The following is a 71,689-nucleotide window of genomic DNA, read 5'->3' as shown; positions in this document are numbered from 1 at the left end:
GAGGATAATTAAACCTTTGGGAGGGGATGAGATCTCTAAAGGAGAGAGAAGAGAAGAGAGGAGGGAAGAGGAACATCTCTGCGTAAAAGTCAGAAGGAGGATGAATCAGTGAAAGAGGCTGATCCATATAGAGTAATCAAGAAGGTGGGAGGAGAACCAGGAAAGAGAGAACAGTGCCTTGACAGTCAAAGGCATCTGCCTTTGATTATGATGAAAGAAGGATACACATTGGTCACTATGATCAAGCATGGGCTCATCAAGAACTGGGCAGGCCAGGCTACCCTTGTAACCTGATTGAGCAGTGCTCCAGATGAACAGCTTGGGGGAGTGTGGTATCTGGATTTTAGAGAAGTATTTGACATCACTAATGAAACCTTCATGGACAAAAATGAAGGGAGATAGGGGCAGCTAGACAGATGGTACAGGTTAGAACGCTGGGCTTGGAGTCAGGAAAATCTGAATTCCTATTTAGCCTTAGGCAGACACTTAATAGTTGTGTGACTCTGAGTAAATCACTGCCCCTCTGTCTGCCTCAGTTTCCTGAACTGTTAAATGAAGATAATACAAACGGAGCTGTTGTGACGATCAAATGAGATAATATTTAATTGTGCTCAACACAGTACCTGAGACATGATGTTCAGTTGTTTTCAATCCTGTTTGACTCGTCTCGACCCATTAGGGGTTTTCTTGGTAAGATACTGGAGTGGTTTGACATTTTCTTCTCCAGTTCATTTGACAGATGAGGAAACTGAGGCAAACAGGGTGAAGTGACTTGCTCAAGATCATCCAGCTACGAAGTATCTGAGGCTAAATTTGAACTGAGGTCTTCCTGATTCTAGGTCAGGTGCTCTAACTACTGCACCTCCTACCTATATTGTCCTAAGCAAATAATTTAACTTCCCTATGCCTCAGTTTCCACCTCTGTAAAATGGAGTTGACTCACCTCACAGGAAATGATGTTCTGTAAGTCCTATATAAACATGGCCTATTATTCTATAGCTGTCCTGTGATTGGCTTGGAAATGAGAGGACCAAGGCTCGGGTTGGAACTTCAGCCTCGTGGGCCTCAGTTTCTTCATTTATAGTTCTTAGGCTCAGTGTGTGTATGTGTGTGTGTGTATGTGTGGTGTGTGTGTGTGTGTGTGTGTGTGTGTGTGTGTGTGTGTTAAATGATGATTGGACTAGAATTCAGGACATCTGGGTTCAAATATCCCCAAACAAGTCTTTTGTCCATCTCTCATTTATGAAATGATGGGTCTCCACGGTTTGTTTCTAAGGTTTTTTTACCCCCAGCTCTAAATTTATGGACAAACATCTCACACCTGAGAAACTGCAGAGGTGACATGGAACAGCTCAGCCGCCAACATTTACATGATGTCAAACAAGCTGGCCCCGGCTCTGTGATATTTCCCAGGCTGACTCAAGGTCTGGAGGAAAGCATCACGCCACTGACTGTCCCTTCCTCCCAAAGCTTTCAAGACCTGGGGGCTGTTTTTTACTTCCCCAGACATTTGTTCTTCTTCCCAAAAGGTTTCAAATCCCAGGGAAGATTTTCTTGGGTCCCAGATGGGATGATCCCAGAATGTCAGAGTGGACAGAGACTTTAGAGAGACAGTGTCCAATCGTGGTTGAGCTACACTGGGTTCACCCTGCTTCTCCCACCTCCCTGCCTTTGCCCTAGCTGTCCCCATTCTAGGAATGCCCTTCTTCATGGACATCTCTTCAAGTCCCTGGTTTCCTTTAAGACTCAGTTCCTGGGGTGGCTAGGTGATGTAGTGGATAAAGCACTGGCCTTGGAGTCAGGAGTACCTGGCTTCAAATCTGGTCTCAGACACTTAATAATTACCTAGCTGTGTGGCCTTGGGCAAGCCACTTAACCCCATTTGCCTTACAAAAAAAAAAAAAAAAGACTCAGTTCCTGTGCCATCTTCTGTCGAAGGTCTTTCCTTCCTCTACTACCTTTTATCTACTCTGTATACCTATCCATGAATGTCTTATAAAATGTAAGCTCCCTGAGGGCAGGGACAATTTTTGTTATTTTTGTTTGTGTCTCCTGCTTAGTATGGTTCGTAGCTTATAGCGGGTAATTATAAATGATCAAGTGTTGTCCAATCTCAGTGAGAAGGTCCTTTCATTTCTCTCCTTGCTCCTGTCCCCCCCCGCCATTCTATTTGAGATAAATCTGAGTTTTTCCTTTTTTTTTTCAGCTTTTTTTTCTTTTTCTTCCAAACCCTTTTTTCAAACCCCTCTAGGGTCAACAATCCTTCAGATATTTGAAGGTGGCCATCATGGCCCCTTTGGTTTTTGTTTTTTCCAGATTGAACATTTATAATTAAAAAAAAATTTTTTTTTTTGAAACTAGGCCTTCCTATGTCTCTCAGGTTGGTAAAGCATTGAATTTCTGGCCTCCTCTGTTTCTAGCTTGGGCCGTTCTACTCCTTCTGAGGCAGCCTGGTGGCTCTCTGTTCCTGGAGGCTCACCTCATGATGCCAGATTTAATAAGGACACCTGATGGGCTGATCCACCAGGCTCAGCTTCCCCAGGAGCAGGGACTCTAAGTATGAGCCACCATGCCCAGCTCTGGGTCTTTTGACATATCTTCATATGGCATGATCTCAGAACCCTTTATGAATCTGGCTACCCTCCTCGGTATAATTTCTAGTATATCAATACCCTTCATAAAATGTGATGGCAGAACTGTACACAATTTTCTACCTGTAGTCTGACCTGGGAAGAAAAAGGAGGTATTTATCTCTTCTTTATTTTTGAAGGGGAACACTTCTCATAATGCAATTTCCAGTTGTTTTAATGTTTTGGGGGTTACTTCATTTACACAGCTAAAATTTCCTGAGTATGGGGCTGAAACCCCAAGATCTTTTTTCAAGCAAAGAGATCACCAATCAAGTGTCCTTCCTATTGTAACTAGGTGACTCCTGAATTTTTCCAACAGCAGCCTCTCTTCCCTGGTGTGTGAGACTCAAGGGGAGAGACTCTTGTGATTGCTTGGGTTGCCACAGTGGCTGGTCCCGGGAGATGGGGGTGAGGGGCAAAGAATCTGTGTGCTTCCAGCAAAACAATTGCAAGATTCATGAGACAGCTGCTGTCTCGGCCCCAGCCTGCCCTCTGAGCCCTGGAGACCTTCAGTTGCATCAGCAGAAGTTTGTCTTGGGAACCACCCATTCTCCTAGGTATCCAAACCCTTCATCATACGTGACATGGCAGGACACATGGATTATGCCCATCTGCAGGGGGATCTGCCTCTGTGGGTCTTCCATCCCTTCCAAATCCTGACTCAACTCCTATTGTCATTCAGTCATTTCAGTCGTGTCTGACTCCTTGTGATCCCATCTGGGGTTTTCTTGGCAGAGATACTAGAGTGATTTACCCTTTCCTTCTCCAATTTATTTTACAGATGAGGAAATTGAGACAAATAAGATTAGGTGACTTGTCCAAGGTCACACAGAATTTGGTGTTGACTCGTTTCGGTCACGCCCAACTCTGTGACCTCATTTGGGGTTTTTCTTGGACTGATTTGCCAGTTTCTTCTCCAAAGATTCCACTCTGGTGGGGGGAAAAAGAAGGAAAAGGAAGAGAAAGAAAGGGAAGGGAAGGGAAAGGAAGAGAAGATAGTCCACCATCTCTCATTTACTTTACTTTGGCTCACAGTGATCCCCATTCCTGGAATGAGAACCTTTATGTCCACTTCTAGTTATCTCTTCCTTCCAAGGGCAGGTAGGTGGCACAGTGGACAGAGTACTAGAGTTGTAGCAGAAAAGCCCGAGTTCAAATTTGACCTTAGACACTTACTGATTCTGTGACCCTGGACAAGTCACTTAAGCTCTGTTTGCCTCGGTTTCCTCATCTGTAAAACTGGGGTAACTATAGCACCTACCTCCGAGGATTGTTTTGAAATTCAATGAGATAATAATTTTAAAGCCCTTAGTGCAGTGTCTGGAACATAGTTGTTATAAATGTTAGTTGTTTTCTTCTTATTCCTTTGAGACCTTCCCTTAACTTCCCTTCCCCATCCCTCATTCAAGTGAAAGTAAATCCCTTTCCTCAAGTTTCTCAATGTCTTCCATATTAGACTGGAAGCTTCTTGAGGGTGGGCTAATCATTTAGTCTTCGTAGACCCGGTGTCCAGCACTGAAACACCACAGCCACCATGTTTGTGAAATGTGCTGACCTTTCCCTGTTTGCTCCCCAGGCTGGGTTGAATGATCAGGTCAGAAGTCCCCTGACTTCCAGCCCAGGAGGGCTTATTCCGGAGCCTGGCTGTGGACAAACTGTTGGGGGGGGGGGAGGGAAAAGAGTGGGGGGTGGGGAGAGAATGGAGAGACAGAAACAGAGAAAGAGAGACAATGAGGAATGGGCTATAGAGAGAGATGGAGACAGAAAGAGACACAATGAGAGGGGCCAATGGAAGTGGGGAGAGAGAAAGAGAGAGAAAAAGAGAGAGGAGACGGACAGAGAAAAAGTGAGGGGCAGTAGGTGTGGGGAGAGAGGGAGAGAGAGACAGAGATAGAGAAAAAGTGAGGAGCAGTGGATGTAGGAGAGAAAGAGAGAGAGAAAATGAGCGGCAGTGGGTGTGGGGAGAGAGAGAGAGAGGGAGAGAGACAGATAGAAAGAGAAAAGAGGGTTAGGGAGAGAGAGGGAGAGAGATAGAGACAGGAATAGAGAAAAAGAAAGACTGAGAGACAAAGGCAGACAGAGAGAGTGAGAGAAACAGTGGAGGAGGAGGAGGGGATAAAGAGACAAACAGAAACAGAAAGAAACACAGTAAGAAGGGCAGAGGGGTGGGGAGAGAAAGGGCCAGAAATAGATGGAGAGAGAGAGAGAGAGAGAGAGAGAGAGAGAGAGAGAGAGAGAGAGAGAGAGAGTCAGAGACAGAGATACAGAGACCAAGAAAACATATAGGGAGATAGAGATAGAGAATAGACCAGAACAAGAAAGAGAAAGCATGAGAAAGTCAGAGATGAGACACTCAGATTGGGGGTGTGGTGGGGAGCAAAGTAGTTCTCAGAATAAGTGAATGAATGAGTGAATGGATGGATGGATGGATGGAGGAATGAATGAATGAACAAAAAAGGCCTTTAATATGGGTTTCACCAAGAACTGAGTTACACTCTACAGGAGGTTGGGGGGTGGGGCAGGGAGGCAACCCTATAAGGGAATGATGATTTGATCCTAGCTGAATCTTCAAAAGATATTTTTGTTTTTGCTTTAAATTTAAGGGCATGAGGGTCCCGATTTTCCTTCCCCCTGCTCTCTTCCCACACCATCCCTAGGTTAGATCAATTCATGTAGAAGATGCTCTCCCCCAGTCTCCATCCTCCTCCCCAATTGGGGCCCAGATTGTTGGGTTGACAAGGGCCCTTGGAAGGCCCTTCCTCCACTGCCTTGTACAAATGGGAAAATGGTGCCTCAGAGGAGGGGAAGGACTTGGCTAAGATCCCGACCGCAGAGGCAAGCCATGGGGGAGGGGGGACTAAAGACCTCCATTCTGCTTCCTTCCTTTGTCCCCAGATCTCAAACACCTTCTGAACTTCAGGGCTCATCAACTAGAACCCAGAACTCTGTATTTTCCAAAACACAGAAGAGAATGGGCCCAGAAAACCCTCCATCCCTATATAAACACTGCTCAATCAGTGCACAACTGTTAGTTTATAGTAGGAGGAAGCAGGACTTTCCTTGAGAAAGATTGTCTTCAGAGGTCAGGAGGATGGGTGGGGTTTTGGTGCTAGGGTTTCTGCCCAGTTCCCTGGGAGCTGGCTCTGACTACTGGTCCTAGGGGAAATTGAGAAGAAGCTGGGCTCCCCACAGGCTGCCAGGCCTGTTTTGGTAAGAGTCTATCCCTGGGGAGCAGGGTCCAGGTGATGCAACCTTTGCCCAATCCCTGTGATGGGAGAGGCAATAAAAAGGGGGGGCTTCAGGCTCTGAATGGATGAGTCTCATAGTCCTCCCCAAGTCTTCCAATGCTCCAATTCGAACTCCTGACTGTGAACTGTGACACCAGGGTCTGATGACATCACCTCTGGGGTCTCAGTTTCCTCATCTGTAAAGTAAAGATAAGAATGCCTGAATCACCTCCCATATAGATTGATTGTGAGAAGAAAACTTTGAAAGCCTTTGCCATGTTATTATGATCATTCCACCAAAAGCCCATCTTGTGGGATTGAGCTTGGGTTCTCTATAGGAACCTCAACACTGGCAAGTTCTATCAAATTTTAAAATCCTAGATTTCAAATTTAGGACATTGAAGGCCATGGAATCCATCCTTAGCCCCTTTTACAGATAAGGAAACTGAGAGTTTAAGTGATTTGTCCCACAAGGCTCAGGTACTGATGGGCTGTCCTTGGACCCAGACTTTACAAGACTCCAGGGCAACATGGAGGCTTGGTGAATAGAGGCTAGACTTGGAATCTGGGAGAACTAGGTTCAAATCTCACCTCAGCTATTTACTACTTCTGTGATCCTGAGAAAGCAACTTAACCATTTTGTGCCTCATCTGATAAATGAGACTAAAAATAACACCTACTTCTTGTAGGCATTATGAATAGAGACTCATTGCCATGAAGGCAGAAAGAGTTGGATTACTGTCTTGCCTCTGATTTATACTGACTGGGGGATCCTGAGAGGTCACTTACCTTCTCAGTGATCAAATATTCTCTCAGAATCTAAACTGTAGAGAAGTCATCTGCCTGCATTGGTTGGGGGAATTTCCTCATCTGGGAGTTCTAAATGAAATCACAGGTCCTGTCCTGTTTTTGACACAAGACTTACTGCCTCTCCCAAAATCCATCTCTTGAAGGGGTTGAGATGAAAGCAGACACTCAGATAAAATCACCGATTCTTGAAATATTAAAGTCTAAAATATTTTTGGACATGAACAATAGAGGAATTTTTTGTGCTAGTCTGTGTTTATTTGTCACAAGGATTTTGTTTTTCTTTTTAGAGGGAGAGGAGGAAAAGACTAAAAAATAAAATTTTTGATGATAGAAAAATACAAATAAATCTTAAAATTATTAAAGCCAATTGCTTGCTTTTTCAATGAGGGAGAGGGGAATGTGGAACTAAAAATTTCAAAAAACAATTGTTAAAAATTGTTTTCATTATAATTGGAAAAAATATTAAAAAGATAAAGAAAAATTGAAGTCTATTATTCCTAGAAGCAGCTGATTGGATTGGGGGCAGGGGGAATGCCTCAAATTCAGACCACACAAACTAGTTCCAGAATCCCAGGGCATTTGCCCAGGGTCAGGGGATCAAGGTTCATGTGGCCAGAACCATAGCTAGGGATTTGGGCACACACGTCAAGGCAGACAATGACCTTTCCAATCAGCTTCATGATTAGCATGTAAAAAGAATATGAGGAGCAATGAAGATAAATTCAGTTGGACAGAAGGTTGAGTTTCTCTAAGGGCTGAAGCTACTGAAGAAATACAAAGGGTTAAATTTTTACATTCTCTGGTTTCAGCTCTGTCTGATGCTTTTCGTCTTCTTGCAGAGAGAGAGAGAGAGAGAGAGAGAGGCCCATGAGGCAGCATCCCCTGGGAAGGAAGGAGCCAGTGGGTAGGAGAAGGAAGGAGACTCAGAGCCAGGTTGTAGGGGGTGGTGGTGGTGGGGGGAGGCTGGGCTGCCGGCTGTTGTTCATTCAAATCACCTTCTTACTGCCTGGACACATTTACTGAGGCAATTAAGAAGCTGCGGGAGATGGTGAATGAGATCAGACATGGGGTGGTCGGTTCAGCTGCTTCATATTGAAGACAACGCGTTGGTCAACTGCCAGGACCTGTCAGAGACCATTGAGCTCAACCAGCTGGCGGTGGCCAGGCTGTGTGACCTTGCTGTTTATCTTCTCTGGGCTTCTGCCCCCCCCACCCCCATCCATGGGTTGGGGGTGAAAGATTTACCCTACCCTTCCATTTTTCCCATCTTCTAGGCTAGCTGGGGGTTAAAACATCAGATGACAAATGGGGCATTTGTTTTGGAAACTGCCAACTACCAACATGGAAGCCATGGTGCTAGATGGGATCCCTGGTGGACCTAGAGTATCTGGGAACCTCTCTGGGTGACGTCTATGAGAATTACAAGACTGGCCCCCATGGCCCTTACAGGCAGAACACTAGGAGTGTCTACCCTCATGGGTCATGAGTGATGGAATTGTGCCCCAAAGGGACTTAGGGTTAGATTTGGATGGGGCTTTGGAAGTCATTGAGTCCAACCCTCTCATTTTTGCAGAGTAGGAAAGAGAGAGAGTCAAGAGAACTGAAGTGATTTGCATGGGGTCAGCATTAGTGTCTATGGTGAGATTTGAATTGAGATTGAAGTCTTATATTCCACCCATGCAAGTATCTCTCACATCTCTCTTTTCCAGTCCTATTGCTAGTACCCTGGTTCAGGATCTTCTTATCTCCCAGGTGGATTATGGCAAGAATCTGTTCACTGGCCTGCAATCTTGCCTCTACATGTCTTTGTTACATGGTTGGCAGAGTAGTCTTACTGTAGCCTGGTCTGATCAGGTCACTCCCTTCCACAAAACCCATCTGCTTCACATGGCCAGTATGGAAATATATTTTGCATGACTTCACGTGTATAATTGATCTATTGCTTGCCTTCTCAAGGAGTTGGGGAAGAGTCTGGAGGGAGAGAATTTGGAACTCAAAATTTTAAAAAAATGAATGCTAAAAATTTTTAAAAATGCAACTGGTAAATATTTAACATGCACAACTAAACATTTAATTGTACAATAGATAGAGCACTGGGCCTGGAGTCAAGAAGCCCTGAGTACAAATCTGACTTCAGACACAGATTCAATTTGGGACCCTGGGAAAAGTCACTTAACCCTTATTTGCCTCAGTTTCCTCCTCTGTAAAATGAATTGGTGAAAGAAATGGTAAATTACTTCAAGATCTTTGCCCAGAAAAACCCCAAATGGGGTCATGGAGAGTAGAATATGATTTAAATGACTGAATAATAAAAAAATTATTTATATGTAAATCTAATTTTCAACATTCATTTTGCAAAGTTTTTTCCCTTCTATCCTTCTTTCCCCACCCAAGGATAGCAAATAATCTGATATAGTTTATGGCTGTTCACTCATGTCACACATTATTTCCATCTTAGTCACTCTGTGAGAGAAGGATCAGAACCAAAGGGGAAAACTATGTGAAAGATAAAATTAAAAAAACAAATTTAAAAATGTGAAAATAGTATGCTTTGATCTGCATTCAGTCTCCATAGTTCTTTCTTTGGGTGTGAATGGGATTGCTTATCACAGATCTTTTAGAAGGATCTTTGATCACTGTATTGCTGAGAAGAGCTAAGGCTATTATAATTGATTGTCACAAAATGTTGCTATAAAGTATTCAATGTTCTCCTGGTTCTGCTCATTTCACACAGCATCAGTTCATGCTAGTCTTTCCAGGTTTTTCTGAAATCTGCCTACAGAAAAATAATATTCCCTTACATTCATATATCACAACTTATTCAGTCGTTCTCCAATTGATGAGCATCCCTCAATTTCCAATTTTTTGCCATCACAAAAAGAACTGCTATGAGTTTTCTGGTACATATGGTGCTTTTCCTCTTACCAAAACAATGATTTAACAAAATATATTTTTAAAAAATCTCCTCCCTTAACCTTCATCTTTTTTTTAAAGATTTTTTGCAAGGTGCTCTATCCACTGGGCCACCTAGCCACCTCTCCACTTTTTAGTTTCCTGGATTTTCTTAAAGATTCAGTTCTAATTTCACCTCTGGCCAGTTAACCTCCTGATGGCTCCCTTTTTAGACTAACTTCGATCTACTCTGTGTGTTTATAGCTATATCTATACACACATACATACACACACACATATCATATTTACCTAATTATTTTGTCTTATTTTTATTTTTTGAGTGTTATTTTATTTTTTCAATGACATGCTAAGATAGTTTTTAGCATTCATCTTTTTGTAAAGCTTTTGAGTTTTACATTTTGTACCTCCCTCCCTTCCCTCCCTACTCCTCATGATAGTGAATAATCTGATATAGGTTATACATGAACAATCATGTTTAACATATTTCTAGTCATGATGTAAAAGAAGAATCAGAACTAAAAGAAAAAAAATGAGAAAAAAGAAAAAAATATAAAACAAGTTCTAAGAAGTAAAAATAGTATGCTTTGATCTGCATTCAGACCCCACAGTTTTTCATGATTTTCTTTAAAAACCAACAACCTTGGGAGCAGTGGTGCAGTGGATGGAGCACTGGCCCTGGAGTCAGGAGGCCCTGAGTTCCAGTATGGCCTCAGATACATAATAATTACCTAGCTGTGTGACCTTGGGCAGGTCACTTAATCCTATTGACTTGTAAAAACTAAAAAAAAAAAAAAGATTGTCCTTGATCCCTAAAACCACTGAGAGGAACTGAGTCCATCATAATTGACCATCACACAATATTGCTATTAATTTGTATAATGTTCTCCTGGTTCTGTAGACTTCACTCAGTATCAGTTCATGTAAATTTTCCAAGTTTTCTGAAGTCTGGCTGCTCATGATTTCTTACAGAACAATAATATTTCATCACATTCATATACCATAATTTAGCTACTCCCCAATTGATGGGTATCCCCTGAATTTCCAGTTCTTGCCACTACAAAGAGAGCTTCTAGAAATATTTTTGTACATATGTCATTTTCCTTTTACAAAAAGAATGGTTTAACAACATAAATAAAAATATATTTTTCAAAAATATGCTCAGGGGGCAGCTAGATGGCGCAGTGGATAGAGCACCGGCTCTGGGGTCAGGAGGACCTGAGTTCAAATCCTGCCTCAGACATTTAATAATTACCTATCTGTGTGGCCTTGGGCAAGCCACTTAATCCTATTGCCTTGAAAAAACCTAACAACAAAAAAAGAAAGAAAAAAATATGCTCAGCCTCCACTTCTGAATTTCCTAAATTTTCTCTAAAATTCAACTCTAATTTTACCTCTTACAAATTGTGGTACCTCCAGTGCCTCCGTTTTTAGACTACCTTCTATCTATTCTCTGTGTATACACATATATTCACATACATATGTAAACACACATTTATCATATATACTTATTTACTTGTTGTCCACCCTTTTAGTCTATTAGTTCTTTGAGGGTAGGTACTATCTTTTGTCTTTCTTTGTATCTCTTCTCCAATTTTCATTGAGCACTTTTTCTAGATTTTGTCTTTGGCTCTCTACTTTGTACCATACTTTCTCTTTCTTCTCTCTCTCTCTCTCTCTCTCTCTGTCTCTCTCTGTCTCTGTCTCTCTCTGTCTCTCTCTCTGTGTCTCTCTCTGTCTCTCTGTCTCTCTCTGTCTCTCTCCCCCCCACCCCGTTCTGTGTGTATGTGTGTGTAACCCTCCTTCTTTCCCTCACTCCAGTAGGTTGTAAGGTCCTTGAGAATAGGCACTGTCATTTTTCATCTTTGCATCTTAGAGAGCCCCAAGCATGGTGCCCTGAACATCTTGATCCTGACCTTCAAGAAGCAATGTAGCATGATGAGGAGAGGGCCAGTCCTAGAGCCAGGAAGACCTGGGTTCAAGTCTCTCCTCTGACACATACTGGTTGGATCATGGTGGGTCAGGTATTTAATTTCTTAATATCATTACTTAATTATCTGGCCTTGTAGCAGGCAGAATAAGGAGATGCAAACCTATATTAATAGAGGGAGTTTTCTTCCTGGGGAGTACATAGATTGAAGAAATCACAGGGCTGGACCCTCAAACTGGGAAGGTCTCAACTAATATTGGTTGAATTAAAATGAGTCAGGTGCCTTCCTCCTCATTTAGATTTTCTTCTTGCTGAACAAAAGCTACAAATTCTGGTCTTTGGACATCTGTTTTGGACATCAAAGGGCCTGAACTTCCATCCTATTTCATCCATGGACTACCTGTGTGACCTCTTTATCTGTAGAGGTTGAGAAGGGTTAGATAACTTCGATGGTCTCTTCTAGTTCTAAATTGAGAATTCTTTTCCTTCTGAGCATGGGGGTGAGAGATGGGGAACTTTTCTGGGGAAAAGGAACTTCCTGGTCTGAGCCCTGAGTCATTGGGTGCTGGGTCCTGGCAGCCTGGTTGAGTTTCAGAAGTTTTCTGACCCTGATCCTAGCTCTCCCACAAGGCTGCTCCTGCAACCATTCTCGGATCACAGGTCAATCTAGGAGGAACCAGTCCAGGATTCATGAAGCTCAATTCTGGCCCCTGGCATCTGCCCAGAAGAAGGAGCATGTGAAATGTTTACAGATGTCTGCTTGCTCTATCTCCCCACTGAGACCCAGGGGGCAAACCTCATCAAGCGCTGAATCTGAAAGGGAGAACTCAGGGTCCAGCCAGGAAGCAGCGAGGGGGATTCAGGAAGATGTGAGTTTTTGGAGGTTCTGAACTTGGAATTAGGGCTGTGACCCCTTGGAGGGAGTTGGAGAGAGGGAAGACGGAGAGAGGTGTAACTAGGAATGTCTCTTACCCCCATTCCAACTGCAACCCTAGCCTTTGCTTTTCCTTCAATCTCCCTAGCTCAGTATCCAAATGAACATGAAAAAATAGGGAAGTATGTGGCGACAGGTATAGGAGGGGATGGGCAGAGCCAGGATCATGTTGTGGGAAGCTGATACTGGTGGTTTGTCTAGTCGCCCCCACCACAGGTTAGCCCACACCTGCAAGCTTTCCTTCCCTTTCTGCCCACCTCTTCTTATTTGCTTTTTTTTCTCTGTTCACTTTTCTATATCCATTTATCCTAATGAATCTGTTTCTATTCATCTCTCTCTACTTCTCTCCATCCTTTGTTTATTTTCCTCTACCCATATCTCTTTCACACCTCCCTCTGCTCTCCTCCCTGTGTCTACTCTCCTCCATATACATCTCTTTGGTCTTTCTCTCTCTGCAAACCTTCTCTATCTCTCTTCATGGGATAAAATCATTTAATTTCTCTGTTCACAGTTTCCTAATCTGTAAAATGAGATAGATTAGATCAGAGTTCTTAGAGAGACAGAGACAGACAGACACACACACAGACAGAGACAGAGAGACAGAGAGAGACAGAGATAAACACACACACGGAGAGAGAGAGAGAGAGAGAGAGAGAGAGAGAGAGAGAGAGAGAGAGAGAGAGGCAGAGACAGGCAAAGAGACAGATGAGAGACAGAGAGACAGAGACAGTGAGAGAGAGAGAGACAGAGAGAGAGACAGACAGACACATACACACAGACACAGACACAGAGACACAGAGACAGAGACAGAGAGAGAGAGAGACAGAGAGAGAGAGAGAGAGAGAGAGAGAGAGACAAAGAGAGACACAGAGAGAGACAGAGAGAGACACAGAGAGAATACATGCACATGTACCATGGTCCCCTGGGGTAGGGTGATGAAGCTTATGGATCTTTCCTTGAAATTATGTTTTTAAATGCATAAAAGAAAATCCATAGGATTACAGAGGGAACCATTATATTGAAATACCATTATCAAGATATTTCAAAAAGTCCCTGCTCCCAGCTCAGGAGAAAAGCTCCTGGATTATTAGGTCTCTAAGATGTGGGTGAACAAGTATCTCAATGTGCTTCTCTCAATGTACATTCTCCTGCCCTTTCCAGTTTTCTCCCTCTCTGGTGCTGCCACTGACCCAGAGTCCCCATTCTGATATTCCCATTAGAGCCTCTGAGGCTGTAAGATTCTTTGAACTCAGTAGAGAGGATCCTTTATAAATGACATGGAATCCCAGGATTACAGATTCAGAGCAGGAAGGGACCTCAGAGGACTTTGAGTCCAACCTACTCATTTTCTTGGCAAGAATGCTGAGCCCAGAGAATCATCCTCAAAGTCACACAGTGGGAAATCATAGGATCATAGACTTAGAGCTGAAAGGGACCTCAGGGGACCATCTGGTCTGAACCCCTCATTAGACAGATGAGAAGAAAAATTAAATGACTTCCCCAAGGTCATGTAGGTACTGTGTGGCAAAGCTGGGTAGGTTAAGCCCAGGTCTATATAGCTTGTGGGTCTGAGGGCAGAGGTAATTTTGTTGCCCATTACATGGAGATTATTGAGTACTTGCAAGAGAGAGACAAAGACAGAGGGAGAGAGACAGAGACAGAAACAGAGGGAGACAGAGATGGAGAGAGAGACAGAGACAGAGAGAAGAGAGGAGAGGAGAAGAGCCAGGTAGAGGAAATAAAGATAGAGGAAGAAGGAGAGAATAAGGAGAAAGGGAGAAGAGGAAAGGGAGAAGGAGAGAGATCTGTTTCCTGTGCTTTTGGGAAAAGAGTTCCATTAAACTCTGGGGGTTAGGTGGGGGAGGGAGGTCAAGGACAAAAATGGATTATTACAAGCTCATAGAAGATATTTTAAATGATGTTTGATATCATCTAAATTTCTGCTTTGCATGACATATGAGGAACCGGAGTCCCAGAGAAGTCAAATAACTTTCCCAGAGTCACACAGCTAGTAAGTATCTAAGGAAGGATTTGAACTCTGATCTTCCCATCATCACATTCCCTTATTCTAATCATTACACCTCACTGCCTCTCAAGGATGTCCTACTCAACAGTCAAAGCTTCCATACATACTTTTCTCAAGGGTCTGGGCTTCCTAGGTTAATGCCCTTAAAGAGACAGGACCTGAACAAATGGAGGGAGCCTCCCTTGGGCCTCTAAACAGCAGAATAGACAGAAGAAAAGCATCAGCAGGTGCAGAGGGTAGACAAAGCATATGCAAATCTATGTAAATAATCCAAAGCAGTCCAGTCAAGGTTTTGACTAGTAAATTCCTTTCATCCTCACCCTATTTGTACAGGGGCAGGAATCCTCTTAAGAAAAGTGCAAAGGTAAATCAGGACATTATCCTTATTTGGATCCTCAAATTTTCTTTTTTTTTAACCCTTTTGAAACCAGCCAGCAGTATGAATAGAGAGAGAGCCTTGAGACCAAGGAAATAGGACCTCAAATCCTGTTGGCAACATCAACTGAGAGTATGACCCTGGGCCCATCACTTAACTTCTCTGTTAACTCAGGAGCAGCTTCCTCAGATAATAAGCATTATTGTTGGGAGGTGCTGACCCTTACTAATAGAGGGATTTTCCTTACCCGGGGTTTCCAATACTAGCGAAATCACATGGCCAGGTCCCCTATTCCTATCTTTGTTCAGTTTACCTTTTGATCATTAGGAAAATCCCATGATGGAGAGAGCAGGTTATTGTCTCATTCCGGATTAGGTGTTGGGGGCTGCCAGGACCCTAACATGTCCTCATTACTGCCTATCTTTGAATAAGTCTATATTCACTTCTCTCTATTCATCTTTTTTTTTTTTAGGTTTTTTGCAAGGCAAATGGGGTTAAGTGGCTTGCCCAAGGCCACACAGCTAGGTAATTATTAAGTGTCTGAGGTCAGATTTGAACTCAGGTGCTCCTGACTCAGGGGCTGGTGCTTTCTCCACTCCGCCACCTAGCCGCTCCTCTCTATTCATCTTCATGGAGACATTGAGTCAAAGGACCTGAGTTCAAATCTTGTCTCTGCTACTGGCCACTTTAGGTGATCTAAGGTAAATCCCCCCCCCCCACAATATTTCTGCTAGATAGTGCTGAGAATAAAAAGAAAAGCAAAAACACAGTCCTAACTCTTAAGGAGCTCACATTTTATTGGGGGATTCAACATGCAAGTAGCTATCTATACAAGATCTATCTATCATTCTATCTATCTATCTGTCTACCTATCATCTATCTGTCCACCCATCTTTCTATCTATCTATCTATCTATCTATCTATCTATCTATCTATCTACCCACCTATCTTTTCATCTATCTATCCATTCATCTATCCATCCAATCATTCATCTATCTGCCCACTTATCTATACATCCATCTATCTATTTATCTATCCATCCATCTAAGGTGCATACACATACATATGTATATATGTAATATATACATACACAATGATGCAACATGTTATATAAAATATATAAATTTATAATAAGCGTATATAATATTAGTTCATGTTGAGGCTGGTAGATATTTACTGCTTCCTAAAGTCCATAGAGTTCCCTACTTTGTGGGAATGGAGCATTTAGGAAATTTAGTTTAGAAAAACAGTTATGAATTCAGTCATAATTGCTCTGAGCCCCCAGTCAGGAAAATTTCTAACATTTAGGCAGAGGTAGGCTCTCTGTCTAATATTAAACTTATGTCTATCTCTAGTTAACTCCCGGCCTCTTTGTGGTTGAGACATAATTCAGTTTACTGGAAATGTTTAGATAATGAAACAGCAGATTTCATTACAGTTTCTGTGGAAAGATAGACACTAGGAGGGGAAGTTGGGGAAAGAGCTGATCTTTTGGGGGACTTCCCCTAGCTTGTGTCTTCTGCTTTAAAATGCCTACAGAGACCCTCCTTGATCTATATTTCTGGTCTGCCACAATTCAGTCCCACCTTTCTTTGTCCCTTAAAAGTATCTGTTTGTCAAAAGGCTGAATATACTGAGGGTACAAAAAAGAGTTCCTGCCCTCAAGGAGCTCCCAATCTAATGGTGTACTGCAAAGCCGTGTATTCTAATTGCTAGAATTCTGTCTCATTCTCTGCTTACATACAGGACCCAAACATTTTCCAGTCATTTTCTTTTGTCATGTCACTTTATCCAGTGTCTTTTCAAAGACTTTTCATATTTAGCCTAAAATTCTTTGATCTATTGTTACTTGTTCTCACTTAGAATAGCAGATCTAGAAGGGACTGGGAGTGGTTTTAATTGCAATCTTAGCCAGAGTAATCAATCTAATAGATACACAGATAGATAGATATCCAGAGGAAATTACCCTAGCAATGAGAGGGTCCAAGAAAGAATGCAGGTAGAATTTGGGATTGGAGGACCAACTGAAAACCAATCGATTCTTTTTCCAGTAATTAATTCCAGAAATACTTGAAGAAAGCTATCATGTCATTCCCCCAAATTAAAAACCCCAGTTCCCTTAGTTCATCTTCAAATGGCAAGATCTCCAGGCCCTTTCTCATTTAGGGTATGCTTCCCTGGTATACTCTCTTTTACATATTAATGTAAAACATGACATCCAGAAGTGGACATGGTACTCTGGATGTAGGGCAGAAGAGGGAGTGGGTATGGCCTTCCTAGTGCTGGAAAACTCTGCCTCTATTTATTACAGCTTGAGATCCTATAAGTTTTCCTAGTCTCCCTCATTTGGAATTTGTGGTCCACTAAAACCTCCAGATCTTTTTTTTTTTAAATGTTGGACAAGTAAATCCCCTCCATTTTGTAATTTTAAAGTTCATTTTTTTTAACCTGTGTAAAACTTTATATTTACTCCTGTTGGATCTGGCCCAATATTCTAGCCTCTCAGGATTTTTTTCAGATCCTGATTCTGTCATCTGCAAGTGTTAACCTTGCCTCCTCCCTTAGGGTTAGCAGCAAATTTGATGAGCATATATCTAGGCCTTTATACATTGATAAAATATCAACAGGCCTAGGGCCAAACATAGTCTCTAGGGACTTCGCACCACTGAAACTTCCTTCTAAATGGACATCAAACCATTAGCTAATACTCTTTGGGGATGGCCATTCAACTACTGAATCTACATAATTGTGGTATCATTAACCTGAATCATTCCATCTTCTATGGAAGAGTAGCTCCAGAAGCTTTGTCAAATACTTTGCTAAAACCAAGGTGAACTCACTTGCAGCATTTGTATGGGATCAATCTAGTCACTCTGTCCAAAAAGAAAAAAAAAGGTTACTTTGGCACAGGGATGTGTTTATAAATATTTAACAACCAGCTCTCCAGGAAAAAACAAACAAACAAACCAGTGCACGACATACTTTAAGTTTAAGCTGTATTACTAACATATTTTTCTGTTAGTGAATTGTGTCTGAGTCTTCATAATCTCATTTTGGGGTTTTCTTGGAAAATATATTGGAATGGTTTGCTGATTCCTTCTCATTTTACAGATGAGAAAACTGAGGCCAACAAGGTGATATGACTTGCCCAGGATCCCAGAGTTAGTAAGTGTCTGTGGCTAGATTTGAACTCAGGAAGCTGTCTTGCTGGTTTCAGAGCCAATGCTCCATGCAATATAGTGTCACCTAGTTGTTAACATGTTTTCTATCGCTTTTTTTAGGTTTTTTTTTTCAAGGCAATGGGGTTAAGTGACTTGTCCAAGGCCACACAGCTAGGTAATTATTAAATGTCTGAGGCTGGATTTGAACTCAGGTACTCCTGACTCCAGGGCCAGTGCTCTCTCCACTGTGCCACCTAGCCACTCCTCTATAATGTTTTAAAGTCTAGATCCAAGGGTGTCAAACTAAACAGAAATGGGTCTCTAAACTATATATAAAATCCCTCTGTTTTATTTAATTTTTGTTCATTTGTAACTTAAATACTTTAATTTGGTTTAGGTGCATTTGGGGGTATTGTAGGCCTTTCCCTCCTGTAGCCCAATGTTTAATGTCTCTGATCTATATAACAAAAAAAAAAAGAAAAAATAAATGATCCCTGATTTGCAATTATTGCTGATTTCTGCGCTTTAAATGCTCCAAATGAAAACTTCACAAACATGCCTCTTTGATAAAGCCAGACCAGATCTGTGACCATTTCTTCCATTTCCAAGTATACATTAACAATTGTTAATAATAGCTTCCAGAATTTCTCAGGGCTTCAAATTTGAGTTCATTGGCTATAGCTTGCAGTCTCTTTTTTCCTACTCCCTCCCTTTTTAAAAATCCAGAGAAGGTTTGCCCTTCTTCAGTGCACTGGCAACTCACCAACTTTCAGGGATTTTTCAAGACCACTGACTGGGGCTCTACCATCACATCTGTTTGGTCCTTTAGTATAGGAGAATGTAGTTCATCTGGGCTTGACATAAAGTTGATCTCTTAACTATCTATTGATCTTTTATTTATATATTTTTTAAAATGAAATTTTTTGTTTTTTTTTAAGGCAATGGGGTTAAGTGACTTTCCCAAGGTCACACAGCTAAGTAATTATAAAGTGTTTGAGGTTGGATTTGAACTCAGGTCTTCTGGACTCCAGGGCCACTGAGCCACCCAGCTGTCCCTTAAAACTATCTTTTGATCTTGAGTTTCAACTTCCAATGGCCCCCTTTTCCTTTATCGTTCTAATCCAGAGATGGATCTCCTTGGCAGAGAAAATGGAACTCAAATAAGACTGGAATAGGATCTCTTCTCTCTCTTATTAGTTATCATCATCTCTTTAATCTCTAACAGTGGTCTTATCCCAACTTTGATCCCCCCCCATAATCCAACCCCTGAATCCACTGCTCTTTTGATTGTCCTCAGCTTCCCTCTCCATGCTCAGTTCATTCCAACACTCTTCCTACCCCAAATGGCTCATCTTCTGTTTCCTCTCTTTGATTTAATTTTCTGTGCATACACATTGCTCTTTAGGCAATTCCCCTCTTCTACCTCCTCTAGAAGGTTTTTCTGTCTTTACACTTTCCTTGCTAGGTTCCTAGTATTTTAGTCCAGGGGATCCAACCTATCCCTTTTTCTGAGCTCTCTGAAATCTCTTTGTCAACCATCATCGGTTCAACTAACCACTGTTAGCCTGTTTTTCTTTCCTCCATCACAAATTCTAAAATGGGATGATCATTCTCTCCTTCCCCTTCTTTTCCTACTTCCCCTGAGGTTTCTAGCAGTTCCTTCTTCTTAATGAGAATTAGATCAAGAATAGAATTTCCTCTTGTTGGTTCCTTCACCTTTTTTTCAAGAAAAAAAATCATAATTAAGGACAGTCAAGAAATTATTTTCTGCTCTGCTTTGGATAGAGGGATGAGCGTCTCCCATCCTGACTATATCACACCTCTGTAGTCTTCTCTCAAACTCTCATTTAATATTCTGTTTATCCCCTCCTAATATATCATATTATATTGCATATTCCAGTTAGCTATGTGTATCATAGCCAGGAATGTGCCGAAGAAAGTTTGCATTTTAGTGCAAGCATGCACAATTCAGAAATGGACAAATACTATAAATTTGGGCTCAATTTATTGATTATCTAAATTTAAGAAAGTGATGAAGAAAATATTAATAATTTACATTCTACTTTGAAATGTCTCATGCCTATAACTTTTTTTGGGAGAGCTTGTTATTAAATATTCACTAGCACAGTTCCGAATTGTTATTTGACAGGAGGCTGTGGGTTTTGGGAAGGTCAGGGTCTTATCTCAATTTTGTATCCCCCCCAGCAACTTGGCCCAAATCGACTTGAGGACCAGAGAGGATATCTCCTATTTCCTAAAATGTCACAGTTGAATGGGGATTTAGAAATTGTTGAAGGCAGTTCCTTTCTTACACAAGTGAGATAAACAGGACTGAAAGGCTGCATAGGAGTCAAACATCAGAGTTAGGACTTGAACCCAGAACCTCAAACTCTTCTGGTCCTTCTAGAATGGGTGAATAAAGAGATGTCAGATTAGCTGGGGTCAGATTCCTGAGATTCTCAGGCTCTAGGTTGGGAGCCCTCCCCCAGGGCAGCTCTTCCCTAAATACTCCTGACCTGGGGACCCACAGGTGAGAAGGTGGCTTTCCTCTACCTGTCTAATCTCTGGTCTATTCAACGCTAGGCTGTGGTTAAGGCACACCACTGACACCTGGTGGTCTTGAGTGAGAACTGCAGCCTGGATGCTGCTGCATAGCCTTGGACCAAGGATGGAGAGGGTGGGTGGTGGGTAAGGAAAGGCAGCTCTGGTAAGCTCTCTCTCCAGCACCATATTCCAAGCTTACTGGGACCTGGGGACATGGATCCATAGAATTTCAAAGGCAGAAGAGACTTTTAGGATTTTTTTTTACTCAAAAAAAGTAATTTGTGTCTTTTTTTTCCCCTCCTATTGCTAGAAGGCAATTACCTTACAAAGGCAAGTACAAATCAGAAATGGACAAAAACTATAAATTTGGGTTCCATTTATTTATTATCTAAACTCAAGAAAGTGATGAAGAAAATATTAATAATTTAGATTCCACTTTAAAACGTCTCATCCTTATAACTTTTTTTTTTACAGCTGAGAAAACATTAGATATAGTTTGTCTCTGCAAGGGTGTGATGGAACCAGCTTCTAGTGGGGAGCTGATTATTAAATTTTCAATGTAGAATTTACACCTTAGAAATTGGCAAAAGCTACAAACTGGGACTTGGATTTGTTGTTTAGTTACATGAATAGATTTAAATCATGGAGATGTTAATTAAATTAAAAAAAATGTGTTCTGAATACATCCCCCCCCAGCTGGTTATTAAACATTTCCCATCATATCCATGACTTCTCTCACTTGTAATAGGAATACTGTGTCAATAGAGATCTTGTAAAACAGAACAGCTTCTTAAAAAGAGGGAACAAAGCAGTTTGGCAAAGTTTTTCAATGCATAAGCAGCCCTGGTTAGTACTTAGATGGGAGACTGCCTGGGAATACTGGGTGCTGTAGCCTTGGGGTGGGGAGGAAAGTGAGATTAGGGAAAAATTGTAAAATTTAAAATAAATAAATACATTTTAAAAATACATAAGCAGCAAGATATTACAGGCTTTGGAGTCAAAGGTTGTTATTGTTTTTGAGTCATTTCAATTGTGTCTGACTCTTTGTGGCCCCGTTTGTGGTTTTCTTGGCAGAGATACTGGAGTGCTTTGCCATTTCCCTCTCTAGTTCATTTTAAAGATGAGAAAATTGAAGCAGAGGTAAGTGACTTGTCCAAGGTCCTAAGTTTCTAAGGCTGGTTTTGAACTCAGGTCTGAGATTCTATCTATTATATCACCCTACTGCTCCTAAAGCCCTAAATAAAAGCTAATTATTATCCCCAGTGAGCAGTACATAGTAAGGGACTTAAGAATTGCTTGTAGGATAAATGAATGAATGAATTTCATTCAAATCATTCCTTTCAGTGGATAGAGCATCAGCTCTGGAGTCAGGAGGACCTGAGTTCAAATCCAGCCTCAGACACTTAATAATTACCTAGCTGTGTGGCCTTGGGCAAATCACTTAACCCCATTACCTTGCAAAAACCTAAAAACAAAACAAAACAAATCATTCCTTTCATAGAGAAAAAATAACCGAGGTCCACAGGGAAGGGATTTGCCCAGGGCCACTTAGAGAAATGGAAGTCTATGTTAATCAGTATAAAATAAATAAACTTTTATTGAAGTGCCATCATAATTTTATTATTTATTAATTTTTTAATGTGTGCCATATTGTAGGCATTGTACTTCCTGGTAGAGGTACCAGGATAAAAATAAAATGGAGTTGTTAATAGACCCTCACTTGCTGATTCTTTCCAACCCCCTAAATTCTTGCCTGGGGAAAGGGTCACATAGACCCCTATATCCCAGCCCTACTCGATGGAGGCACCATCTGGAGGAATTGGGGGAGGGACCATCTCCCTGGAGGATGCTTGCACCTCCAGTTGGAACCCCTCTGCTCCTGAAAGACTTAGATTATTTGCATTTCCCAGCTAAGGGTCTGGGATCTTATTAGTAGAAATTTCTTGCTACAAGGCCAAGCTGGACAGTGTCTCTGGAGGCCAGACAGGAGGCCTGCAGCCCCTCCCTCCTCTCTGTTCTTGCCCTCCTCCCAGCTTCTTTGGTCTCTGCTGCCTGCTGAGTCTGGGAAGGGCAGCTATGATTTTTCCACTAGGCTTGATGGAAAATTGATGACTGGCCCCCAGTTCAGGCTTGGGGGCGGGGAGAATAGTTCTGGAAGCGATGCTAGGGAGGGTCAACTCCTAAAGTTTCCCTGGCACAGGAGCTTGGAAGCAGCTGCCTCCGGCTGGATGAGGACAGGACTGGCTGACTGGGCAGGGGAAAAGGAGGAGTAGAGGAGATAGGGCAAGGGAAGGGATAAATCAAAGTTCTTTGTTTGCCCATCTCCACTGCCCTAGGGGCTGGGGACTGAGCTGAGGGCCCTTAGAACAGGGGACGTCAGAGCTGGGAGGACCCCAAGAAGAGGGAATGTCCAATCTGGGAAGGTCCTTAGAGCAGGAAAATTCAGAGCTGGGAGGGTCCTAAGAACAGGGAATGTCAGAGCTGGGTGGGCCCGAAGAAAAGGGGATGTTTGATCTGGGAGGCCCTTAGAGCAGGGGATGTCAGAGCTGGGAGGGATCTTAGAGCAGAAAATGATAGCCTATGTAGAATAGAATATTATGGGGGAGGGTCTTTGAAATCATCTAGTCTAATCCCTCATTTTACAAGAGAGGAAACTGAAGCCCAGTCAAGTTAGAATTAGCTAACAGCTCACATATACTATGTTCATGGGATTATGCTATGAGATTTACTCATATTATCTCATTTAATCCTCACAATATCTTCTTCTGGTAGGTGTGGTTATTATCCCTATTTTACAGTTAACAAAACAGAGGCAAATTGAGGTTAAGTGACTTGCCCAGGGCCACACAGCCAGTAAGTGTTTGAGGTTGGATTTGAACTCAGCTCTTCCTGACACTAGATCCAGTTCTCTGTGTTCTTTGGTTCCACCTTGCTGCCAAATTAACTGGTTACACATTAAGTACCAGTGGAGATGTAACTGGAGCCAGAACTGTGCCTGGCCAGGATCACCCAGAAAACCACGGAGTCTCCCCATTGCTCACTTCAATACCTCCCCCTAGGAAGGTTACCATGGATCATGTACCTCAGTCATAGTTGCTCCTGCCAATTCTGGGAAAGACCAAGCTCTCTGTCCTCCTCTTCCAACTTCTTTCTGCCCCAATGACCCCATCCTCAAACCATCCTCAATGAGAGTCCCTGATCCAGTCTGAGTGATGATTATATCCCAGGGATCGCAAGGCTCTTTTTCACCAGTCTTCTTGTCTTTCCCTTCATAGGGAGGAAGATAGGAGACAGGCTTTTATGAAACAAAATGTTTTATATCCCCCTAGGAATCCTAGAAGATGGGTGTTATTATTTATCCCCAATTTTACAGTTGAGGAAACTGAGGCAGACATGGGTGAAGTGACTTGCCCAGCAGTGGAAGTCAAGGGGTAAAAGTACTAGCTGTCTGTGGATAGATCTGAACTGAGGTCTTTTTAATTCTTCATACTTCACCTCTATAAATGAATGAATATGTGTATACTCAGTAACATACCCTGATTCAATGAAACCAATGCTGTCCCAAACTCATTATCTGAAAGTTCTTTTATAAAGTCTTCCTCCATAGAGGTGACCCCTGGATTTAGAGACCTGTGCCAGTTGGGCATGGGCTCTGGCAGAGTCTATCAAACTGGAGGAGTGCCTCAGATGGTAATTTTAGCCTCTGACTTGTAAACTATCAAATGGAGATAATATTTGTAAAATGTGCTTAGCATATAGGAGTCATAGAAATATTCCTATACCTTAGTTATAATATTATTCTACCTTCACCCGCCTGTCTCAGTTTCCCCAACTGTAAAAATGGAGATATTTGTAAAGTGTTGCTTAGCACATAGGAGTCATAGAAATATACCTATACCTTAGTTATAATATTATTTTACCTTCACCTGTCTGTCTCAGTTTCCCTAACTGTAAAATGGAGATAATATTTGTAAAATGTGCTTAGCACATAGGAGTCATAAAATTCCTATACCTTAGTTATTTGTCTTTTTTTTTAGGTTTTTTGCAAGGAAATGGGGTTAAGTGGCTTGCCCAAGGCCACACAGCTAGGGAATCATTAAGTGTCTGAGACCTATATCTTAGTTATAATATTATTCTACCTTCACCTGTCTGTCTCAGTTTCCCCAACTGTAAAATGGAGGTAATATTTGTAAAATGTGCTTAGCACATAGGAATCATATATATATATATATACACACATATATATATATTCTTATGCCTTAGTTATAATATAGCTTTACCTGTCTGTCTCAGTTTCCCCAACTGTAAAATAGAGATAATATTTGTAAAATTTGTAGTACATAGGAACCTATTTTTCAGATGTACAATCATGTTAAACATATTTCCATTTTTGTCTTGTTGTAAAAGAAGAATCAGGGGCAGCTAGGTGGTGCAGTGGATAGAGCACTGGCCCTGGAGTCAGAAGGACCTGAGTTCAAATCAGACCTTGAACATTTAATAAGTATCTAGCTGTGTGACCTTGGGCAAGTCACTTAACCCCCATTGACTTGCAAAAACAAACAAAAAGGGGGCCGCTAGGTGGTGCAGTGGATAGAACACCGTCCCTGGAGTCAGGAGTACTTGAGTTCAAATCTGACCTCAGACACTTAATAATTACCTAGCTGTGTGGCCTTGGGCAAGTCACTTCACCCCACTGCCTTGAAAAATCTAAAACAAACAAACAAGCAAACAAACAAACAAAAAAAGAAGAATCAGAACTAAAGGGAAAATATCATGTGAAAGAAAAAACAAATTAAAAATATGAAAATAATCAGTTTGGGTCTACATTTAGACTCCACAGTTCTTTCATTGGATGTAGATGGCATTTTCCAACCCAAGTCTTTGGGAATACTCTTTTACCTGGAGCCAAGAGGTAAAAGAGAGATTTGGAAATTCAGAGAAGGGAGAGAAATCTGTTTGTTGAATGGAGAAATCAGGAAAGGAGGTAGGATGAACCCCAATGTGATAAGTCCACTCCTAGCCCTCCAGGAGATCTTCAGGACTAGTCCTATGCACCCATTGAGGGTTGGCTACACATATGAGCACAGGACTACACAGAATACAGATACAAGCATATATATGGATTGGGCAGGGGTTGGGGTTCAACCTGCTGCTGTCAGGGCTGGGCCGGGGAACCAGTACCATCTTGGATTCCTAGACTGATCATACTGCTGTCCCTGTAGGATCTTGGTTTCCTCCCAACTCAGCCTCCCTTGGGGATTAGGGTCCTGCTCTATCTTCCCCCTTCCTTAGGTTTCCTTGCAAAATCCAGTCTGACCCTGAGGACATTGGTGCCCTACTTTCATTTGTTCATTCAGCATGTCTGAGCTTCCAATCTCACAGGGGCCAAAGAGGCTCCAAAGATGGTCTCCCTGGTTCCTGGCCTCGGGGAATCTTACGGTCTAACAAGAGAGAGTGGGACCAGGAGACAAAGCAGTTTGGAAATCCAGAGGAGGGAGAGGAGGCCAAGGACTGGAGGGGAGATTTGGAAAGGCCAGTGTGAGGAGGCAGTGGTCACCAGAGATAGCCCTTGAGGGATGGCTAGGATTTCACTGGGAGGAGATAGAGGGAGGGAGCACATTCTAGGCAAGGGCTTGAGAATCCTCCCAGCAACCCCCCTCCCCCAGCCTACCCATGACCCCATTAGTGCTAATGCTTTCTGCATCAGCAGATTTCAACCTTGGGCTAGTGGTTAAGGGAATAAGCATCTTAATAGCTTTTTATATCCTTAGTGGAGAGCAGGGGCTGCTTCCCTTATATGGGGACAAGAGGCCTCACCTGTCTTGTTACTAGCCCTGGAGCCCCAGAGGGACCAGAACAGAAATCCAGTCCCATTCCCTCCTCTTCCATCTGTTACTGCCATCTTCCTTCCTTCCTGTCCACCCAGCCTAAGGTCTAAGAAGCCAGTGCTAGGGGGGAGTGTGTGTGCATGTGTGTGTGCATGTGCGTGTATGTGTGTGTGTATGTGTGAGTATGTGTGTGTATGTGTGTGCCTGTGTGTTATGTAAATGGCCTCCCCTCCTCTAAAAAGGAAAAAAAACCTACCCCAAAATCTTTCTCATCAGAGACAGGAGAGTGGGGAGCCCCAAAATATAGAGGGGAGAGAGATCTGAACTCTGGCTCAAGACTGGCAGAACTGGAGGCAACTATTTCTCAATTTTCAGTTGGGAAAACTGAGGCCAGCAGCCCCTGTGGGTGGGGAGGAGAAAGAAGATGGGTCCTTCCTGCAGAGGGGAAAAGTTATTGTTCTCTCTCTTTCACTAAAAATGAGAAAAGCTAGACGATGCAGTGGCTAGAGCAGCAAGAAGACATCTTCCCAAGTTCAAATCTGGCCTTGGATACTTGACTCTTACTAGATGTGTTACCTTGGACAAGTCACTTAGCTCTAGTTGAGTCACGTCCAGAGCCATCTCCAGTTGTCCTGATTCATGTGGTTCTAAAGGAGAAAGGGAGGCTGGTGACTTAGCACAGCACAAACCCCCCCCGCCCCCCGCAAACTCAAATCTAATTCATTTGCTTGTCATATTACCTCTCTGATATCATAGTCTACTTTGAGAACAAAGGACAAAAACATCAGCGGAGTGACCCTGGGCAAGTCATTTAACCTTGCTTGCCTCAGTTTCCTGAAACGATCTGAAGAAGGAACTGACAAACCACTCCAGTATCTTTGCCAAGAAAATTCCAGATGGCCTAACAAAGAGTTGGATGTATCTGAAACAAGTGAACAAGTCACTAAAAATCCTACTTCTAGGGAAAGAGAGGGAGGGCAGAGGAGCCCAGGGTGGTGGTGGTGGGGCTTCTTTATATGTGCTGAAATTAGTGTATAAATGTCACTTGATGTATTTGAGTGGGGTGTGTGTTTTTGAGCACGTGGCCTGAGGATGAGTCTGTCGGGCATCTCCATTACCAGCCCGGGAACCTCAGCTGCTCATGGGACTCCTTTCTGTTCCTCAGAATTCAAAAGGAAAGATCAGCTTTCCAGGAGAAACCCCAGAATAGCTGGGGCCAGGGAGCCCTAGGGAGCAGCACTAGTTCAGATGACCGACCGGATGGAGCCCCTGGGCCTTGGGGAGCTGGGCCCTACCTGCCTCCTCCTATAGCAGATTCTCCTAGTCCTTTCCCCCTCCTTGGGCCAGGGCTCTGAGTTATTCAGGAGCCAGGCTCCAACAGAAGGGGAGCCAGCCTCTTAGAGAAGGGCCTGGGGTTGGGGGGGAGTGGTGGGAACCTCCCCTGGTCTCTGGTACTCCCTGATGCCTCCCTAGGACAAGGGCCTAGTCTGGAGAGCAGAGGCTGAGTTTTGCCTAGGGCTGTGGCAGAGGGAGCAGACACAGTTCCTGGGTCAGGGTCCTGGTCTCATATCCTGTGGAATCCCCACCATTCTCTCAGGTTGGACCCCTCGAGAAACTTATTCCTCATAGCTGTGGGACCCTGGGCAAATCACTTAATCCCATTGCCTTGCAAAAACAAAAAATAAAAACCAACAGAAAGATGTATCCACGTTCAAGTTTGACAAAAAATAGGGAAGTTCAGTTCTAATCAATAAACATTTATTACGCATCTTCTGTGTGCTAGGGAGAAGATTAAAAAAAGGAACAATGCTAAGCCTCAGGAAATTTACATTTGATTTGATGAAAAGGAGATGCCAGGTATCCAGAAAAATAAATATAAATACAGGTATAGGGACACGACCTTTGGTTGGCATCTTCTTTGAGACTTAGAATCTTAAAGAGTTACCTGGGATGCTTGTCCAGGGACACACTCACAGCTCCTAGCTGAAATAGGAACAGAAGACACTATAAGGTTTGCATAGTATTTTGCAAATATGATCTCATCTGCAATTCATAACCACCCTAGAAAGTACCTTATTTCAGAAATGAGGAAACTGAGGCGGGTCAAAGCTAAATGTCTGGGCAGACATTTGTTATGTATGAGATAGCATGGTGGATAGATCCTGGAGTGAGGAAGGCTTGAGTTTCAGTGTGACCTCAAAACCTGAGGGACCCTGGGCAAGTCGCTTCACTTCTGCCTGACTCAGTTTCTTCATCTGCACAATGGGGATAATAATGCCTCCCTCCCAGAGTTGTTGTAAAGATAAACTGGGATAATATTTGTAAACTGCTTAGCAAATCTTAAAAGGCTTCATAAATATTTTATTATTATTCAAAGTCACACACAGCTAGTAAATGTCTGAGGCAGGATTTGAACTACGATTTTCCCAATTCCTAACCCAGTCCACTGTGCGCCATCTAGAGGCCTCTTCCCTGGGTTGCCCTTTCTTCCCAGCTGCAAGGTCTGCTCTCTGTATATTATATTCTTTGCCAAAGTGTCTGTGTGCTCATTAAGGAGATAACACTAATAAATGGGGATGGGGGTTGAATCAAAAAGGGCCTTGAAGAAACATGGCAGGTGGACTAGGCTTGGAATGAAGTTTGGGATCAAAGGGGGAAGGGGAGGAGGGGGGTTATTCCAGGTATGGATAAAGGCAGGAGATAAATTTTTTATATAAAGGAAACAACCAAGTCTCATTCAATTATAGGGGACTGGATGAAAGGGAGAAACTATTAGACATTTGAGGGGGTTGAGATCACTTTCACCTGGCAGGGAGGGGAGAAGAAGGAAAATTTTTTTTGGAAAGATTTTATTTATTTTGAGTTTTACAATTCTCCCCCCCCCCCATTCTTGCTTCCCTCCCCTGACCCCCACAGAAGGCATTCTGTCAGTCTTTACATTGTGTCCATGGTATGCATTGATCTAAGTTGAATGTGATGAGAGAGAAATCACATCCTCAAGGAAGAAACATAAAGCATAAGAGATAGCAAAATTACAGAATAAGATAACGGATTTTTTATAAATTAAAGGGAATAGTCCTTGGTCTTTGTTCAAACTCCATAATTCTTTCTCTGGATACAGATGTATTCTCCATTGTAGACAGCCCCAAATTGTGCCTGATTGTTGCACTGATGGAATGAGTGAGTCCATCAAGGTTGATCATCGCCCCCATGTTGCTGTTAGGGTGTACAGTGTTCTTCTGGTTCTGCTCATCTCACTCAGCATCAGTTCATGCAAATCCTGAAGAAGGAAAATTTTATGGAAGAACTGGCTGGGTCCTGGAGGAAGGAAGACATGGAAAAGAAAAAAGAAAGGTGGGAGGAGAGGAGAGAGGAAGGGAGGAAAGGAGGATAGGAGTGAGGGAGAAAGGGATGGAAGGAGGAAGGAAGAAAAGGAAGAAAGAAGCAAGGAAGGGAGGAAGGAAGGGATGGAAAGAGGGAGGAGAGGAGGAAGGAGGGAAGAAGGAAGGACTGAAAGGAAGAATGAAAGAAGGAGAGGGAAGGAATGAGGGAGGAAGGAGAAAGATAAGGGTGGAAGGAGGAAAGGAGGGAAGAAAGGAGTGAAGGAAGGAAGGAAGGCTAGAGGGAGGGAGGAATGGTCTCTACATGGAGATGGTCACGGAGAAACCTAATGGTAATGGCAAGGTATACAGAAGGCAGGAAAAGCCCAGGAGCTACAAAGGAGCAGTTACAATATGCCAATACCTGCTCTTTCTATAGCACTTTTAAGCCTTATAGGATCACCAATCAGAGAGATCATCTTCAATCAACCAATCACTTAATACCAATTATTAAGAGCCTACTACAAGCCAGAAACTTTTATAAATGGGGAAACTGAGTCTCAGAGAAGTAAGTACAGTGTCTTGCCCCCAGTCTCATAGCTAGTGAGTGTCAGAGGAAGGATATGAAGCCAGGTCCACTTGGCTTCCAAGTCCAGTACTCTCTCCATACTGCCCCCTGGGAGCTAGACTGTTCACAAAGTAAGGCTATTAGGGTACCTGGAACCAAATCATGAAGGGAGGATGTTGAATCCTAGGGTCATGTGTCATGTGTTTACACACTAGTCTGCTTATCTAGAGGCCAAAGTCCAGACATATACCCTCATGGCATTTTCCAAGTGTTTAGACTCCCCAACCTCCATTTCAAAAAAGGGGAAACTGGGTCACAGGGAAGTGAGATAATTTACCCAAAGCATCAGAGACAGGATTTGAACTCAAGTCTTCTGACTCCAGATGAGTCTTTCTATTCTACTCCAGTGTTTGTCCTGGAGAACTGCTTGGCTTCTTCCTTCCCCTTTAGTTTCCCTGCCCTTCCCATCCCAGGCTTATTCCCATTGGCATTGCTCCTCCTGCTCAACCACATCCTTCTCCTCCTTTCTGTCACTTCCAGTTCCCAGAGGGCACCACCCAACTAAGCCCTTCATTTTATTAAAAGTGACCCAGAAAGAAAGGACAGTTGGGGTAGAAAGGGTGCTGGCAAAAATACTCCCCAAAGAAGAAGACAGACCCTCTTAGGCAGGGCAATTTTGTGACTACTATGTACAATTGAATGTATCCTGTAAGGGAACCAAACTATTCACTCACCGTTTCACATACAGCTCTTTTATTCCTCATTCCTTTTATTCCTTTATTCCTTGAAGCATTCATTCAAAAAAAAAGTTTTAAAAGCTTATGATAAAAAATATAAAACACTACTGGCTATATTGTCTGGAGAGACCTGAATTCAAATTCTTCCCAGGAGTCAGTCTTTTATTATTAAAAATATGTGATTCCATAGCCATTATATAGATAGCTGGAGGAGGGAGGAGAGAGAGCAAGAGAGCGAGAGCGAGAGAGTGAGTGAGCAGAGAGAGAGAGAGAGAGAGAGAGAGAGAGAGAGCTGGGACACCGAGAGGGTAAGCCTCATCTCTAGAGTCTCACACACAACTTGTATCTGAAGTAGGAGTAGACAGCACTTTAATATTTGCATAGTATTTTGCAAATATGATCTCATCCATGATTTATAACTTTATAATCTCATTTCACAGATGAGGAAACTGAGGTAGGCCAAAGCTAAGTGACTTGGCAACCATGTGTTATGAGGTGGCAAAGAATTTGTTTTTGTGTATAAATATATATATATATTCTATATATCATTTTATATAATGTTTTATTCATAATTTTATGGCCTTTACTTAAATCACACTAATATATAAAATAATCTTATTTGACCCTCAAAATAATCAGGTAAAATAGGTAAAGGTGCCCCCATTTTATAGAAGATGAAATTGAGGCTCAGAAGGGATAAATAGTTTGCCCCCACAACTAATATGCACCAGAGGTATCTCTCTTCACTCTGAATCTAATGCACTTTTTGCTATATCAGACTGCCTTCTCAACTAACTGTGTGACCAAGAACAGTTTTTTGTCTGAGCCTCAGTAGAGACCACTGTGGAGATCCCTTCATGAACTTATTGGGGTGGTCAGGTGATGTAGTGGAGAGAGTCCTGAGTCTGGAGTTAAAAAGATTCATCTTCCTGAGTTTGAATTGGACCTCAGACACTTGCTACCTATGTGATCCTGGGCAAGTCATGTAACCATGCTTGCCTTGGTTTCCTCATCTGCAAAATGAGCTGAAAAAGGAAATGGTAAACTGCTCCAGTGTTTTTGCCAAGAAAGCTCTGAATGGGGTCTGAAGGGTCTGAAATAATTGAACAATAACACAGATTTATGATGAAGTTCAATGGGAGAGAAATGAAGACAAAAATGAAGCAAGTAAAGTGTATCACAGTCACAAAGTACTGGATCTGGACTGAGGAACATATGAGTCAAATCCAGCCCCAGACTTTCTAGCTGTGTGACTCTGGGCAAGTCACTTTAACTCCTGGGTGCCTCGGTTTCTTCATCAGGGGTAATAAGAGCCTTTTTTTCCATAGGGTTATGGTGATGATACAATGATATAATATTTATAAAGCACGCTGCAAAATTGGAAGTTAGATATATACTATTATAAAATATAATTTATAATATATAAAATATATAAGTATTATAATTAGGGTGCTTTGCAAACCTCAGAATACATAAATGTTAGCTATTATTATTTTTATCCTTATCATCATTATTACTTTATTTATTGCACTATAATTCTTCCTTATTTTTCAATTTTGTGTCCATAAGCAGACTGTGGCAACCTTGAGGACAGGGGGCCCTCCAAAACCACCTTAGAAGTCAGATGAAGGAGGCATAGGTGGTGTAGTGAATAGAACACTGGCCCTGGAGTCAGGAGGACCTGGGTTTAAATTCGTTCTCATATACAATAATTACCTAATGGTGTGACCTTGGGCAAGTCACTTAACCCACTGCCTTGCAAAAAACTTTTAAAAAACCCGAAGTCACAGGGCAGCTAGGTAGCACAGTGGATAGAGCACCGGCCTTGCAGTCAGGATTACCTGGGTTCAAATCCGACCTCAGACTCTTAATAATTACCTAGCTGTTTGGCCTTGGGCAAGCCACTTAACCCCATTGCCTTGAAAAAAATCTAAAAAAAAAGTTAGATGAATACTTCATCTTCATTCTAGGCTCAGCTCAGGTGCCACCTCTTACAGGAATGTCTTCCCTGATCTCCAGATGTTCTCTTTCTCCTTCAGGAAACTCATCTTTACTTTCAAGTTTGCATGTTATATATATCCCTACAATTGTACTGGATTGTCAGCTCCTTGAGGGAAAGGCAATATTGTTTTGCTTTGTGTTTCTATCCCCTGACAAGGGAAACCAGTTTGATGACTAGGGGTTAAATTTTTAGTATGAACATGTACAGCTTAGAAATTGGCAAACATTACAATTCAGGGCTTGATTTATTGTTTTGTTGTGCATCTCTAGACCTAAGAACATGATAGAGAAAATATTAATAATAGAGATAAAACTTGGAAGTTTGTTATTTGCCTATTCCCCGCCCCTCCTTTGAACTGAATAGCTATTTAAAGTAATGTTTGTTGCAGAATCAAACTGAACCATCATTTGCTTCAGATGAGGAAATTGAGGCAGGAGGAAATAGAGAAATGTTCCTAGATGGGACAGGTTTTCTCAGAAGTCCATAATGTCCATGCCCCATCCTTTGGGAGACTAAGGACCTGAACCCTGAATCACAGGCAGGAAAGAAAGATGTTGACTATCTCCTACCTGAGGATTCAGAAATATCTTGGTGGTAGGAAGGGGACAGACAGGAGCAGCCCCAAGGAGAGAATGAGTGTCCAAAAATAGGGCCTCTGCTTACTCCTGCCCAAACCATAAATGGCTCCGTGAAGCCCCAGCCCCAGGGGAATGAATGGGGTAGACAGAGCCCAGCCCCAAGCTGAGGCTAAAACCCAGCTCTCTGCTCCTGCTCAAACCTGAGCCGAACCGACACGGGAGCAGCCCCACAGAACTCAGTTTGACCATGGTGAGTACAACTGAACCCAGTGATCCTCTCCAGAGTAAACCCCAAGAGCAGGGACCCTCTGACAGTGACATGGAGAGCATGAGGAAGAAGCCAGAGCTGGGGCTCCTTGGCTTGGGGTAAAGTTATGCCAAATGGCGATGATGGCAGAATTCTAAGCTAAGGTTCTGCATTGGTCAGTGTTGGGTAGAGGACAGAAGATTAAGTTCAGAAGCAAAAGGATCGGGGTTCAGGTTCTGTCTTAATGTCACCCTGGGCAAGTTATTTAACTTCTGTCTAAGAAGAGAAGTGACAGAAGAATTGTTGGTCTCATCTCCATTGGCAGAGAGTTTCTGAAGTGTTAATTCTCCATTCCCAAGAAATCTTACAGTCTGTCCTTCCCCCATCCCCACCCAATCTAATCAAATCAATATTTATTAAATACCTGCCTACAATGTATAAGACACCACTGGATGTCAAACTGAACTGATGTCAAAGCCAAACCGAACAATTCTTGTCCTCAGGAAACTTACATTCTACTGGGGGAGGGAGGGGCATGCTTAAACGACACAGGCTAATGGGTTCGATTAATTAAAAGATAGGTAGATTATGTACAAGATGTATTTTGGAGGAAGGAGAGAATACTGAGGATTAGGGGGATCAAGAAAATCTTCTTTTGGGGGCGGCTAGGTTGTGCAGTGGACAGAGCACCGGCCCTGGAGTCAGGAGGACCTGAGTTCAAATCTGACCTCAGACACTAAATAATTACCTAGCTGTGTGGCCTTGGGCAAGCCACTTAGCCCCATTGCCTTGCAAAAAACTTAAAAAAAAAAGGCTTCTTTTATCTGGTGGTGAATGAATAGAAACTTCAAGGATTCTGGGACTTCTAAGGACCAAGGTGAGGACATTCCTGGGGTGGGGAACAGCCCAATAACAGACATAGAGGTAGTAGAGAGAATGTTCTCCCACCTTTTAAGAAAGCAGTAAGGGATTTAAGAGAGTGGGGCAGTTTAACTGGGGTGTAGAAGGTCTGAAGGGTGGCAAGGCTGAAAAGTTAAGTCAGAGCCAAAATGTGAGACCAGAGAGTTTATAATGTATCCTAGAGGCAATAGGGAGACATAGAATTTCTTGAGAAGGGAAGTGACAGGGTCAGAGAAGTAGGATCTTTTTGGCAGCTATGTGGAAAATGAGGCAGAGAAGGAAGGGAGAGATTGTTCACTAAAGGTTCATTTAGGAGGTTGCTGCAATTAGTACAGAAAGAAGAATGTGATTCTGAACTAGGAGACTGACCATGAGTAGAGAGAAAGGGATGGAAGCAAAAGTTATTGTGGAGATCATCTTGGTAAGACCAGATCACAGAGTTGTCACGAGGGAAAGGAGCTTCTACTATGTGCCTGATGAATTGCTTTACAAATGTCTCCTCTGAAAGTCACATATTTGGTAAGTGATTGAGTTGAAATTTGAATTCAGATTTTCCTAACTCTATGCTCAGGGCTCTCTGTGCTGCAGCCCCTTAGTTCTCTCTGTTTAAGACAGAATATTGGGGAAATGAGGTGTTGGGGAGAAGGAAGAATGCTGAACGGCACTGGTGCCTGGAAGGATTGTATCACCTTCAATAGAAAGAAGACAAAGAGGAAGAGGAGGGTCTGGGGGGGGAAGAAATTCAGTTTACTGTTTACTGATCTGCAGTTGGAGATGTGCAACAAGGAGTTAGTTGGTGAGGTGAGTCTAGAGTTCAGTAGAGGGATGAGGGTTAGCCATGCTGATTGATCTGGAAGGTGTCTACTCAGAGATGGTAATTCAACCTGTTGGTAATGTAGATGGGAGAAGATGGGTGGAGAGAGAGAAGGGAGTGGCAGAGAGTAGGTTATCCCGAACCAGGTGTAATCCAAAAGCTGAATTGGTCTCTCCAGAATTTGCCTTCTCCAGAAAAGGTCTTGGGTTGCCACCAATGGTATTGGGTGGATTTGTCTTTTTGGAACTCATTCTACTTGGAAGTGAAGATGGGTTTGGCAGGGGGAGCTGGTGTTAGTTGTAGGTAACATAGAACCAGTAGAGGTTTTTGTTTGTTTATTTTTGCAAGGCAGCGGAATTAAGTGACTTGCCCAAGGTCACACAGCTACATAATTATTGAATGTCTGAGGCTGGATTTGGACTCAGGTCCTCTGTGCCACCTAGCTGCCTCATAGTAGAGCTTTTGAATTTGGAAGTTCTTGGGAACAGGATCATGCTCAAGATCTGAAATCTGCAAGATGTTGGGACTTTTCCCCTATTTTTTCCTTAGTGAGGGGAGAGTGGGGATGTCTCTGTCTTTCTCTTCTCTTTAATCCCCTTCCCAATTAGGGAAAGGCAGAGTTTCTGGGAATGGGAGAAGGGAAGATGGATGACAACATTAAATGGTTCAGAGAAGGATAGGGGAGTAGAGATGGCAGCTTCCCCCTCTCTGCAAAGTTCTGATCCATGCCTTTAGAACCTCATACTGTTCCCCCAGAGCAGGGAGGTGGTGCAGTGGATAGAGCATCATCCCTAGTCAGGAGGGCCTGAGCTTAAATCTGGTCTCCGACACTTACTAACTCTGTGACCCAGGCAAGTCACTTAACTTGTTTGTCTCAGTTTCCTCATCTGAAAATGAGCCAGAGGAGGAAATGGCAAACCATTCAGTATCTCTGCCAAGAAAACCCTAAATGAGGTTCTCGTGCTCTGGGCTTCAGTTTCCCCATATGTAAAAGAATAAGAGTTGGACTAGATCATTTCTAAGGCCCTTGCAGCTTTGAGACTATGAATCTATGAATGGGACCCAAGATAGCAGGAGTAAACACATGGAAGTAGCAGATCAGTTCCCCAGCTGGAAGGGACCTAAGGCTCCTCAAGGATGATCTAGTCATGCCTGAGTCCACCATAGCATAGGACAATGGGATGAAGCTACAGTCCGAATGATGGAAAAAATTCCCCTAGGAGAATGTGAGTTCCTTGAGGGTCTTTCTTCATTTCTAGGTCAGTGACTAGCGTGTAATAGAAGTTTACAAACCACTTCTTGTTTAATTGAACTTAGATGGGAAGCAACATTTCCAAAGAATTAGGGTGGATCATGAGCCTTTGAGATGTTGCCCAGAGAAATCCTCAGTCCCAGGAAGCTGGAACCCTGGCCCTTGACCTTGACCCTGATTCTGGGCTAAAGAAGTTGGGTGGTGCAGTGGTTGGAGGACTGGAGTCAGGAGAACCTGAGTTCAAATCCAGCCTCAGACACTTGATATTTACTAGCTGTGTGACCTTGGGCAAGTCATTTAAGCCCATTATCTCAGGAAAAAATGTTTTTAAAAAGTGGGGAAATAAATTCCATGACTATGGCCATGATCATGGAGCTGGTGTTCCTATAGACCGACCGACTGTCAGCTGATCAGATCAAGGAATACAAAGGCATCTTTGAGATGTTTGATGAAGAAGGCAATGGATTGGTGAAGACCAGTGAGCTGGAACGTCTAATGAGTCTACTGGGCATCAACCCCACCAAGAGCGAATTGGGGAGCATGGCCAAGGAGGTGGACAAAGACAGTGAGGACACTGGGTTGGGTACCCACTGGCCCTCTTTGTCCTATCCCATCCACTGACCACTGAGTGGGGGAGATAACACCCATTCTGATAGGAGGTGGACCTTGCCCTCAGGGAATTCCCAATGGGGGTGGGGGAGACACACAGTTCCTGCCCTCAGGAGTCTCTAGTCTATTGGGGAAGGGGACAATTCCTAACCTCAGAGAGCCCTTTATCTGAAGAGGGACACACTTCCCTCACTCTCAAGAAGGAGAGGAAGGGAGGCAGTCTTTTTTCCTTAGAAAGTCCCTAATTAGAGGTGGGAGAGGTGGGAGCTCTGGGGCCTTTTATTGAGTACAAACCCCTAAAGTGGCCTCATATCTATGTGAGAAACTTACTTTTCCTCTCAGACAAAGGCACCTTTAACTGTGATGGGTTCTTGTCGTTGATGGGCATTTATCATGAAAAGAGCAAAAACCAGGATGTGGAACTGAGAGCGGCATTCAAAGTCTTTGACAAAGAGTCTAAAGGTTACATAGACTGGGACACACTCAAGTGAGATGTGTGTGTGTGTGTGTGTGTGTGTGTGTGTGTGTGTGTGTGTGTGTGGCTATCTATATGGGTGGGCAGGAGGGGATTCTGCATGGGAATCAGTGGGCAGAGGGTTATAGAATATTGTGAGCTGTCTCAGCCTGGGAAGGTAGAGGAAACAAAATGAGGAAACCCTCTGCTGATGGGGAGACACACCCCTGCTTTCAGGGAGCCCACAAACTAGGAGGAAGCCTGTCCCTGGAGGGTGGGGCACAGTTCCTTACTCTTAATTTCCTTAGTCTGAGGGCTGAGCTGTGGGAAGAGCTAAATAAATGGAAGTGAGATTGAGGGGGAGGGGGGGACAATGAGGAAGTCTTCCTGGAGGAAGTGAGCCTGGTTCAGCTTTGTGGGGTCCTGTGGTAGGTACGTACTCATGAATGCTGGGGAACCTCTTAATGAGGTGGAAGCTGAGCAGATGATGAAGGAGGCTGACAAAGATGGAGATGGAACCATTGATTATGAAGGTAAGGCTACTCCCCTATGCCCACTTGGGTCCCCAGGACCCAAGATCAGGACCCAGGCCCCTTCTTTGCCCCCTCCACCCAAAGGCCCATTGGTCAGAATCTCCCAACCCAAGGAGATCCTAGGCCCTAGGCCCTAGAGCCTCCTGCCCTCACCCTCTCAACCTGTGTAGCTTGGACAAGGGCAGGGAGATTGCCCTTCCCTAGCCTGGCAGCAGGGGGCATTAGAGGCTCAGAAAGAGCCAGCCCCCGGGTACAAGGATGGGAGCAGGTGGATTGGCAGAAATGCTGCAGCGCCCCATGTCCTTTGGGGTTCTGCCTCTCTGCCCTCGTTGGGAGGCACAACACAGCCCTGCTCCTTTTCCTAATTGCACCCATCCCTTCCTTTCTCATTTACCCAATTCTGTCTGGACCTTTCTTTGGCCCTGCCCCTGGTTCTGTTTCTTGGTTGGGCCTCTCTCCTTGTTCATCTTTATTCCTGTTTCCCTCCTTGCATAGAACTCATCTGCTTTGCCCCCATCTCTCCCAGTCCCTCCCCTGTCTGTGTCTTTGCCTCTCCTTGTCCCAGTCTCTGCTGTCTCTGCCTCTGCTCCTTGTCCAGTCCTTGTTCTCTGTTCCATCTCTTTTCTTTCTGTCTTTGCCCTTCCTTCTCTCCTTGTTCCTCTCCTCTTTCCTCTCTCCTCCTTGTCTCTGCACTCCCTCCCTCCTCTCCTTTCTCCTTTCTCTTCTTGTCTCTTCACTTTCTCCCTTTTCTCCTTGTTCCTCTCCTCTTTCCTCTCTCCTCCTTGTCTCTGCACTCCCTCCCTCCTCTCCTCTTTCCTCTCTCCTCCTTGTCTCTGCACTCCCTCCCTCCTCTCCTCTTTCCTCTCTCCTCCCTGTCTCTGCCCATCCTCCCTTCTCTCTTTGTCCCTCCCTCCTGCATTTTCTGTCTATCCTCCCATCTCTCCAATCCCTTCTCTCCTTGCCCTTCTACTTCTGCCTTTGTCCCTTTGTCCTGGTTCTTCTCTCCCTTTCTCCTTCGTTCTTACATCTCTGGGAGGGCTTGGCTGAGAGACAATCTCTCCAACTGGCTTCCACCGAGGGAAGTTTCCAATTTTGGCTGCCGTTGCTCTCCTCTCCTCCCTTGTTGGTGTGTGGATGGGGAAGACTGAGATAGCAGCTCCTTTCTGAGCTGTTCTTACGATGCATTGGAGGGGACTGGGGGGGATTTCCCAGTTAGAGCTCAGACCAAAAAAATGCACTTCTGTAGGGGAGGGCAGTCCAATGACCCTTGGTCATTCAATCATTATGGGTGGGCTTCCTTTGTTATTCTTCATGCTGGAATTAGATTATCCAGGTGTGGGCACTCTCTGCCCACCCTCTCCCTTACTATGTTGCCACTGGGAATGGGTGGGGAAGATTTGGGGTTCACAGGACTATTCCTCTAACTTTCAAATTCATGCCCTCAGAGTTTGTGGCCATGATGACTGGAGAATCCTTTAAACTCGTCCAGTAGGGATGGATGGATGGCCGGAGTCGTGATTGATCAACACAGCACCCCTCCCCCCACAAGCCCCTCTTTAATAAATTTTCTTTATAATGACTTTTTTTGAACCTCAGAAATCCCCTGCTGCACCCCCACTTCTTCCTCAGGTCCTCTGCTCTGACTACTCTTCCCTCCAATCTGCTAACAGGTCCCTAGCAGGCTCAACTTTAGGGGAACAAGGTGGCCAGTTCTATCCCCAGTGTCATTTCTATCAGTTTTGAAGTCCAGCCATTCTCTCCCTAAAGGCCTCCTCTTACCTCCTCCAATGAGGAGGGAAAATAGACCAAACAAAAACTGGGCCCATGGAATTTACATGAAGACCAAACCTTATTATCTTCACTTTTTAAAAGCTATCTTATGTATTGAGAAAAACAAAAAACAAAAAACTGGGCCAAGAGCTCAGGGATGAGGAGGAAAGACAAAGCAAAATAGAGAACCATTTGGTCATTGTCCATCACCAGCTCCCAGGAAGTAGAGTACCGTGGTCTGAAGTCAGAAGACCTGGACTCAGTACCCCAATCTGGAAAATGAAGGGGTCATTGGCTCATGAACCACGGATGGAAGTTGCTGAGGCAGATTTAGGCTTGATGGGAGGATCTCCCGCCTCTCCTCAGACAAGTACTGAATGACCAGTTGTGGGGCAGGCCGAGGTTTCTATTCAGCTATGGCATAGACAAGATGGCACCTTGGTAATAACTTCTAGAAATCTTCACATTCCAGCTATGCAATTTACCCTGTGCTTCGGAATAGGTCACCTTTGCTCATCTATAAAGTGGGGAGTCAGAACTTAGCATTCTGAATGGACCCTAAAGGGACCACCTAGTCCAACCATCTCATTTTATAAATGAGGACACACTGGCCCAGGAAAATCATCCAGGGAGTAAATGGCAGAAATTAGATGGCTAACATTCTCCCCTAGGTGTTCAACCTTCAACCATAGAGGCCCCATCCAGGGGCAGGAAGGGGTCTAGAGAAGCAAATGCACTTGGCCCTGGTCACACAGCAGGCCCACCAGTTTCAAAGGCAGAACTAATAACAGCAATTAAAATAACCAAATAGGCTACACATCAAATACTCTGTTAAGCCCTTTTACAAATGTCTCATTTGAGTCTCACAACTCGGGGAGATAGGTGCGTTATTATCCTTAATTTTACAGATGAGGAAACAGAGGCAAAGAGAGGTGAAGTGACTTGTTCAGGGTCATATAGCTCATACATGTCTGAGGCCACATTTGAACTCAAGTCTTCCACACTCCAGGCCCCATGCCCTATACAATATGGTGCCACCTAACTTCCCCAAAGACTAAGACCCAAGTCTCCTGCTTCCTTGTCAAAGGCCCCTTCTATAATGTTTCCCTCCCCCTTCTTCAATCATGTAATCACAAATCAGAAGGGAAAGATTTAGATCTGGAAGAGTAGAAAGACCTCTGGGTTCAAATCCTACCTTTGTTATTTCCTATCTGGGTAAGCCGCTGGTTAAGAATCCAACTGGGTTAGTACCTGATATACAATTATCTATGTCACTGGGAGAAGGAAGGATAGAATGTTTGTTGCCCCAACTCATGTGCTCTCCTTCCCCAGGTAGGCAAGGCCCCCCACCCCACCTTGTACTCCAGATTCAATCAGCATAGGAAAAAAATCCCCCCAAAACTTTTCTTTTTATTCCTCCAAAGAAAAAAGCCATAGAAATCAAAGCAGACAATTAGACTGGAGCAGTTAATTCAGTCATGAGACAAGGAACTCCTTCCTCCCACTGCCTACCCACTCACCCCAGGATTCTCCCTACAGGCTTCCATTCAGCCCCATCTCCACCTCAGTACTGGACAGTACCAGGCTCAGATGAACAAGGCAGGGTCCAGAGGAGGGCCACCAGAATGGTGAAGGAGCACTAGTTCATCCCATAGGAGGATGGCTATCAAATAAAGTCTTTTGGCATGCAGAAGGCAGCACTGGGGTGAGGAGAGGCCATGATAACTTCTCCAAACATCTTGAATGGCTATCACATGGAAGGGTAGCCTGTTTTGGCCTTGGAAAGCTATAGGGAGAAATGACAAAATGGCAAAATTTAGACTTAATGCAAAGAAAATCTTCCTTCCATTTAATGGGTGATTAGTAGATGTAATGAGTTCTCCCCACTCCTCACTGAAGGTCAGATGACCATCTAAGTTCTTTTGGGGCTGTGTCAGAATAAATGATGTCTCATGGCTCCTTCTGGTTCTTCTGTACTGAGAAGGGGGGCTGAGCTGAGCTTTTATCCAGACTCAACATCCCCTCCCAGCTCCTAACACACCCATCTGGCCACCTGGAATGGGATGGAGGAAGTGTCTTCCCACCCTAGTAATGCTCAGAGAGTCCTCCCTGAGTGGACTTGGGTCCATCCCCTTTGGGCAATCTTCACATTCTCAGTCTCTCCTGCAGTTTATAATCATCACACAACCAGTGGTTCCAGCCTCCCACGATTCCTAGATGACTCTTGCAGGGAGAGAGGCTGCTGGAGGACAGGTCTGCTCCCATTCCTTGGCCTGGCTTGACCTGGCCAGTACTGACAGCCCCCAGGTGGGGGGCCGAGTATCTTCTTCCTTCCCGATGACGTCAGGGGAGCGGAGCCCAGGACATTTTGTTCCTCCCCTTGGCGGGGAGAGGTCTGGACTGGTCAGGGCCATCTGCTATTTTTATCAGCCTGCTCCTCGACTGTCACCAGATCCCCTCTAAGTGAAGGTTGCCGAGCTGGCCCCAAGCCAGGGGAGGGGACACCAAGGATGGCATCTGTTAGCCCCCCCCACCTGGGTTGCTCTCCACTGCTCCTCAAGGTTCTTGGGGCAGCTCTTTCCAAAGCCCCTCTTGCTCCTGGGCTATGGCTGGGGTTCTTCAGGGTCTGGGGAAGGGTTTGACCCCGGTTCTTGCCTGGGCTGCAAGTCCCCATGGAGGTCAGGTTGTTCTGGGCTCAGGTTGGCCTTCTGGGAAGGCACTGCCCCATCCAAGCCTGGTTTGGCCATCTTAATGGCTTCTTCATAGGAGGGGGGCAGCTCCAGGGCATAAAGGCTATAGGCTGGAGGGGACATGGTGCCTGGCTCCATCTCCCGAAATGCCAGGGGCAGGGGCGGTCCCAGGGGGTACTGGACAGAGCTGTAGGCTGAAGAAGAAAAGAGCAAAAGAAGTTAGAGACCTCCAGGGTGGTGATGGTGGGGAGGGGTGGGGGTCAAGATAGTGTGTGAATAGACTTCAGCTAACATAATCTTCCCCAACCAGAGACACCTTGGATGGCCTGGCTTAAAGCTCACCTGGCCTAGGAAATTCACCCTGACTAATCCCACTTCTCTCTGACTACCTAGTAGTAGAAAAGGCTAAGAACTTGGAGTCAAGAGGGCCTGGGTTCAAATCTTCCAAATTTCATTTCCTGCAATCTCTGACCTTGGACAAATCACTTCAACTCCCAAAGTTTCTTATCTATGAAACAGAATGATCTCTGGGGTCTCTTCTAGCTCTCAGCCCTCCCTGCTGTCTTCTCAGGGTCAGGACTAGATACCAGGAGGTGAGGCTTGTCGACATGATAGGGTAACAAGAGTGATGATTTTAAATCCCACTCAGAAACTTGCTGTCTGTGTGAACTCTGGGCAAATCATTGCAGTCCTCTGACTGATAGACCTTGTTTTCCTTCCTCTGTAAGACGGCAAAAGAATTACACCTGATTCTTCCATGGCTCTCTACTGCCAGCCAAATCAACATCTAGTTACTCTAGAACCTTCTGCCATTCTTGTTCCAACTTAGCAATCTTTCCAGACTTCTCATGTGACTTCCATCAATGGTACACTCCAACCAAACTGTACAAGGCCAGACTCTTCCCCTTAAATAAGGCCCATGATCTCCATTCCCTGCTGAATTCCTACCTATCACTTAAAGTCAGAAGAATACAAGATTCTTCAGGGAAAGACTTCTCATTTTTGGATCTTTGTATTCCCATCACATAATTGGGTGCCAGCTACATCATATATATTCCATCAATGTCTGTTCCTCCATTTAAACATTCATTTTAATAAATGTGTATTTATTATAAATAATATACATAAATGTGTATTTATTATAAATAAATGAGTATTATATACCTACAATGTTAACAAGGCAACAAGTCTTTATTAAGCATATACTGTCATTCATAGTGATGTCATTTAGGTCTTCTTTGATAATGAAGGACGAGAACCAACCAACCAATCAATCAACTGTCAATCACTGGACTAAGTGCTAGGGATAAAAAATAGAAGCAGAAAAGAAAGAGGCTCCTGCCCCTAAGGAATTTTTCTTCTAATATGGTAAGGCAAGGCATAAAAGTGCCAATGGAGGCAGCAAGATTGGTGGGTGGAGCCAATTGGTAGAATAGGAGCCAAACAGTATCTTGTTCAAACCCAATCTCTGACACATTGGTGGTGTGACCTTGGACAAGTCAATCTGTTTTTCAGTATCCCTGAAAATACTACATAATTTTTTTTTTTGCAAGGCAATGGGGTTAAGTGACTTGCCCAAGGCCACACAGCTAGGTAATTATTAAGTGTCTGAGGTCAAATTTGAACTCAGGTCCTCCTGACTCCAGGACTAATGCTGCATCTACTGTGACACCTAGCTGCCCCAGAAAATACTACATAGAAGTTCCTCACCAGAAGTTTCCTATTGAGGAAATTACAGATCAAAGTGAAAAAGGAAAAATGGAAAAATATTTGGAGTAATTTAAAAAGTAGCATGGTATCATGGGGCAAAAAAGCACTGGTTTTAAAGTCAGATGACCTGGGTTTGAATCCTGACTCTGCTTCTTAATTTCCGGGTGACCCTAGGCAGGTCACTTAAATGGAGCTGGACAATATGACTAAGGTCCCTTCCAGAGCTAAAACATAAGACTCTAATTTCAGACCAGGGGGTGGAGGAATCAGCATTGGTCATATGTAGGTGACGCCTGAGCTGAGTTTTCTTTTTCTTTTTTTTTCTTTAGATTTTTCAAGGCAAATGGGGTTAAGTGACTCGCCCAAGGCCACACAGCTAGGTCATTATTAAGTGTCTGAGGCCAGATTTGAACTCAGGGACTCCTGACTCCAGGGCCCGTGCTCTATCTGCTGTGCCACCTAGCTGCCCCTCTGAGATGAGCTTTCAAGGAAATTTAGAAATTAATTTTAAAAGGAAAGAGGAACCAATTAAGATCAGCTTTGACCTCCACCATGAGACCCTGCATCAAAAAACCTTAAGAACCCACTCCTTTGACTTCCACTTGCCATATCCCATTGTATATTATAAAGCTTACTAGGCTACAAGCTAACTAATCTCATCTTCCTCCTAGATTAGAATCCAAGGTCCATGGTGAGGGATGGGGCCAATAAAGGGAGTCTTGACTAAATTTCCCCTTTCCTCTATTACCCAACACAGGGCTCCAAACACAGCGAAAACTTAATAAGTGACTAGCCCCGAGACATTGTCCAAGTCACTTAATACCAGCTCAGACACCGAGGACCTTTTCTTGGCCTCAGTTTCCTCAACTGTCAGATGAGGGAGGTTGGTCTAGATGAATTGGGACCTCTTCTGTGGCTAAACCTATGACCATGACATAACCACACACTTAAGTAGGTATCAAAGGTAGAATTTGAACTCAAGTCTTGTCAGTTTTAGGTCCTATGTAAAAGTTGCCTGATTTTAATCCATTCTCTAATCATAGGATAATAAGGTTAAAGCTAACCTCAAAAGATTTAGTCCCTTTATCGAGTCTAAAACTTCATTTTCCTCTTCTGACAAGTAATAATCATAAAAATAGCTAGCAATTAGAAAGTTGCAAGGTTTGAGAAGAGCTTTTCATGAGTTACCTCATTTGATTCTCACAACATCCTTATTTTACAGATGAGGCAACTGAGGGAGACAGAGGTGAAATGTCTTGCCCAGGGTCACAAACTAGTAAGTGTCTGTGGCTGAATTTCAAGTCCCTGGCTCTTTCAACTGAGGTACCTCACTGCCTTGGTGTCATGAAGACCGGGATTGGAATTTCACTTATAATACTTCCTAGCTTGGCAGTCATGGGCAATTTATTTAATCTCCCTGCCTCAGTTTCCCTGTCAGTAAAATGGGTGCCTATCTGTACCTCCTTTGTAGCCTGTTTTTGAGGCTCAAATGAGGTTACATATGTAAGGTTTTGGAAACTTTAAAACACTATATAAAACAACAGTTACTTATTATTCCCTTGGAGAACTACACAAGGCACCCTAATTTCATGGTTCGGGGTGAACTTGGAGTCAGGAAGGACTTTGATAATAGGCAAGCCACTTCTCAGAATCTCTAGAATGTTAAATTGCAGGCGGCGGTGGTGGTGGGGTTAACCTGATCTGACAAGGGGGAGTTTGCCGGTACAAATGGAACCATGGCTCCTGTCCTTGGTGACTTTATTTGGTATCTCTTCCCCAGCAACTGGCTTAATGCATTTGTTGTTCAGTCATGCCCAACTCTTCATGACCCCATTTGGAGTTTTCTTGGCAGAGATACTGGAGTGGTTTGCTATTTCCTTCTCCGGCTCATTTTACAGTGAGGAAACTGAGGCAAACACAGTTAAGTAGCTAGGCCAGGGTTCCAAGCTAGGAAGTGTCTGAGGGCAGATTTGAACTCAAGTCTCCCTGACTGCCAGTCAGGTGCTCTAAGTATTATGACATCACCTAGCTGCTCTAGCTTAGTGCACAGCAGACTCTTTATAAACATTTGTGGCACCTCTTTCAACAGCCAGGAAAATTTGAATCATTAGAGAATTGGGCATTGTAATTCTCGCTAATTATTATCCAGGAAACACAATGGGGTTTGTTATCTCTTACTCTCTTTAACACCAAAGATTTTAAGGAGGAACCCAGAAGAATCAGAGCTGGCCACCTTTGACTCTGGAATCCAGATGGAGGGGCCTCCACTGGAGTGGAAAAAAGGAGGCTTCCCTTCCCTTCCTTCTCCTCTCCTCCCTGTCTCCAGGCCCTAGAAGGACCTTGGAAATCACCCATTCCAACTGGCTTGTCCTAGAAATAGGGAAACTGAGGTCCAGAGAAAGGGAAGTGACCAGGGTGACCAGTTAAGAGTCAGAGATGGGATCTGAACCCAGGTCTCCTTGACTCCAACACCAGCTTTCTATCTACCAAGCCAAACTGCCTCTCCATACTTAAAAGAGTAAATGAAAAGAAGCCCACCCTTGCTCATGGGAAGGAAGGGACCAGAATGGAAAAGAGAAACAGCTTCAAAAAAGGATCATATCTAAGAGGGGTTCATCCTGGACTCTGTGATTGGTGTAGGGGAGGATACTTGGGGAGTTGTAGACTTCCTTCCCCCCAAAGCAATCAGGGTGAAGTGACTTGCCCAGGGTTACACAGCTACTAAGTGTCTGAGACTGGATTTGAACTCAGGTCCTCCAGAGTCTAAGCCCAGTAGTCTATTCACTGCACTACTTATCTGTGTAGTTATTTTGAATATATTCTGTGTTCAAACTGGTTTTACATGTGGTTGGAAATCTACATACATGTGCATACATGAGTGTAGATGTGAATGCACACATATAAGACATACTGCACATGTATGTAATTTTGTATGTAAATAAGCACATGCTACTGCCCAAGCCATACACAGAGAACATATGATTATATAATATACAACACATATTGCATGGACCCTGTATGTGTATATGCCTACATGCATGCATGGTGTATATGAAGAAAACCTACATACAAACACATATACAAACAGTCAGTGCACACACGTGTGCATGTATGCAGGTGTGTAGGCTTATACACACATATGCATATGATACCACTGATAGAGAACTGGGCCTGGAATCAGGTGCACTTATCTTTTTGACTTCATATATGGCCTCAGATACTTATTAGCTATGTGACACTGGGCAGGTCACTTCACCCTGTTTGCTTCAGTTTCCTCATCTGTAAAATGAACTGGAGAAGGAAATGGCAACCACTCTAGCATATTTGCCAAGAAAACCCCAGTGGGGTCATGGAGAGTCAGAAATGACTGAACAACAACCAAAAAAATAAATTTTATTTTTATTTAACCCAGCAAACTATAAACTTTGTTTAATTTGTATCTTTGTCTTCCTAGCATTGTGTGTTTCTAATAAATGCTAGTTTATTACTTTTGACTTCTGCCCTGCTTCCCTATTCCCTACTTGTGAGTCCTCTCCATGATGCTCTGTCTCTCATAGCAGAGCCTGGCATACGCTGTTGCCAGTTCCTGCTCTTCTGCCCCTTGATATCTCCCCCTCTTAGGTTCCAGGCTCAACTGAAGCTCCATCTGCTGGCAGGGGTCTTTTCTGGTCCTTAACCTGTCCTTACCTGCTCATTCTTTCCCCTCTAAGGTGATCTTTTTATTTGTATATATCTCATACTTAGCCACACAGATGTACATGCGACCTCTTCCAGTGAGGGACTTTGACTCTTTATTTGTATTTCTAGCACTTACTACAGGGCCAGGCTTACAGTAAGTGCTTAATAAATGTTTATTCATTTAATTTGCCCTTAGTACAGTCACTAATACATAGTAGGCACTAAATGTTTTTCCATTCCATCCGCCCATCTGTCCATTCATCCATCCATCCATCCATCCATTCATCCATCCATCCAAATCTCTAATGACTGACACATAGAGACAGGAGTTTAGTCCATCTCTTGTGGACTGACCGATGAATAGAAGCCCATCTCTGCCCTTCCTCCCTTGATGGCTCTGGCCTCATCCCTCCCTCTAATCCTGGTTGACACTCACAGGTGACGGTGCTGTGGATGGTGCTGTCGTTGTCCACAGTGATGACTGTCAGGTCATAGGGCCGCCTGGAGAGGGGGAATGTCGTCTGCGCCGGCGGCCGCTTCCTCTGGCAGCAGAACTTGATGCAGCTTGCCAGGATGCCACAGAGGAGCAGCAAGAACACTGTCAGCAGGATTAGCCTGGGAGTTGGGGAGAGACAATAATGGGTCCCTGGACTTAGCAAGGGCCCTACTATTGGCCACAGCTTTACTAGAGGCATCAGGACCCAGTGATCAAGAAGGAAAAATCCATTTATGAATCACTTACAAAGTGCCAGGGATATTATCTCACCTGTTCCTCACAAGCCTGGGAGGGTGGAGGCTGTTATTATTCCCATTCAACAGATGAGGCAGACAGAGATGAAGTGACTTGTCCAAGATCACATACTAAGTCCCTGATGCTGGATTTGAACTCAGGGTCAGGACTGAATCTACTGCCCCACCTAGCAGCCTGAGAGTTAAGAATGGTAGCTCTGGGTTCCCAGTTCTGTTAGATCTATGGCACCTTCAATGGGTGTCTCCTGGGCCTCAGTTTCCTTGTCTATCAATTGAGGGGGTGAACTAGAGGCCTCTGAGGTTTCTTCTGGCTCTGATCTTGTGACCCTGCAGTTTTTTCTTCAAACCCCAAGGACTGATCACAAGCACCCCCTGAAGAAGCAGAGGATGTTCCTTCTTGGATGGGGTCCAAAGGGAGCCCTGTTCTCTACATCTGGAACCACAAAAGCCAGGCCTCCCATATTTAGCCCTTGGGACTGAACCACATCTAACGTTTATAAAAGTCCTGAAGGTTTGTGAATCCCCTTTTCATTTCATTAGTTTTCTCATGAGACTCCCCGAAGCCACTGCAAATCATTTGGGAAACCTTCGGGGGGTGGTTTTGTCCTGGTAACTTAAAGAAGGTGACAAAGCTGCCCTGGAATCTGCTTATTCTTCACAGCCAAATGGGAAAGCCAGTAGTCCCACTGGCTTTCAGTATCCTTCAAAGGCTATCACCATTGATGGGATTCCATAGGCATTCATACCCATACCCTGTTCCAGTTACTGCAGTAGGTCAAGCTTGGCATGGGCTCTTCTTCAAAAAGTAGCCTCGTACAGTCTGAGTCCAAATCCTCCTTGTGCTCCTCCGGCTTAGGTATCTATGGTTGACAGACCATCGGCCCCCTCCTTTTATAGGTGGGAAACTGAGCTGAGAGGGGTTAAGTGACTTTCCCAGGGTCCTATCATTAATATCTGAGGCAGAATTTGAACTGGGCCTTTCTGGATAGCACTCTATCCCTTGTACTACCCAAGTTAATAAGTGACTTCATGTGGATAATGGGTATCATATTCCTTGTTATTTTCAATGGGTTGGGGAGAGAGTGAAAAGAGGAACAACATTTTTCAATGGGGAAGAGAGAGGATGAAGAGAGAAAAGAAAAATTTATTTAAACAAAAAAGGATGAGTTCATGCAGTAACTAACAGGGACAGGATCTGAATCCAGGGCATCTGGATGAGAAACTTTATTAAGTCTCAGTATCCTCATCTCTAAAATGGGAATAACACATCACCTTTGCAGGGGGTATCCTGAGGGCAGAGCACTCTATAAATGTGAGCAGCTGCCAAAGGGTCTTTGCCCTGGCTTGAAAGGAAGGGTGAGGAGGGACAGCTGTCACCAGGCTTCATTTATGACCGCAAGCCTTGCTCATACGATGCTTCCAAGAACAAAATGTGCTCTGGAATCAATTGTGAAACTGCCAGGCATGGCTGGGCACAGGCTGCCTGCCATACCCTACAGGAGATGTAGAGTCTGGCCACCTCAGTTTGGGGGGAGATACAGAAAGGAGGTTAAAGGACTGAGAAGGGTCATCAGAGGGTATCAGTTATTTGGACTCCATTGACAGGGCAGGGGAAGGACATGCCCTGAGAGGGGGGTCCTCCTCACCTGTAGTTGGAGAAAGGAACAGCAGATTTGCCCCCACTTTGTCTCAGCAGCATTTTTTTTTAAGGAGACCATCTTAGGGTTCCCCACCCCCTTGGGAAATGACTGTGATCAGGTCTGGACTGTCCAGGGACATCCCTTCAGGTTGGCAAGGTCAGGTTCACCATTGTCAGGATGGGGAAAGATGGCAATGGGGAAGTCAACCTAGGAGGAGGCGGGCATTGGCTCTGGGGCCCCAATGCCAGGGACTTCACTGCATTTATGGAGATCTGTCCCCTTCTAATCTGATCTAGGGTGGGAGGAGTCCTAGTTTAGCTTCCCCAGGAATCTCTTCTGTCTCCACTTCTTTGCCAGGAAGCTAAAACCCCCAGGGCTGGGGTGGGGGAGGAAACCAGAGAGGAGGCCAGGCCTTCAGGAACAGAGTTCCACAGTACGGATATTTGTTAAGATGGAAATAGCAGCGGATCAAAAACAAAGTCAGAAGATAGGAGTGCAGATCCCGACTCTGGCGACTCCAGAACCTGCATCAGCTTCTTCCTCTGGCTCATGAAAAAGTTAGGATCGATGCTATTTCACTGTAATGGAGAGGACTCTGAATTTAGTTAAGAGGGTCTTGGGACTGAAATCTGGCCCGATTTATTGCTTTCTAGACTGTGTGACCCTGAGGAAGAGAATTGCCTTCTTTGAGCCTCAGTTTTCACACCTGGAAAATGGGGACAAAGACTCCCTTGCCCAGTCTGCCTCACAGACTGTTGGTTCCTAAGCCCCTATCTAGCTGGGTGCCTGCGACTCACTAGCTGTTTGTTCCTTGACTGAGGAAACTCAGTCTGGATGAGTTTTACAATTGTGAATTCCTAACCTGAGGCTGGGCCAGAAGTCCCCAGATGAGGAATCTCTATCTTCGGGGAGCTAAGGGAGGTTATTCTTGACTCTCAGCTGGGGCTAAATAGTTGACTGCCCAATGGGATGGGGTGAATCAACTCCCTGACCCTTGGGGGCTGCAATAAGGGGACCCTCCCCATTCAGCTCCATTTCAGGAAGTTTCCAGGTAGATACCCTCCATGGGGCTGAGCCAGGTCAGGCCAGGCCAGGCCAGCAGGGGTGTCCCTCCCTGGGCAAACCAGTCCAACCGGCCTGGGAGCTCAGGGCTTACTTAGGCCAGTCCTTTTGCCTCTGTGGAGGGCTCCCTGCCCAGTTCTGCACTTACCAGACATACCACAGGCTGGTCCAGCTGGCATTAGGGCACCTGGAAGAACAGGGGGGGAATTAACTTGAAACTGGAATTGGAGCCCCAGTTTAGACCTAAGTGGGGAGGGGGGGTTGGGAAGCCTTTTAGAGGACCCCACCCTAGGCTCTGGAAGGAGAAAGGAGGGCCCTTGCAAGCTGGGGCAAGTCCCTTCCAAGGAGAAGAGGGCTGGGCTGTTGGCTTGGCTTGGGTTTAACCAACACAACTGATATATTTGGGAGGGCATTTCCAGGACCCTCCAGAGCTGCCTCTTAAACCCAGATCTCCCCACTTTCACAGCTTCTCCCAATAGAAGATCCCAGTTCAGAACCCCCTCCCCTAAATAAAAGGATGGCCAACTCTTTCTCCCCACTTGATTTTGCTGGGGAGTTCCCTGGAGCCCCTGTGGTTCCAATTGAGCATTGGTTGACGTGTGTGTGTGTGTGTGTGTGTGTGTGTGTGTGTGTGTGAGATACAGACAGAGAGAGACAGAGAGACAGAGAGACATGGTGGGGGGAAGAGAGGAGAAACAAGCATGAAGAGAAGAGGAGAGAGAATGAAGAAGAGAGGAAAGGAGAGAGGAGAGAAAAGAGAGACACACACAGGAGACAGAGAAACACACATAGACAGAGACAGAGACAGAGACAGAGACACACACACAGACAGAGAGAGGAGAAGAAAAGAAAGGGAGAGACAGAAAGAGAGCCAGAGACAGAAAGAGAGAGAAAAGAAAGAAAAAGGAGAAAGGGAGAGAAAGATGAGAGAGCACGAGAGAGCGAGAGAGGGAGGGGGCTGCTGCTCTCAGACTTTATTTTTAGCGGCTCCTGAAGGGATAATCAGCTGTGGGGTTTGGTGACCTGCAGGTTATGGTGGGGGGTGGGTAAGGGGCAATCCCCTGGGGGGGGTTCCCAATCAGAGTACAGAAAGGGTGTGTGTGTGTGTGTGTGTGTGTGTGTGTACCCCAGTTCAGTCCGGGGTGGGGGCTCCCCCTCCCGCAGGGCCCCCTCCAGACTTACTGGTCGGCGAGGTCGCAGCTGCCCTCTGCCAGGTCCAGTGCCACCTGCGGGGAGGGGGGAGAGGAGGGAGGAGGAGTTGAGCGGGGGGTCCCCACAGAGCCTCCGGGCCCGGGCGGCCTGGGGGCGCTCCCTCCCCCCGCGCCGCGTGTCTCCCCGGGAACAAAGAGGGGCCCCGGCCGGCAGCGAGCCGCTCACCTGCAGCAGGAGGAGGGACAAGGGCAGCGCGCGGCCGCGGCCCCCCCGCGCTCCGGGGGCAGCCATGGTGGCCGTGACCGTGGCCCCCCCGCACCGGCACCCGGGAGAGCTCCGGCGGGGCGTCCGGGGCCGCCTTTATGGCCGCCCCGCCCGCCCCTGGGCGCCCCCGCTCCCGCCTGGCCCCGCCCCCGGCCCGGCCCCCTCCTCCGGGCGCCCGGGCGGGCCGGGCCAGGAGGGCCGGGGCCGCCCAGAGCGCCCGCCCCGAGGCCCGGCTCCCGGCCCCGCCCTCCTGGCCTCGGCAGTCCGGCCTCCGGCGTCCACCTGGGGAGACTGAGCCCCGGAGGAAGGCGCCTGGCGGGAGCGGAGACAGAGGGCGGGGCGGCTCGGCGGCGCCGTGCTTAGAGCCCAGGACCTGAGTTCAAATCCGCCCTCAGACACTGAATAATGACCTAGCCGTGCGGCCTTGGGCAAGCCACCTAACCCCATTTACCTTGCAAAAACAAAACAAAACAAAAAAGCAGAACGCTGAAGTGGGTGCAATCCAGGTCCTAGAACCTCAGAAAGAGCCCCTAGGCTCCAGCGTCCTTGGACGGTAGAGCCCTGGCCTTGGAGTCAGGACAGGTGTTCGAATCCGGCTTCAGACACTTGTTACCTGGTTAGCTGTGTGACCCTGGGCAAGTCACTTCCCCTTGACTGCCTCGCATCCATATCAGGCTACTGGGCCCAGATGGCTGTGGGGGAGAAAGCGAGGCTGGCGACTTAGCACAGCCCCCCCTCCTTCAAGTTCAGATCCTCTGCTTGCCATGGCTTCACCTCCTGGATGTCATGATCTTCTATAATAAAGGACAAATATCGCCATCACCACTCTGGCTGACAGACCTGGGACGGCCTGGACCTAGGAGGGCCTTCCCGCTTTTGCAGGGCAGTGGGGTTAAGGGACCTGCTCAAGGCCACACAGCTAGGTAAGTGTCTGAGGCTGGATTTGAACTCAGGCCCTCCTGACTCCAGGGCTGGTGCACCACCTAGCCCGCTTCTTTTGTTTTTTGAGAAAAACTTTATTTATTTTGAGTTTTACAATTTCCTCCCATTCTAACTTCCCACCCCCATCCCCCACAGAAGCAATCTGCCAGGCTTTACATTGTGTCCATGGTATACATTGATCTCAGTTGAATGTGAGGAGGGAGAAATCTTGTCACTTCTTTTATGGAGGAAGAAACTAATGTCCAGAGTTCCTACCCAAGAATCTGAGGCAGTGACTGAGACAGGAATTCAGAATTAGGGTTTTGACCCTCGAAAGCTAGCACCTTTTCTTTCTTTTTCTTTTTTGTTTTTTTTTGTTTTTTAGATTTTGCAAGGCAATGGAGTTAAGTGGCTTGCCCAAGGCCGCACAGCTTATTAAGTGTCTGAGGGCAGATTTGAAGTCAGGTACTCCTGACTCCAGGGCTGGTGCTCTATCCACTGCACCACCTAGCCGCCCCCAAAGCTAGCACCTTTTCCATAATACAACATTGCTTGGAAAATGGGTTTGACACAAACATACATAAAAGTTCCAGGTTTGACACAATCATAAATAAAAGTTATTATTAGACTATTCCACATGGAGGGGAGTGGGAAGGGGAGGGTTGTAGAAAAAGGTGTAACTTGTAAATGAGCAAGCAGATGAATGTTGAAAACTTTCATAGCATATAATTGGGAAAATAAAATGATAATAATAAAAAAAAGAAAATGGATTTGAATCCTGCCTCCAATATATAATGGCCATGTGACTTTGGGTCTGATTGACCTCAGTTTCTTCATCTGTGGAATGATTCCTGGGTCCTGCCTCTCCAGCTTTAGCATCCTTTGCTTCTCCCAATCTCATGACTCTTTGGTGTGAGGATTCTATTCTGACTTGTCTCTCATCTAGTTTTGGGAAACTTCCTCCAATGCTTCATCCTCAGTAATCCAAGTGATTCAGTTCCACTGACATCATCCCTCACCCAGATTCCAGTGATTCTGGAGTCTGACTCAGTTTCCTCAGACAGCCAACTTGGGACCTTTCTCATTCATTACCTTACTCATTTCATTTCTCATCTAGTCCAGTCTTCCAGGTTCTGGAATGATGGGATTCCAGAACCAGACTGTGGTGGACACCTCAGAGGTGGGTGGAAAAGAGGGAAGAGGAGCTAGAGATAAAGTTAATTTTACTTGAACATTCTGAGTAATGGGAGTGAATTCATCATGTCCCAAGACAGGTCAAACTGTTGTGGGACACCTCTGATAAAAACAGGGATGTGATGGAAAGAACTGACTGTTAAATGTTCAGTGTGAACATTTAAACTTAGAAAACTGCCATGACATGCAAGTTTATTGGTTTTGACTTGGGGGAGGGGGGACTGTGCTAAGGCACCAGCCTCACTTTCTCCTCCAGCGTCATCTGGGTCCAGTGGTCAGATATGGATCAGGAGATGGCCCTGGCTGCAAGGCAGCAAATCAGGGCTTGATATATTGTTTGTCTAGACTTAAGAAAGTGATGGAGAAAATGTTATTATGTAGGTTTACCTTAAAAGTGCATTGATTAGGGAGGCTAGGTGGCACAGTGGATAGAGCAATGGCCCTGGAGTCAGGAGTACCTGAGTTCAAATCTGTCCTGAGACACTTAATAATGACCTAGCTGTGTGGCCTTGGGCAAGCCACTTTAACCCCATTTGCCTTGGAAAAAAAAACCCTAAAAACAATGCATTGACCATACATATCTCTCCTCCCTCCCTCCAGCTTCTGGAGAGCTGGTTGTTAAATACTTACCAGCACAACTTTAGTTAACACAAATCTTTCTTTCATTTCCTGGAACTTCTACCCTCTGCTTCTCTGAGGCCAAACAGAACAAACCTGATTGGTTCCCCCCATGACAGCCTTCCAAATCCTTGGAGATGGCTATTAAGTCCCCCCTAGATCTTTTCTTCTCTAGGTTTTGTTGTTTCAGTTGGGGTGGACTCTTTGTGAACTCATTAGGAGTTTTCTTGGCAAAGATCCTGGAAGGGTTTGCCAATTCTTTCTGCAGATCATTTTACATATGGGGATTTTTTTTTTGTCCTTCATTCTCAGAGAGGATCATGTCATCAGGGAGGTGATTCCAAGACAAGCACATGAATTGGAGTTGAGTGAGGGGCTGCTGTGCTAAGGCACTGGCCTCACTGTCTCCTCCAGAGCCATCTGGGTTCAGTGGTCAGATATGGAATAGGATGACTGGAGATAGCTCTCGATAGATTCAAGGCAATCAGAGCTAAAGGACTCACCCAAGTTCACACAGCTAGAGGAAAAGAGGGTTAAGTGACTTATCCAGGGCCATACAACTAGTCAGTGTCTGAGGTTGGATTTGAAATCAGGTCTTCCTGACTCCAAGCGACACCTAGCTTCCCATCTTCAGGCTATGGGTCCCTGGTTCCCTCAACAAATCATTTTATGATTTAATTTCTCATGGAGGCTATGCTATGGAGAAAGCATCAGCTTGATGAGGGTTTTCTCTTTGTTCTTTTTATTGTTCAGTGAGGGGGAGAGAAAGTGGAAGAAACAAAAAATATTAATGAGAAAAAAGTAATAAAAATACATTAAAAAATTATAAAATGAGAACATTTGGGGCAGAAATTATCTAGTTGCATAAATATTTATATATGTCAGTTGTTTTTGAAAATAAAATTATCTGCCTTGGTGGTGCTATCCCTCTTCTTCCCCTAATAAACGAGCATTTACAGTTAAAGGGCCTAGGTTTGAATAGATTCTCTTATAGTGTCCTATCCTCTTCTTACTCTGTCTCTGTAAAATAAGGATTTTAGATTAGGATGATCTATAAAGTTCTCACCAATTAAGCTCCAATTAATCTTGGGTGTTTTCCTTTGAATGCTTATCGATCTCACTCCTACAAAGTGGAACCTAGAGCTAAGAATGATTCCCTAAGAGCCTAGATCTAGAGAGGTGAAATGGGCCTTTGGGTCCACAGGAGCTCATTCCCCTTATTTGCCAGAGAAGGAGACTGGAGCCCAGAGAACACAATTGGATTTAAAGTGCTTGGGGCCACCTAGCTACTAAGTTCCTGTAGCAGGCATTTGAATCTAGGCTTTTCTAACCTTAAGACCAGTTTCTTACCCATCATGCATGCTCCTTCTCAATCCAGTTTTGTATGATGGTGCAATGTGTTGCTCAGGGTTCAACAGGCTTCTCTCCCAATGAATACTATGCTTCTACATTTATGATGTTCAGACCTGTATTCTATGCTCCAGATAGAATCAGTTGTACCCAGGGCTGTGTTCTATGCTTTAGATAGAGTTGATGATAGCCAGGTCTGGGTTCTATGCTCCAGAAAGAGTAGACAGCACCGAGGTCTAAGTTTTAAGCTCCAGACAGAGTCTATGGTACTCAGGGTTGGGTTTTTTGATCCAAATAGAGTGGACAATACCTAGATTTGAGTTCTAAGTTCCAGAAAGGTCTGAGAGTAACCCATGTCTGGGTTCTATGTTCCAGAAAGAGTCTATGTTGGCCAGGTTTGGGTACTATGCCTCATACTGAGTTGATGGTGGCCAGGTCTGGAGTCTGTGGTCCAGATAGAGTTGATGGTGACAGAGCTGAATTCTGTGCTCCAGAAAGAGTTGATGCTGCCCAGTCTGGGTTCCATGATCCAGATAGGGTCAATGGTGGCCAGGTCCGATAGAGTCAAAGATGCCCAAATCTGGGTTCTAAATCCCCCAAAGAGTGCATTGTACCCAGATATAGGTTCTGTACTCTAGACAGAATTTGAGCAAACCTAGCTTTAAAAGATCTAGAATGGAAAGGAATGCATTATGAAATGAACACTAGGTGCTTCATAGTCTTTATCTGTCCTCTCTTATCTGATACCTACACAGGTCTGGCTATGATGGTGACTGGAGCCTGATGGGAAGTGAGGAGGGGTTTTCAAGCACAAAGAAAAGTTCTTAAAATATATAATACTAATAACACATTTCTGCATGCTTATGATTTCCAAATCTGTGTACTTATTACACAAAAGGTTCACAGGCTTTACAACAAGAAGGACTATTAGAGACTGTCTAGCTCAACCCCCTCATATTTACATGAGCTCCAGTTGGGTGAAGTGTCTTAACACAGAGTTTGAAGTTGCAAGGAAAGAATTTGAATGCAGAACCTTTGACTCAGAAAGGCTGAGGCAGGATCTCATTCATACAAGGCACTTTGTACCTCATACTTTGCTGCTTTCCATTATGGAATGTAAATATTTGTGAAAACACATATGTGGAGGTTCCTCCTCAACCCAATTAATGTAATCACAGAAGAGACAGAGATAAAAAGATGTCAATATGTTGAGCAATGATGAATCTATATTCTCTTAACCCTTTATGCAATGTGAAGGGAACTGGGAAGGCAACTTGCTATTGACAGAGATTGGCTACTCCCTTAGAGTCCTTTGGAAAGCTAAGCTCATTTCTGGGGCGGAGCCAAGATGGTAGCGTGAAGAGAGCATGCTCCCAGAGTTTTTCCCCATACACCAGTGAAATGAAGCCTCTACACAGATAATAAAGGTACACCACCAAAAGAAGACAATATCTAAACAAGCTTTCAATTGTAGATATCATAGAGATTCTACAGTGAAGTTCTGTCTCTTTGGGGAGGGGGTGGAGGGGGGAGAAGGGAAGTAAATCCCAGATAGGAGGAAAAGTGGGAAAGCCAGAGGGAGGCTTTTAGCCACAGTGCAGTCCAGGTTCCAGCAGCTAGGTAGCAAGCCAGCAGGGAGGGTCCTAACTCCAAACAAAGTCTGAATCCTGGAAACACTGAGGCAAAAGACAGGACTGGGTTTGGAGCAAACCACTGCATAGGCAGAACTTGGACATAAAGGAGAAAACAAACCTCTTCATAAGCAGCACCTGGGTTGCAGAGGCAACATCTTAGCCAGTGATAAACCAGGGACTAGATCCCAATCCCAGCACAAAAAGTTTGAGTCTATACTCCCTATATCCCAGGAGCAGAGCTCAAACGATCAAAATGAACCAAAAAAAAAAATGCCTAAAACAGCACTAACCAGTGTAAACTACTATGCTGGTAGAGATGATGCAAATGCCACTTCAGAAGAAAACAGTAAAAAAATTTCCCAGATGGGAAGTCTCAAAGCAGTCTATGGACTGAAATCCAAAATATCTTAGAAGAGCTTAAAAAAGAATTTAAAAACCAAAGAAAAGAGGAAGAAGGAAAATGGAAAAGAGAAACAGAGCCACACAGGAAAATTATGAAAAATAGACTTAAGAAATCAATTCCTTTAAAACCAAAAATAACCAAAATGAATGTAACTCATCAAAGAATAAAATCAATCAACTAGAAAATGAATGCAACTCATTTAAAACTCAAATCAACCAACTGGAAAGGGAATATATAACTCAGCAAAAAGTAAAATTAACCAACTAGAAAAGGAAACACAAAAGCTAATTGAAGAAAATAAAACCCTAAAAATGAGAATTGGACAAATAGAAATTGATGAATCCATGAGCCACAAAGATTCCATTAAACAAAGTAAAAAAGCTGAAAAAATTAAAGAAAACATAAAGTACTTATTAAGAAAAAACAAACATGGGGCAGCTAGGTGGCGCAGTGGATAAAGCACTGGCCCTGGAGTCAGGAGTACCTGGGTTCAAATCTGGTCTCAGACACTTAATAATTACCTAGCTGTGTGGCCTTGGGCAAGCCACTTAGCCCCATTGCCTTTAAAAACTAAAAAAACAAAACAAAACAAACAAACAAAAAACAACCTGAAAAATAGATCCAGAAGAGAGAATTTACAAATTATTGATCTATTGATCTGCTAAGAAAACCTAGATCAAAAAAAGAACCTAGAAAACATATTTCAAGAAATTAACAGGGAAAAGTACCCAAATCTGCTAGATCAAGAAGACAAAAACAGCATTTAAAGAATACACAGAATTCTTCCAGAAAGAGACTGGAGAATAAAAATGCCGAAGACTATCATAGCCAAATGACAGAATTCTCAGATAAAGACTAAAGCCAAAAAGCAGTCAAAAGAAACAATTTAAATATAAAGGAAGCACAATCAGACCTACACAGGACTTATCAGCTTCAATACTGAAGGATTAAAGGGCCTGAAACATTTTATTTTGGAGGGCAAAGGACCTTGGATTACAACCAAGAATTTACTACCCTGCAAAATTCAGCATTTTCTGTCAGGGTAAAAGATGGATGTTCACTGAAATAGAGGACTTCCAAAATTTCCTGACAAAAAGACCAGAACTGAACAGAGAATTCAATCTTCAAATACAAGGCTCAAGAGATGTACAAAAAAGGTAAATGGAAAGATAAACAAATGTTAGTCAAGATTGCTTACAACTCTGCAAGGGAAGATAACACTTGTAACTCCTGATAACTGTATTTCCTCTAGGATATGGGTAAAATATAAAGGGTTGAATATAGTTGAAGAAATTGTATTTAGAGGATATGGGTTTGGGTGGTTCTTGTCTTCTATTGAAGAAGACCAAAATGACATCACTATGTTTGAGACAAATTGAAAGGCATCTAACTGATCAGAGTGCTCTACCACAGGTCTACATATAGCCCAGGTAAAAAGCCGGGATATTTACTTAAAATTTATGTGTCTCCTGTTTCCCTTAACCAACTTTAATTCTAGCTTGCTCATTGAGCTCAGCACTTTCTCTCATGAGGACATTGTACATTGGGCACTGTGCCAGTGTCTCCCATACCTTACAATCAATTGTAAAGTTCTTAAGACAGAGACTTTCATAGTATCCCAGTACTTAGAGAGCTTAGAAGTTTTATTCTTAATTAAATCAGAAGAGATTTTACTTCATACTTAGAAGCTTGTAGTACCATAGGAGCAAAGGGTGAGAATCTACTTAGAAGGGTTAGAAAGAAATTATAATTTGATGACTCTTGAGAATGTAGTTCTAATGAGATAGAAGAAGAGAGGGTACCTAATGATTATAGGGCAACACTGCTTAGCAATCAGTCAGATACTCAATCTACCTTTGATTGATTGTACTTGGAATGATAGTACTCTGACCTTATCAATTAATCAACCTTTGATTGATAGTACTTTGAAAACATAAAAACAAAAAGAAGAAGGCTAGGTATTAGTGAATAAATAAATGCCGGGTGAAGAGGCACAAAAACCTATTATAGTAGAGGGAAAAGAAGGAAAGGTGTGAACACTGAGTAAATCCTATTCCACAGATTTGGTCCAGAAAAGGAATAAATCCCATTCCCAATTGAGATTAAAAATCTATTCTACTCTATAGGGAAGTATGGATGGGGAGGGAAAGAAAAGGGAAGAAGGGACTGATAAAATGGAAGGCAAAGGCATAAATGAAAATAAATTGAATTGTAAAGAAATTTCAAATTTCAAAGAAAAGTTAAAGGGGAAAGGGAGCAAAACATTGGTGAAGAGGAAAAAGAGGACAGGAAAGAGAAAAGTACAGATGAGAAAAGATAACATGGAGGGAAATAAAGAATTAGTAATCTTAACTGTAAATATGAATGGGATGAAATCTCCCATAAAATGAAAGTAGATAGCAGAATGGATTAAGAACCAGGATCCTACAATATATTGTTTACAAGAATCACATTTGAAGGAGAGAGATACACACAGAATAAAGGTAAAAGGCAGGAACAAAATATATTATGCTTCAGCTGAAGGAAAAGATCAGGGATAGCAGTCCTGATCTTGAACAAAGCAAAAGCAAAAATAGCTCATTAAAAGAGATAAGGAAAGAAACTACATCTTCTTAAAAGGCACCATAGGGAATGAGGCTATATCATTATTAAATATGTATGCACCAAGTGGTATATGCACCAAATTCTTTGAAGAGAAACTGGATGAATTCTGAGACACAGATAATAATGGGGGATCTCAACTTTCCTCTCTCAGAACTAGATTAATCTAACCACAAAATTAATAAGATGGAAATTAAGAAGATGGATGAAATCTTAGAAAACTTAGATATAACAGACCTCTGGAGAAAACTGAATGGGGTTAGAAAAGAATGTATATCTTTTTCTCTGCAGTGCATGGCACCTATATCAAAATTGACCATGTATTAGGGTATAAAAACCTTACAATCAAATGCAGAAAAGCAGAAATAATAAATGTACTCTTTTCAGATCATGATGCAAAAAAATTACATGTAATAAAGGGCCATGGAAGGATAAACAAAAAATTGATTGGAAACTAAATAACTTAATTATAAAGAATGAGTGGCTCAAACATCAAATCACAGAAATAATCAATCATTTCATCTAAGAAAATGATAACCATGAGACAACATACCAAAATTTATGGGATGCAGCCAAAGCAGTTTTTAGGGGAAACTTTATATCTCTAAATTCTTATATGAATAAAATAGATAAAGAGGAGACCAAAGGATTGGGAATGCAACTAAAAAAGTTTAAAAAAAAGAACAAATTAAGGATCCCCAATTAAATGCTAAATAAGAAATTCTGAAAATCAAGAGAAAGATTAATACAATTGAAAGCAAGAAAACCATTGACCTAATAAATAAAAATAAAAGTTGGTTTTATGAAAAAAAATCAATAAAATAGATAAACATTTGGTTAATTTGATTAAAAAAAGAAAGAAGAAAACACAAATTACCAGTATCAAAAATGAAAAGGGAGGAGCGGCTAGGTGGTGCAGTGGATAAAGCACCGGCCCTGGAGTCAAGAATACCTGGGTTCAAATCCGGTCTCAGACACCTAATAATTACCTAGCTGTGTGGCCTTGGGCAAGCCACTTAACCCCATTTGCCTTGCAAAAACCTAAAAAAACAAAAACAAAAACAAAAATGAAAAGGGTAGAGATGGCTAGGTGGTGCAGTGGATAGAGCACCAGCCCTGGAGTCAGGCGTACCTGAGTTCAAATCCAGCCTCAGACACTTAATAATTACCTAGCTGTGTGGCCTTGGGCAAGCCACTTAACCCCATTGCCTTGCAAAAAAAAAAAATCTAAAAAAAAAAATGAAAAGGGTGAACTCACCTCCAATGAGGAGGAATTTAAGGAGATAATTTAGAGCTATTTTGCCCAACTGTTTTCCAATGGATTTGATAACCTAAGTGAAATGGATGAATATTTGCAAAAATACAAACTACCCAGATTAGCAGAAAAGGAAAAGAAATATTTAAATAAACCCATTTCACAAAAAAAAAATAGAAGAAACCATCAATATGCTCCCTAAGGAAAAGTCTCCAGGTCCATATGGATTTATAAGTGAATTCTACCAAATATTTAAGAAAAAATTAAGTCAAATTCTACATAAATTATTGTTTAAAATAGGAGAAGAAGGAGTTCTGTCAAATTTCTTTTATGACATCAATATAATGCTGACATCTAAACCAGGAAAAATCAAAATAGACAAAGAAAATTATAAACCAATCTTTCTAATGGACATTGATGCAAAAATCTTAAATTAAATTTTGATTATAGCAAATTATTACCAGGAAAATACACAATGATCAAGTAGAATTTATACTAGCTAGGCAGGGATGATTCAATGTTAGGAAAAAAATTCAACATAATTGATCACATCAATAATAAAACCTACAGAAATCATATAATTATCTCAATAGATGAATATAGGGATAAATGAAGTTTTCCTTTAAATAATAAGCAGTATCTATCTAAAACTATCAATAAATATTATATATAATGGAGATAAACTAGGAGCATTTTCAATAAGATAGGTGTGAAACAAGGATGCTCATTATCACCATCCCTATTCAATATAGTATTAGGAATGTTAGTTTTAGTGATAAGAAAAGAAAAAGAAATTAGAATTGGCAATGAGGAAACAAAACTTTCACTTTTTGCAGATGATATATACTTAGAAAATCATCTAAATCATCTAAAATCACCTAAAAACTCCTTGAAACAATTATCAAATTCAGCAAAGTAGCAGAATACAAAATAAATGCATATAAATCATCAGATTTCCTTACTTGAACACCAAAGCCAAGAGCAAGAGATAGAAAGAGAAATTCCCTTTAAAGTTACTGAAGACATTAGATAATTGGGAATCTTCCTTCCAAGACAAACTGAGAAACTGTATGAGAACAAGTACAAAACATTTTTCACACAAATAAAGTCAGATTTAAACAATTGGGAAAATGTCAATTGTTCATGGTTAGGTTGAACTAATATAATAAAAATGACAATTCCAAATTAAATTACTAATTCAGTGCCATACTAATCAAACTACCAAATAACCATTTTACCCAGTTAGAAAAAGTAGTAACAAAATTCATATGAAACAACAAAAGGTCAAGAATATCAAGGGAAAAGATGGGGGGAAAAATGTAAAGGAAGGTGTCCTTGCTCTACCATATGTAAAACTGTACTATAAAACAGCAGTTATCAAAACTGCCTGGTACTGGTTAAGAAATAAGAGTTTTGGATCAATGGATTAGTTTGGGTACGAAAGAAACAATAGTAAATGACTACAGTAATCTACTGTTTGACATTAGTCTCTGGGATGAGAACTCATTATTTGACAAAACTATTGAGAAAACTGGAAAATAGTAGGGCAAAATTTAGGCATAGGCTCACATTTCATACCCTATATGAAAATAAGGTTAAACAGGTACAGGATTTAGACACAAATGATGATCCATAGATCAAGAAATACTTTCTCTGTTGGATCTATAGAAGGGGGGGAGAAATTTATGACTAGACAAAGAAATGTAGTACATTATAAATTGCAAAATGGATGATTTTGCTTTTATTAACTTGAAAAGGTTTTGCACTAATAAAACCAATGCTGCCAAGATTAGAAGGAAAACAAGATTAGAAAGCTGGGAAACGATTTTCACAGTAAAGGGTTCTGATAAAAGTCTCATTTCTAAAATATGTAGAGAATTGAAGCAAATTTTATAAGGTTACAAGTCTTTCCCCAATTGATAAATGGTCAAAGGATACAAACAGGCAGTTTTCCAAGGAAGAAATAAAAGCTATATATAATCATAGAAAAAAATGCTTCAAATCATTACTGAATTGAGAAATCCAAATTAAAACAGCTATGAGGTACTACCTCACCTATCAGATTGGCTAAGATGACAAAAAGGGAAAATGATCAATGTTGGAGAGGTTGTGGGAGGATTGAGACATTAATACTCTGTTGATGGAGTTGTGAACAGATCCAACCATTCTGGAGAGCAATATTTAAATATGCCCAAAGAGCAATAAAACTAATCATACTTTTTGATCCAGCAATACCAAAACTAGGCCTATATCCAGAAGTCATTAAAAAAATGGGAAAAGTCCTACCTGTTCCAAAATATTTATAGCAGCTATTTTTGTAGTGGTAAAGAATTGGAAATTGAGCTGATGCCCATCAATTGGGGAAAGATTGAACAGTTTGTGGTATGTGAAAGTTATGGAGTATTATTGTTCTATAAGAAACCATAAATGGTCAGACTCTGGAGAAGCATGGAATGAATTACAGGATCTGATGCTGAGCAAAGGGAAGAGAACAATGTACACATTAACACCAATATTGTGAGTTGATGGATGCAGCTTCTCTCAGCAATTCAGAATTAGGACAACCCTGGGAAACCTGTTATGGACAATGCTATACATACTCAGAGGAAGAAAAACAAAACAAAACAAAATAATAATGAAACAAAATTATAGAATCTAAATTAATAATCTATTCACTTTTTTAAAAATTCTCTCATGTTTTTCTTTCCTATTTTATGGTTTTCTTTCTTTTCCTTTAGTCCTATTTCTTCATACAGAAAATGAGTAATCGGTAAATGCGTTAAACACAAATTTGCATGTACCATGTTCACCAGACTGTTCTCCATTGAAGGGAGAAGGATGAAAAGGGTAGAAGAAAATGATGTAATTCATAAATATGCACATGCATGTGAATGAATGATGAAAAATTTTCATAATATATAATTGGAAAAATCAAATAAAATATCAATTGGGGTGGGGAAAGAAAGGCTAAGCTCAGAGACATCATAGGCAAATAGCAGTTCTGGAGAGTGTGAGTCCCTCTGGACTTTAACAGAGGACCAGAAAGGTCATCTTTCCCAATCTTGATGGGTCATACTGAATTATATAAATAATAACTTAGTATTATTATGAAAATACTTTTGATATCAAGGATCCTTTGAAAGAGTTTCTGAGATCTCAAAGGATCCTTAGATTATACTTTGATGAACTTTAAAATAATAACAAAAATTGCATAATTTTATATATATATATAAAACTATACATGAGTATATATCATTTATATAGTTTTATAAAGTTTCCAGAGCACTTTAAATGCTCTGTAAAGTGGGATTTTGGGGATCTTATTATCCCCATTTTACAAATGAGGAAACTGAGGCAAATAGAGGTGAAGTGACTTGTCCAGGGACCACATAGCTAAATGTCTCAGATGAGATTTGAACTCAGGTCACTCTAGGGCTCCTACCCATTGCAACAACTAGTCCCTGAATAGCCCAGTCTATGAATTTGTGCAGGTCTTACTCTGTGGCAACAATTAGTTAAGCAAACCACAGGCTGATTATGAAAGCCTACTATGTGCTCTGCCTTGACCTAAGTCATACTCTGGTTGAGCTCAGAGGAGAAAAGTCAAATTGGGGTCTAGACTCTTTGACTCCAACCCAGAATGTATGTATATATATATATATATATATATATATATATATATATATATATATATATGTATGTATATATATATGTATATATATATGTATGTATGTATGTATGTATGTATGTATGTATGTATATAGTTGGTATTTGCAAGGCAATGGGGGGGTTAAGTGACTTACCCAAAGTCACATAGCTAGCAAGCATCAAGTGTCTGAGGCCAACCCCAGGGCCAGTGCTCTATCCACAGCATCACCTAACTGCTCTTCCACCATCTGTTTTTAATTGATCCCCTGAAAGTTACCAGGAGGACAGACTAATGTCAAGGTTAGACCTGGTCCAAGCTTGAAAGAAGATAAAAATCAAACTGAGTTTTAGCTGTAGTTACTGTACTAACCTGGAAGCAATTCAGTTTTCTTCTGAACTCTTACTCCTCCATTAGTGTAGGAGTAGATTTGAAGGCCCTATTTGAGCTTCTAGTTAAGGAATCAGGGATGCTCAGCCTTATATCCATTAAGATGTAAACTGAGTCCAGTGTTTGATCCATTGGTGGTGCATGGTAAATGAATGGTGGTCAATGGAAAGATGGAAAAACATCCAGGGGTGTTCAAGTATTTGAAAGAGTAGTCCAATTTTAGAGGAATTAACTCCACAGGGCAGATTCAGTTAAAGCATATAATCTGCAAAAAGATAGATTTAGGCTGAGGGTCAAAAAAACAAACAAAAATATAATTCCCTAACAATTGGAAAAGTAATAATGGTTGTCCTTCATTTTTGAAGAAGACCACAACATCAGGGAGGTGATGCCATGACAAGCACATGAATTGGATCTGAGTGAAGGGTTCTGGGATTAGTCACCAGCCTCACTTTCTCCTCCAGAGCCATCTGAGTTCAGTAGCGAGATATGAATCAGGATGACTGGAGATGGCCCTGGATGTGAGGCAGTCAGAGGTAAGTGAACTTGCCCAAGGTCACACAGCTAGTAAGAGGCTAGTGTTGTTTCAGAAGGTAAGGCATCTTCCTTCACTGCAAGTCTTCCCTTCCTCATCTCTCTGGTAATTAAATCACCCCTAGCTTTAAAAAGGCATGGTTTCCCACTGCATCCAGGGCCATCTCCAGTTGTCCTGATTCATGTCTGGCCACTGAAACCAGATAGCTCTGGGGAGTGAGCCTGGGGACTTTACACAACCCTCCCTCACTTAAATCCAATTCACTGGGATATCATGGCATCACCCTCTGATGTCATGTTCCTCTTTGAGAATGAAGGACCAATGTGCCATCTAACTGCCCCCAGAGTCAAGCCAAGTCAGCTTCAAATCCTACCTTCAATCTCACTCTCTGGGAGACCTTTGATAAGACATTTAAGACCCTTGCTGGAGTCTTCAGATTCCTCACTTGTAAAAGAAAAGATGTCCTTTCAATTGTGGGGCTAGGATCTTTTTTATCTTCCAGTGGCTTGTCCAGTACTCTTCACTTAGTGGTCATTTAACCAATGTTGAATGAGAATAATAAAGTACACACACACACACACACACACACACACACACACATTACACATCCTCTTGGAAGGATGACTTGACTCAGAAGGTGGGAAATCTTGACAATACCACATGGTATGTCTTTTGAAGGGCAAGAAACACACATATCCCCAGGTAAAAGCAACTTGTCAGATTTTAAAATTGCCTTGCAGTTAGTGTTTGGGAAGGGGAGATTTACTGCTTAGATTTGTTTAGCAGCAAAGAAGCTGATTTCATTGATCTAGCTGCCCATTCATTCATCCATTCATCCAACATTTATAAAATGAGAAATAATCCATTAACTTACAAGACAAGTCTTTACTCTGTTCATCATCTGGATGATTGCAGAAAAACTCAGTTTACCTGCCTCATGTCATTCCTTGCTCCAGTTCATCCTCCACTCAGTTGTTAAAAGCACACTTCTCCTCCCCCCCCCCCATATACTCTGGTATCCTTCTCCAGGTCTTTAATATTTCATGGATAGAAGAGTGGGACTCTGACCACCAATCTATTATTTCTTATTTTTGCTACACAACCATCTCATTGTCCCTTTTCATTCCTATGATCTTTAGGTGATAACTTTTACATTTCTTCTTTTAGTAAGTTACCATTGACAACCTCTAGTCCCTAGGTGAGCCCATCAATGTGATACCCTGGCAAGCTTATTTTTCTGGAGGAGAGGACCTGGGTTCAGATCCTTTTTCTACCCTTGTGTGACATGGGGCTTGTCTCCCAATTATGCATGTCCGTTTGCTTGTGCTGGTGCATACTTGAGAAGGTTGTACTAGGTTGCGTTTGAGTTATCTTTTTTCCTTCTCCAGAGATGGCAGTATTCCATGGTCTTTGTACAATCTAGCATCACATGAAGATTGCTGGCATTATTAAGATGGCTTTTAAAACAAGGAGAGACAACTAGATGGTATAGTAGATAGAGCTCTGGGCCTGGGGGTCAGAAAAACCTCATTCAAATGTAGTCGCAGACTTTTACTGGCTGTGTGACCCTGGACAGATCACTTAATTCTGTATGCTTTAGTTTTCTCATCTGTAAAATGATCTTGAGAGGGAATGGCAAACTACTCTCGTTTCTTAGTTTTAAAAAAAAGGCCCAAATGGATTCATGGAGAGTCAGACACGACTGAAACAATCCAACAAAAACAATTGAATCAAGGAGAAGCAGGGTCTGAATGTAATCCAGGTAATCTTTTTTTTCCAGTTGCATCATTCTTTGCTCAGCCCACTAGGCCTAATAGGTCCACAATGCCTGTGCAACATACTGTTTTAACAGACAGCTGTTGTTCTCCTCATCTAAACTCCATGATAAATTAGAGAGAGTTTTGGGTTTGGACCCAGAGGCAGACAAATAGGCAACAAACATTTATTAAATGCTTACTATATACCAGATTATTAAATGCTTACTATATACCAGATTATTAAATGCTTAGATGTAAATATAAGCAAAAAAGAAAGTACCTGACCTCCAGAAATTTGATTCTAATGGGTGAAGGCAACAATGACAACAAAAGGAAACTAAAAAGGTGGGACGGGTACTAGGAGAGGTGCCACCTTTGTCAGGACAAAGAATGGTCAACCTAGGTTCCTCCCTAAAATGGAGGCCCCTAGAGAAGAGAGTCAGAAGTGTGGAGTAATGTTTCAAGGATAGTAGGCCCTGGGGATCTTTCCAGTTCCTGAGCAAAGAAGCAACTCAAATCCTGACCCTTCCACTTGCTCCCTGTCCTATATGATCTTAGGAGCCATTAAATTTCTCTGGGTCTAATGATCTTCCTTCATTAACTGAGGATTAAGCTTGATGGCCTCGAAGTTCCTTTCTAACTCTACAAGCTCTAAGATCGCAGGGGATTGACTGTCTAACATGTCTCCAATTTCAGATGATAGGCACTTTTAAAAAAACATGTGAAGTCATAGAAAACATATGTCCATATTAGTTATATTACAAAAGGAAAGCACAGACAACTCCTCCCCCCAATAGAAAAATAGAGAAAGTGGGGAAAAAAAGTATACTTCAATTAGCACTCAGAGTTCATCAGGGGTCCTGTCTTGGATCATTGTCTTGATCAGAGTTGCTAAGACTTTCTCAGTTGATCATTCATACAAAATTGCATAGAATGTTTTGGTTCTTCTCACTTCACTTTGCATCATCAATTCGTATAAGTCTTTCTAGATTTTTCTGAAAGCATCCTGCTCTTCTTTTTGAATAGTACAATAGTATGCTGTCAAAATCATATACTCATTACTTATTTAGCCATTCCCCAATTGATGAGCATCTCTTCAATTTCCAATTCTTTGCTACTACCAAAAAAAGTTGCTATGAATATTTTTGTACATATAGATCCTTTTCTCTTTTCTTGCATCTCTTTGAGAGACAGATCTATTAGTGGTATTGCTGGATCCAACCATGTGCACAGTCCAATACCCTTTTGGCAGAGTTCCGAAATTGTTCTCCCAAATGATTAGATCAGTTTACAATCAGTGTACAATTGCATTACACCAACAGGATATTAGTATCTCTCTTTGTCTACATCCCCTCCGGCATGATAATAGGCATTCTTGACCCAGTTAATCTTTCCTACCTGACTTGACAGGCTAATCTCTTCTGAGTGTTTGTTTAGATCCTGATACACACCTAGCAGTCTCAACCATGTCACCACATTTTAGTTGAGCAGAGTTTTAAGGGATTTGTGCTTAAACTTCCCTTCCCCTCTCTAGGTCTCATTTCCTCCTCTGCAAACTGAGGGCCTTCTATCAACAGCATCAACAGAGATGACTCAATGACTTTTGATGATCTCCAGGGTCTCTTTTGGCTCCAAAACTATGGCTGTGGAAAATGAATGGGAGTGTTTGGAAAGAATCATTCTTATGCATGCTCTTCTGGGGTGTGCTGCTAAATGTTTAACAGCTAGCTTTCTAGAAGAAGAATGTATACAGGATACACTTTCAAGTTTAATCAGCACTTTATTTTACTTTTTTGGTTTTTGCAAGGCAATGGGGTTAAGTGACTTGCCCAAGGTCACACAGCTAGGTAATTATTAAGTGTCTGAGGCCAGATTTGAACTCCTGACTCCAGGAATGGTGCTCTATCCACTATATCATCTACCTAGTCCTAATCATCACTTTAAACATTTCCTTCATAATTTTCATAAGGAAAAAACCCAAGAACAGCAAAAACCAAATCCCACAATAAATCAAGCCTTAAATTGTAGCATTTACTGACTTCCAAGGTGCAAATGCTCACATGTCTAATAACCCTCATACAATCTGACTCCATGATTTCTCTGCCTGCTTCCCCTTTCATTGCAGTGGTGTTCTCACATGCCCAAATGTGCTTTGCATCCAACTGTTAATCAGAGGATGGTGGAATAGAGATTTCTCTGGTTGCATTTATCAAGGTATCTTACAGGATCTTTTTTTTTTAAGGTTTTTGCAAGGCAGTGGGGTTAAGTGGCTTGCCTAA

The 71,689-nt window shown here is 42.9% G+C and overlaps 2 protein-coding genes across 2 annotated transcripts; one reads left to right on the top strand and one right to left on the bottom strand.

Moving 5' to 3' along the window:
* The first annotated feature begins 35,502 nt into the window (after positions 1-35,502).
* Positions 35,503-39,939, top strand: CALML6 (calmodulin like 6). The gene is made up of 5 exons (XM_074217152.1): positions 35,503-35,529; positions 37,185-37,359; positions 37,746-37,890; positions 38,290-38,390; positions 39,836-39,939. Exons 1-5 carry the CDS (start codon positions 35,503-35,505, stop codon positions 39,880-39,882), a joined length of 495 nt encoding a protein of 164 aa, XP_074073253.1. The 3' UTR covers positions 39,883-39,939.
* Positions 39,940-42,684: 2,745 nt separating this feature from the next.
* TMEM52 (transmembrane protein 52) lies at positions 42,685-53,143 on the bottom strand. Its single transcript, XM_074218709.1, has 5 exons — positions 53,068-53,143; positions 52,873-52,916; positions 51,839-51,877; positions 48,675-48,853; positions 42,685-43,044 (listed from the first exon to the last, which is right to left on the bottom strand). The coding sequence occupies exons 1-5, from the start codon at positions 53,131-53,133 to the stop codon at positions 42,764-42,766; spliced, it is 609 nt and encodes a 202-aa protein (XP_074074810.1). The 5' UTR covers positions 53,134-53,143; the 3' UTR covers positions 42,685-42,763.
* Between the last annotated feature and the right edge of the window lie 18,546 nt (positions 53,144-71,689).

The sequence above is a fragment of the Macrotis lagotis genome, chromosome 1, assembly GCF_037893015.1.
Source record: "Macrotis lagotis isolate mMagLag1 chromosome 1, bilby.v1.9.chrom.fasta, whole genome shotgun sequence".
NCBI lineage: Eukaryota > Metazoa > Chordata > Mammalia > Peramelemorphia > Peramelidae > Macrotis > Macrotis lagotis.
The sequence above is the reverse complement of the archived record's forward strand: the minus strand, read 5'-3'. Positions and strand labels throughout refer to the sequence as shown.

Coding starts and splice junctions, on each gene's coding strand:
- TMEM52 (XM_074218709.1), bottom strand. CDS start 53,133: ATGGCTGCCCCCGGAGCGCGGGGGGGCCGCGGCCGCGCGCTGCCCTTG. Junction 52,917..53,067: donor TGTCCCTCCTCCTGCTGCAG/GTGAGCGGCTCG, acceptor CCCTCCCCGCAG/GTGGCACTGGACCTGGCAGA. Junction 48,854..51,838: donor ACCAGCCTGTGGTATGTCTG/GTAAGTGCAGAA, acceptor CCCAACTCCCAG/GCTAATCCTGCTGACAGTGT.
- CALML6 (XM_074217152.1), top strand. CDS start 35,503: ATGTGCAACAAGGAGTTAGTTGGTGAG. Junction 37,360..37,745: donor CAAGGAGGTGGACAAAGACA/GTGAGGACACTG, acceptor TTTTCCTCTCAG/ACAAAGGCACCTTTAACTGT. Junction 37,891..38,289: donor ATAGACTGGGACACACTCAA/GTGAGATGTGTG, acceptor GTCCTGTGGTAG/GTACGTACTCATGAATGCTG.